Raw genomic sequence first — 72,089 nt, forward strand, 5'->3', positions numbered from 1 at the left:
CAGGGATTTCTATGAAAATAAGCGATATTTTAGGGGAAAAACAGGGATTTCTATGAAAATAAGCGATATTTTAGGGTTAAAAACAGGGATTTCTATGAAAATAAGCGATATTTTAGGGGAAAAACAGGGATTTCTATGAAAATAAGCGATATTTTAGGGGAAAAACAGGGATTTCTGTGAAAATAAGCGATATTTTTGGGGAAAAACAGGGATTTCTATGAAAATAAGCGATATTTAAGGGGAAAAACAGGGATTTCTATGAAAATAAGCGATATTTTAGGGGAAAAACAGGGATTTCTATGAAAATAAGCGATATTTTAGGTTAAAAAACAGGGATTTCTATGAAAATAAGCGATATTTTAGGTTAAAAACAGGGATTTCTATGAAAATAAGCGATATTTAAGGGGAAAAACAGGGATTTCTGTGAAAATAAGCGATATTTTAGGGGAAAAACAGGGATTTCTATGAAAATAAGCGATATTTTAGGGGAAAAACAGGGATTTCTATGAAAATAAGCGATATTTTAGGGTTAAAAACAGGGATTTCTATGAAAATAAGCGATATTTTAGGGGAAAAACAGGGATTTCTATGAAAATAAGCGATATTTTAGGGGAAAAACAGGGATTTCTGTGAAAATAAGCGATATTTTTGGGGAAAAACAGGGATTTCTATGAAAATAAGCGATATTTTAGGGGAAAAACAGGGATTTCTATGAAAATAAGCGATATTTTAGGGGAAAAACAGGGATTTCTATGAAAATAAGCGATATTTTAGGTTAAAAACAGGGATTTCTATGAAAATAAGCGATATTTTAGGTTAAAAACAGGGATTTCTATGAAAATAAGCGATATTTAAGGGGAAAAACAGGGATTTCTATGAAAATAAGCGATATTTTAGGGGAAAAACAGGGATTTCTATGAAAATAAGCGATATTTTAGGTTAAAAACAGGGATTTCTATGAAAATAAGCGATATTTTAGGTTAAAAACAGATCAATAGCGCATACTTTCAAGGGGAAAACAACACAGCTCATGAAAATAAGCGATATTTTAGAACAGATCAAAAGATATTTTAGGGAAAACAGGGATTTCTATGAAAATAAGCGATATTTTCAGGGGAAAAACAGGGATTTCTATGAAAACAAGCGATATTTGATGTTAAAAACAGGGATTTCTATGAAAATAAGCGATATTTTAGGGGAAAAACAGGGATTTCTATGAAAATAAGCGATATTTTAGGGGAAAAACAGGGATTTCTGTGAAAATAAGCGATATTTTAGGGGAAAAACAGGGATTTCTATGAAAATAAGCGATATTTAAGGGGAAAAACAGGGATTTCTATGAAAATAAGCGATATTTTTGGGAAAAACAGGGATTTCTATGAAAATAAGCGATATTTTAGGTTAAAAACAGGGATTTCTATGAAAATAAGCGATATTTAAGGTTAAAAACAGGGATTTCTGTGAAAATAAGCGATATTTTAGGGTTAAAAACAGGGATTTCTATGAAAATAAGCGATATTTTAGGTTAAAAACAGGGATTTCTATGAAAATAAGCGATATTTAAGGGGAAAAACAGGGATTTTGATGAAAATAAGCGATATTTTAGGGGAAAAACAGGGATTTCTATGAAAATAAGCGATATTTTAGGGTTAAAAACAGGGATTTCTATGAAAATAAGTGATATTTTAGGTTAAAAACAGGGATTTCTATGAAAATAAGCGATATTTTAGGGGAAAAACAGGGATTTCTATGAAAATAAGCGATATTTTAGGGGAAAAACAGGGATTTCTATGAAAATAAGCGATATTTAAGGTTAAAAACAGGGATTTCTATGAAAATAAGCGATATGTTAGGGTTAAAAACAGGGATTTCTATGAAAATAAGCGATATTTTAGGGGAAAAACAGGGATTTCTATGAAAATAAGCGATATTTTAGGGGAAAAACAGGGATTTTGATGAAAATAAGCGATATTTTAGGGGAAAAACAGGGATTTCTATGAAAATAAGCGATATTTTAGGGGAAAAACAGGGATTTCTATGAAAATAAGCGATATTTTAGGGGAAAAACAGGGATTTCTATGAAAATAAGCGATATTTTAGGGGAAAAACAGGGATTTCGATGAAAATAAGCGATATTTTAGGGGAAAAACAGGGATTTCTATGAAAATAAGCGATATTTTAGGGGAAAAACAGGGATTTCTATGAAAATAAGCGATATTTTAGGTTAAAAACAGGGATTTCTATGAAAATAAGCGATATTTTAGGGGAAAAACAGGGATTTCTATGAAAATAGGCGATATTTTAGGGGAAAAACAGGGATTTCTATGAAAATAAGCGATATTTCAGGGGAAAAACAGGGATTTCTATGAAAATAAGCGATATTTTAGGTTAAAAACAGGGATTTCTATGAAAATAAGCGATATTTAAGGTTAAAAACAGGGATTTCTGTGAAAATAAGCGATATTTTAGGGTTAAAAACAGGGATTTCTATGAAAATAAGCGATATTTTAGGTTAAAAACAGGGATTTCTATGAAAATAAGCGATATTTAAGGGGAAAAACAGGGATTTTGATGAAAATAAGCGATATTTTAGGGGAAAAACAGGGATTTCTATGAAAATAAGCGATATTTTAGGGTTAAAAACAGGGATTTCTATGAAAATAAGTGATATTTTAGGTTAAAAACAGGGATTTCTATGAAAATAAGCGATATTTTAGGGGAAAAACAGGGATTTCTATGAAAATAAGCGATATTTTAGGGGAAAAACAGGGATTTCTATGAAAATAAGCGATATTTAAGGTTAAAAACAGGGATTTCTATGAAAATAAGCGATATGTTAGGGTTAAAAACAGGGATTTCTATGAAAATAAGCGATATTTTAGGGGAAAAACAGGGATTTCTATGAAAATAAGCGATATTTTAGGGGAAAAACAGGGATTTTGATGAAAATAAGCGATATTTTAGGGGAAAAACAGGGATTTCTATGAAAATAAGCGATATTTTAGGGGAAAAACAGGGATTTCTATGAAAATAAGCGATATTTTAGGGGAAAAACAGGGATTTCTATGAAAATAAGCGATATTTTAGGGGAAAAACAGGGATTTCGATGAAAATAAGCGATATTTTAGGGGAAAAACAGGGATTTCTATGAAAATAAGCGATATTTTAGGGGAAAAACAGGGATTTCTATGAAAATAAGCGATATTTTAGGTTAAAAACAGGGATTTCTATGAAAATAAGCGATATTTTAGGGGAAAAACAGGGATTTCTATGAAAATAGGCGATATTTTAGGGGAAAAACAGGGATTTCTATGAAAATAAGCGATATTTCAGGGGAAAAACAGGGATTTCTATGAAAATAAGCGATATTTTAGGGGAAAAACAGGGATTTCTATGAAAATAAGCAATATTTTAGGGGAAAAACAGGGATTTCTATGAAAATAAGCCATATTTTAGCTGAAAAACAGGGATTTCTGTGAAAATAAGCGATATTTTAGGGGAAAAACAGGGATTTCTGTGAAAATAAGCGATATTTTAGGTTAAAAACAGGGATTTCTATGAAAATAAGCGATATTTAAGGGGAAAAACAGGGATTTCTATGAAAATAAACGATATTTTAGGGGAAAAACAGGGATTTCTATGAAAATAAGCGATATTTTAGGGTTAAATACAGGGATTTCTATGAAAATAAGCGATATTTTAGGGGAAAAACAGGGATTTTGATGAAAATAAGCGATATTTTAGGGGAAAAACAGGGATTTCTATGAAAATAAGCGATATTTAAGGTTAAAAACAGGGATTTCTATGAAAATAAGCGATATTTAAGGTTAAAAACAGGGATTTCTATGAAAATAAGCGATATTTTAGGGGAAAAACAGGGATTTCTATGAAAATAAGCGATATTTTAGGGTTAAAAACAGGGATTTCTATGAAAATAAGCGATATTTTAGGGGAAAAACAGGGATTTCTATGAAAATAAGCGATATTTTAGGGGAAAAACAGGGATTTCTGTGAAAATAAGCGATATTTTTGGGGAAAAACAGGGATTTCTATGAAAATAAGCGATATTTAAGGGGAAAAACAGGGATTTCTATGAAAATAAGCGATATTTAAGGGGAAAAACAGGGATTTCTATGAAAATAAGCGATATTTTAGGGGAAAAACAGGGATTTCTATGAAAATAAGCGATATTTTAGGTTAAAAACAGGGATTTCTATGAAAATAAGCGATATTTAAGGGGAAAAACAGGGATTTCTGTGAAAATAAGCGATATTTTAGGGGAAAAACAGGGATTTCTATGAAAATAAGCGATATTTTAGGGGAAAAACAGGGATTTCTATGAAAATAAGCGATATTTTAGGGTTAAAAACAGGGATTTCTATGAAAATAAGCGATATTTTAGGGGAAAAACAGGGATTTCTATGAAAATAAGCGATATTTTAGGGGAAAAACAGGGATTTCTATGAAAATAAGCAATATTTTAGGGGAAAAACAGGGATTTCTATGAAAATAAGCGATATTTTAGGGTTAAAAACAGGGATTTCTATGAAAATAAGCGATATTTTAGGGGAAAAACAGGGATTTCTATGAAAATAAGCGATATTTTAGGGGAAAAACAGGGATTTCTGTGAAAATAAGTGATATTTTAGGGGAAAAACAGGGATTTCTATGAAAATAAGCGATATTTAAGGGGAAAAACAGGGATTTCTATGAAAATAAGCGATATTTTAGGTTAAAAACAGGGATTTCTATGAAAATAAGCGATATTTTAGGTTAAAAACAGGGATTTCTATGAAAATAAGCGATATTTAATGTTAAAAACAGGGATTTCTATGAAAATAAGTGATATTTTAGGGGAAAAACAGGGATTTCTATGAAAATAAGCGATATTTTAGGTTAAAAACAGGGATTTCTATGAAAATAAGCGATATTTTTGGGGAAAAACAGGTATTTCTATGAAAACAAGCGATATTTTAGGGGAAAAACAGGGATTTCTATGAAAATAAGCGATATTTTAGGGTTAAAAACAGGGATTTCTATGAAAATAAGTGATATTTTAGGGGAAAAACAGGGATTTCTATGAAAATAAGCGATATTTTAGGGGAAAAACAGGGATTTCTATGAAAATAAGCGATATTTTAGGTTAAAAACAGGGATTTCTATGAAAATAAGCGATATTTTAGGGTTAAAAACAGGGATTTCTATGAAAATAAGCGATATTTTAGGTTAAAAACAGGGATTTCTATGAAAATAAGCGATATTTTAGGGGAAAAACAGGGATTTCTATGAAAATAAGCGATATTTTAGGGGAAAAACAGGGATTTCTATGAAAATAAGCGATATTTTAGGGGAAAAACAGGGATTTTGATGAAAATAAGCGATATTTTAGGGGAAAAACAGGGATTTCTATGAAAATAAGCGATATTTTAGGGGAAAAACAGGGATTTCTATGAAAATAAGCGATATTTTAGGTTAAAAACAGGGATTTCTATGAAAATAAGCGATATTTTAGGGGAAAAACAGGGATTTCTATGAAAATAGGCGATATTTTAGGGGAAAAACAGGGATTTCTATGAAAATAAGCGATATTTCAGGGGAAAAACAGGGATTTCTATGAAAATAAGCGATATTTTAGGGGAAAAACAGGGATTTCTATGAAAATAAGCAATATTTTAGGGGAAAAACAGGGATTTCTATGAAAATAAGCCATATTTTAGCTGAAAAACAGGGATTTCTGTGAAAATAAGCGATATTTTAGGGGAAAAACAGGGATTTCTGTGAAAATAAGCGATATTTTAGGTTAAAAACAGGGATTTCTATGAAAATAAGCGATATTTAAGGGGAAAAACAGGGATTTCTATGAAAATAAACGATATTTTAGGGGAAAAACAGGGATTTCTATGAAAATAAGCGATATTTTAGGGTTAAATACAGGGATTTCTATGAAAATAAGCGATATTTTAGGGGAAAAACAGGGATTTTGATGAAAATAAGCGATATTTTAGGGGAAAAACAGGGATTTCTATGAAAATAAGCGATATTTAAGGTTAAAAACAGGGATTTCTATGAAAATAAGCGATATTTAAGGTTAAAAACAGGGATTTCTATGAAAATAAGCGATATTTTAGGGGAAAAACAGGGATTTCTATGAAAATAAGCGATATTTTAGGGTTAAAAACAGGGATTTCTATGAAAATAAGCGATATTTTAGGGGAAAAACAGGGATTTCTATGAAAATAAGCGATATTTTAGGGGAAAAACAGGGATTTCTGTGAAAATAAGCGATATTTTTGGGGAAAAACAGGGATTTCTATGAAAATAAGCGATATTTAAGGGGAAAAACAGGGATTTCTATGAAAATAAGCGATATTTTAGGGGAAAAACAGGGATTTCTATGAAAATAAGCGATATTTTAGGTTAAAAACAGGGATTTCTATGAAAATAAGCGATATTTTAGGTTAAAAACAGGGATTTCTATGAAAATAAGCGATATTTAAGGGGAAAAACAGGGATTTCTGTGAAAATAAGCGATATTTTAGGGGAAAAACAGGGATTTCTATGAAAATAAGCGATATTTTAGGGGAAAAACAGGGATTTCTATGAAAATAAGCGATATTTTAGGGTTAAAAACAGGGATTTCTATGAAAATAAGCGATATTTTAGGGGAAAAACAGGGATTTCTATGAAAATAAGCGATATTTTAGGGGAAAAACAGGGATTTCTATGAAAATAAGCGATATTTTACGGGAAAAACAGGGATTTCTATGAAAATAAGCGATATTTTAGGGTTAAAAACAGGGATTTCTATGAAAATAAGCGATATTTTAGGGGAAAAACAGGGATTTCTATGAAAATAAGCGATATTTTAGGGGAAAAACAGGGATTTCTGTGAAAATAAGTGATATTTTAGGGGAAAAACAGGGATTTCTATGAAAATAAGCGATATTTAAGGGGAAAAACAGGGATTTCTATGAAAATAAGCGATATTTTAGGGGAAAAACAGGGATTTCTATGAAAATAAGCGATATTTTAGGTTAAAAACAGGGATTTCTATGAAAATAAGCGATATTTAAGGTTAAAAACAGGGATTTCTATGAAAATAAGTGATATTTTAGGGGAAAAACAGGGATTTCTATGAAAATAAGCGATATTTTAGGTTAAAAACAGGGATTTCTATGAAAATAAGCGATATTTTAGGGGAAAAACAGGGATTTCTATGAAAATAAGCGATATTTTAGGGGAAAAACAGGGATTTCTATGAAAATAAGCGATATTTTAGGGTTAAAAACAGGGATTTCTATGAAAATAAGTGATATTTTAGGGGAAAAACAGGGATTTTGATGAAAATAAGCGATATTTTAGGGGAAAAACAGGGATTTCTATGAAAATAAGCGATATTTTAGGGGAAAAACAGGGATTTCTATGAAAATAAGCGATATTTTAGGGGAAAAACAGGGATTTTGATGAAAATAAGCGATATTTTAGGGGAAAAACAGGGATTTCTATGAAAATAAGCGATATTTTAGGGGAAAAACAGGGATTTCTATGAAAATAAGCGATATTTTAGGTTAAAAACAGGGATTTCTATGAAAATAAGCGATATTTTAGGGGAAAAACAGGGATTTCTATGAAAATAGGCGATATTTTAGGGGAAAAACAGGGATTTCTATGAAAATAAGCGATATTTCAGGGGAAAAACAGGGATTTCTATGAAAATAAGCGATATTTTAGGGGAAAAACAGGGATTTCTATGAAAATAAGCAATATTTTAGGGGAAAAACAGGGATTTCTATGAAAATAAGCCATATTTTAGCTGAAAAACAGGGATTTCTGTGAAAATAAGCGATATTTTAGGGGAAAAACAGGGATTTCTGTGAAAATAAGCGATATTTTAGGTTAAAAACAGGGATTTCTATGAAAATAAGCGATATTTAAGGGGAAAAACAGGGATTTCTATGAAAATAAACGATATTTTAGGGGAAAAACAGGGATTTCTATGAAAATAAGCGATATTTTAGGGTTAAATACAGGGATTTCTATGAAAATAAGCGATATTTTAGGGGAAAAACAGGGATTTTGATGAAAATAAGCGATATTTTAGGGGAAAAACAGGGATTTCTATGAAAATAAGCGATATTTAAGGTTAAAAACAGGGATTTCTATGAAAATAAGCGATATTTAAGGTTAAAAACAGGGATTTCTATGAAAATAAGCGATATTTTAGGGGGAAAACAGGGATTTCTATGAAAATAAGCGATATTTTAGGGTTAAAAACAGGGATTTCTATGAAAATAAGCGATATTTTAGGGGAAAAACAGGGATTTCTATGAAAATAAGCGATATTTTAGGGGAAAAACAGGGATTTCTGTGAAAATAAGCGATATTTTTGGGGAAAAACAGGGATTTCTATGAAAATAAGCGATATTTAAGGGGAAAAACAGGGATTTCTATGAAAATAAGCGATATTTTAGGGGAAAAAACAGGGATTTCTATGAAAATAAGCGATATTTTAGGTTAAAAACAGGGATTTCTATGAAAATAAGCGATATTTTAGGTTAAAAACAGGGATTTCTATGAAAATAAGCGATATTTTAGGGGAAAAACAGGGATTTCTATGAAAATAAGCGATATTTTAGGGGAAAAACAGGGATTTCTATGAAAATAAGCGATATTTTAGGGGAAAAACAGGGATTTCTATGAAAATAAGCGATATTTTAGGGTTAAAAACAGGGATTTCTATGAAAATAAGCGATATTTTAGGGGAAAAACAGGGATTTCTATGAAAATAAGCGATATTTTAGGGGAAAAACAGGGATTTCTATGAAAATAAGCGATATTTTAGGGGAAAAACAGGGATTTCTATGAAAATAAGCGATATTTTAGGGTTAAAAACAGGGATTTCTATGAAAATAAGCGATATTTTAGGGGAAAAACAGGGATTTCTATGAAAATAAGCGATATTTTAGGGGAAAAACAGGGATTTCTGTGAAAATAAGCGATATTTTAGGGGAAAAACAGGGATTTCTATGAAAATAAGCGATATTTTAGGTTAAAAACAGGGATTTCTATGAAAATAAGCGATATTTAAGGTTAAAAACAGGGATTTCTATGAAAATAAGTGATATTTTAGGGGAAAAACAGGGATTTCTATGAAAATAAGCGATATTTTAGGTTAAAAACAGGGATTTCTATGAAAATAAGCGATATTTAAGGGGAAAAACAGGGATTTTGATGAAAATAAGCGATATTTTAGGGGAAAAACAGGGATTTCTATGAAAATAAGCGATATTTTAGGGGAAAAAACAGGGATTTCTATGAAAATAAGTGATATTTTAGGGGAAAAACAGGGATTTCTATGAAAATAAGCGATATTTTAGGGGAAAAACAGGGATTTCTATGAAAATAAGCGATATTTTAGGTTAAAAACAGGGATTTCTATGAAAATAAGCGATATTTAAGGTTAAAAACAGGGATTTCTATGAAAATAAGCGATATTTAAGGTTAAAAACAGGGATTTCTATGAAAATAAGCGATATTTTAGGGGAAAAACAGGGATTTCTATGAAAATAAGCGATATTTTAGGGGAAAAACAGGGATTTCTATGAAAATAAGCGATATTTTAGGGGAAAAACAGGGATTTTGATGAAAATAAGCGATATTTTAGGGGAAAAACAGGGATTTCTATGAAAATAAGCGATATTTTAGGGGAAAAACAGGGATTTCTATGAAAATCAGCGATATTTTAGGTTAAAAACAGGGATTTCTATGAAAATAAGCGATATTTTAGGGGAAAAACAGGGATTTCTATGAAAATAAGCGATATTTTAGGGGAAAAACAGGGATTTCTATGAAAATAAGCCATATTTTAGCTGAAAAACAGGGATTTCTGTGAAAATAAGCGATATTTTACGGGAAAAAACAGGGATTTCTATGAAAATAAGCGATATTTTACGGGAAAAACAGGGATTTCTATGAAAATAAGCTATATTTTAGGGGAAAAAACAGGGATTTCGATGAAAATAAGCTATATTTTAGGGGAAAAACAGGGATTTCTATGAAAATAAGCGATATTTTAGGGTTAAAAACAGGGATTTCTATGAAAATAAGCGATATTTTATGTGAAAAACAGGGATTTCTATGAAAATAAGCGATATTTTAGGGGAAAAACAGGGATTTTGATGAAAATAAGCGATATTTTAGGGGAAAAACAGGGATTTCTATGAAAATAAGCGATATTTTAGGGGAAAAACAGGGATTTCTATGAAAATAAGCGATATTTTAGGTTAAAAACAGGGATTTCTATGAAAATAAGCGATATTTTTGGGGAAAAACAGGGATTTCTATGAAAATAAGCGATATTTTAGGGGAAAAACAGGGATTTCTATGAAAATAAGCGATATTTTAGGGGAAAAACAGGGATTTCTATGAAAATAAGCGATATTTAAGGGGAAAAAACAGGGATTTCTATGAAAATAAGCAATATTTTAGGGGAAAAACAGGGATTTCTATGAAAATAAGCCATATTTTAGGGGAAAAACAGGGATTTCTATGAAAATAAGCGATATTTTAGGTTAAAAACAGGGATTTCTATGAAAATAAGCGATATTTAAGGGGAAAAACAGGGATTTCTATGAAAATAAACGATATTTTAGGGGAAAAACAGGGATTTCTATGAAAATAAGCGATATTTTAGGGTTAAATACAGGGATTTCTATGAAAATAAGCGATATTTTAGGGGAAAAACAGGGATTTTGATGAAAATAAGCGATATTTTAGGGGAAAAACAGGGATTTCTATGAAAATAAGCGATATTTAAGGTTAAAAACAGGGATTTCTATGAAAATAAGCGATATTTAAGGTTAAAAACAGGGATTTCTATGAAAATAAGCTATATTTTAGGGGAAAAACAGGGATTTCTATGAAAATAAGCGATATTTTAGGGGAAAAACAGGGATTTCTATGAAAATAAGCGATATTTTAGGTTAAAAACAGGGATTTCTATGAAAATAAGCGATATTTTAGGGTTAAAAACAGGGATTTCTATGAAAATAAGCGATATTTTAGGGGAAAAACAGGGATTTCTGTGAAAATAAGTGATATTTTAGGGGAAAAACAGGGATTTCTATGAAAATAAGCGATATTTTAGGGTTAAAAACAGGGATTTCTATGAAAATAAGCGATATTTTAGGTTAAAAACAGGGATTTCTATGAAAATAAGCGATATTTTAGGGGAAAAACAGGGATTTCTATGAAAATAAGCGATATTTTAGGGGAAAAACAGGGATTTCTATGAAAATAAGCGATATTTTAGGGGAAAAACAGGGATTTTGATGAAAATAAGCGATATTTTAGGGGAAAAACAGGGATTTCTATGAAAATAAGCGATATTTTAGGGGAAAAACAGGGATTTCTATGAAAATAAGCGATATTTTAGGTTAAAAACAGGGATTTCTATGAAAATAAGCGATATTTTAGGGGAAAAACAGGGATTTCTATGAAAATAGGCGATATTTTAGGGGAAAAACAGGGATTTCTATGAAAATAAGCGATATTTCAGGGGAAAAACAGGGATTTCTATGAAAATAAGCGATATTTTAGGGGAAAAACAGGGATTTCTATGAAAATAAGCCATATTTTAGCTGAAAAACAGGGATTTCTGTGAAAATAAGCGATATTTTAGGGGAAAAACAGGGATTTCTGTGAAAATAAGCGATATTTTAGGTTAAAAACAGGGATTTCTATGAAAATAAGCGATATTTAAGGGGAAAAACAGGGATTTCTATGAAAATAAACGATATTTTAGGGGAAAAAACAGGGATTTCTATGAAAATAAGCGATATTTTAGGGTTAAATACAGGGATTTCTATGAAAATAAGCGATATTTTAGGGGAAAAACAGGGATTTTGATGAAAATAAGCGATATTTTAGGGGAAAAACAGGGATTTCTATGAAAATAAGCGATATTTAAGGTTAAAAACAGGGATTTCTATGAAAATAAGCGATATTTAAGGTTAAAAACAGGGATTTCTATGAAAATAAGCGATATTTTAGGGGAAAAACAGGGATTTCTATGAAAATAAGCGATATTTTAGGGTTAAAAACAGGGATTTCTATGAAAATAAGCGATATTTTAGGGGAAAAACAGGGATTTCTATGAAAATAAGCGATATTTTAGGGGAAAAACAGGGATTTCTGTGAAAATAAGCGATATTTTTGGGGAAAAACAGGGATTTCTATGAAAATAAGCGATATTTAAGGGGAAAAACAGGGATTTCTATGAAAATAAGCGATATTTTAGGGGAAAAACAGGGATTTCTATGAAAATAAGCGATATTTTAGGTTAAAAACAGGGATTTCTATGAAAATAAGCGATATTTTAGGTTAAAAACAGGGATTTCTATGAAAATAAGCGATATTTAAGGGGAAAAACAGGGATTTCTGTGAAAATAAGCGATATTTTAGGGGAAAAACAGGGATTTCTATGAAAATAAGCGATATTTTAGGGGAAAAAACAGGGATTTCTATGAAAATAAGCGATATTTTAGGGTTAAAAACAGGGATTTCTATGAAAATAAGCGATATTTTAGGGGAAAAACAGGGATTTCTATGAAAATAAGCGATATTTTAGGGGAAAAACAGGGATTTCTATGAAAATAAGCGATATTTTACGGGAAAAACAGGGATTTCTATGAAAATAAGCGATATTTTAGGGTTAAAAACAGGGATTTCTATGAAAATAAGCGATATTTTAGGGGAAAAACAGGGATTTCTATGAAAATAAGCGATATTTTAGGGGAAAAACAGGGATTTCTGTGAAAATAAGTGATATTTTAGGGGAAAAACAGGGATTTCTATGAAAATAAGCGATATTTAAGGGGAAAAAACAGGGATTTCTATGAAAATAAGCGATATTTTAGGGGAAAAACAGGGATTTCTATGAAAATAAGCGATATTTTAGGTTAAAAACAGGGATTTCTATGAAAATAAGCGATATTTAAGGTTAAAAACAGGGATTTCTATGAAAATAAGTGATATTTTAGGGGAAAAACAGGGATTTCTATGAAAATAAGCGATATTTTAGGTTAAAAACAGGGATTTCTATGAAAATAAGCGATATTTTAGGGGAAAAACAGGGATTTCTATGAAAACAAGCGATATTTTAGGGGAAAAACAGGGATTTCTATGAAAATAAGCGATATTTTAGGGTTAAAAACAGGGATTTCTATGAAAATAAGTGATATTTTAGGGGAAAAACAGGGATTTCTATGAAAATAAGCGATATTTTAGGGGAAAAACAGGGATTTCTATGAAAATAAGCGATATTTTAGGTTAAAAACAGGGATTTCTATGAAAATAAGCGATATTTAAGGTTAAAAACAGGGATTTCTATGAAAATAAGCGATATTTTAGGTTAAAAACAGGGATTTCTATGAAAATAAGCGATATTTTAGGGGAAAAACAGGGATTTCTATGAAAATAAGCGATATTTTAGGGGAAAAACAGGGATTTCTATGAAAATAAGCGATATTTTAGGGGAAAAACAGGGATTTTGATGAAAATAAGCGATATTTTAGGGGAAAAACAGGGATTTCTATGAAAATAAGCGATATTTTAGGGGAAAAACAGGGATTTCTATGAAAATAAGCGATATTTTAGGTTAAAAACAGGGATTTCTATGAAAATAAGCGATATTTTAGGGGAAAAACAGGGATTTCTATGAAAATAGGCGATATTTTAGGGGAAAAAACAGGGATTTCTATGAAAATAAGCGATATTTCAGGGGAAAAACAGGGATTTCTATGAAAATAAGCGATATTTTAGGGGAAAAACAGGGATTTCTATGAAAATAAGCAATATTTTAGGGGAAAAACAGGGATTTCTATGAAAATAAGCCATATTTTAGCTGAAAAACAGGGATTTCTGTGAAAATAAGCGATATTTTAGGGGAAAAACAGGGATTTCTGTGAAAATAAGCGATATTTTAGGTTAAAAACAGGGATTTCTATGAAAATAAGCGATATTTAAGGGGAAAAACAGGGATTTCTATGAAAATAAACGATATTTTAGGGGAAAAACAGGGATTTCTATGAAAATAAGCGATATTTTAGGGTTAAATACAGGGATTTCTATGAAAATAAGCGATATTTTAGGGGAAAAACAGGGATTTTGATGAAAATAAGCGATATTTTAGGGGAAAAACAGGGATTTCTATGAAAATAAGCGATATTTAAGGTTAAAAACAGGGATTTCTATGAAAATAAGCGATATTTAAGGTTAAAAACAGGGATTTCTATGAAAATAAGCGATATTTTAGGGGGAAAACAGGGATTTCTATGAAAATAAGCGATATTTTAGGGTTAAAAACAGGGATTTCTATGAAAATAAGCGATATTTTAGGGGAAAAAACAGGGATTTCTATGAAAATAAGCGATATTTTAGGGGAAAAACAGGGATTTCTGTGAAAATAAGCGATATTTTTGGGGAAAAACAGGGATTTCTATGAAAATAAGCGATATTTAAGGGGAAAAACAGGGATTTCTATGAAAATAAGCGATATTTTAGGGGAAAAACAGGGATTTCTATGAAAATAAGCGATATTTTAGGTTAAAAACAGGGATTTCTATGAAAATAAGCGATATTTTAGGTTAAAAACAGGGATTTCTATGAAAATAAGCGATATTTTAGGGGAAAAACAGGGATTTCTATGAAAATAAGCGATATTTTAGGGGAAAAACAGGGATTTCTATGAAAATAAGCGATATTTTAGGGGAAAAACAGGGATTTCTATGAAAATAAGCGATATTTTAGGGTTAAAAACAGGGATTTCTATGAAAATAAGCGATATTTTAGGGGAAAAACAGGGATTTCTATGAAAATAAGCGATATTTTAGGGGAAAAACAGGGATTTCTATGAAAATAAGCGATATTTTAGGGGAAAAACAGGGATTTCTATGAAAATAAGCGATATTTTAGGGTTAAAAACAGGGATTTCTATGAAAATAAGCGATATTTTAGGGGAAAAACAGGGATTTCTATGAAAATAAGCGATATTTTAGGGGAAAAACAGGGATTTCTGTGAAAATAAGCGATATTTTAGGGGAAAAACAGGGATTTCTATGAAAATAAGCGATATTTTAGGTTAAAAACAGGGATTTCTATGAAAATAAGCGATATTTAAGGTTAAAAACAGGGATTTCTATGAAAATAAGTGATATTTTAGGGGAAAAACAGGGATTTCTATGAAAATAAGCGATATTTTAGGTTAAAAACAGGGATTTCTATGAAAATAAGCGATATTTAAGGGGAAAAACAGGGATTTTGATGAAAATAAGCGATATTTTAGGGGAAAAACAGGGATTTCTATGAAAATAAGCGATATTTTAGGGGAAAAACAGGGATTTCTATGAAAATAAGTGATATTTTAGGGGAAAAACAGGGATTTCTATGAAAATAAGCGATATTTTAGGGGAAAAACAGGGATTTCTATGAAAATAAGCGATATTTTAGGTTAAAAACAGGGATTTCTATGAAAATAAGCGATATTTAAGGTTAAAAACAGGGATTTCTATGAAAATAAGCGATATTTAAGGTTAAAAACAGGGATTTCTATGAAAATAAGCGATATTTTAGGGGAAAAACAGGGATTTCTATGAAAATAAGCGATATTTTAGGGGAAAAACAGGGATTTCTATGAAAATAAGCGATATTTTAGGGGAAAAACAGGGATTTCTATGAAAATAAGCCATATTTTAGCTGAAAAACAGGGATTTCTGTGAAAATAAGCGATATTTTAGGGGAAAAACAGGGATTTCTGTGAAAATAAGCGATATTTTAGGTTAAAAACAGGGATTTCTATGAAAATAAGCGATATTTAAGGGGAAAAACAGGGATTTCTATGAAAATAAACGATATTTTAGGGGAAAAACAGGGATTTCTATGAAAATAAGCGATATTTTAGGGTTAAATACAGGGATTTCTATGAAAATAAGCGATATTTTAGGGGAAAAACAGGGATTTTGATGAAAATAAGCGATATTTTAGGGGAAAAACAGGGATTTCTATGAAAATAAGCGATATTTAAGGTTAAAAACAGGGATTTCTATGAAAATAAGCGATATTTAAGGTTAAAAACAGGGATTTCTATGAAAATAAGCGATATTTTAGGGGGAAAACAGGGATTTCTATGAAAATAAGCGATATTTTAGGGTTAAAAACAGGGATTTCTATGAAAATAAGCGATATTTTAGGGGAAAAACAGGGATTTCTATGAAAATAAGCGATATTTTAGGGGAAAAACAGGGATTTCTGTGAAAATAAGCGATATTTTTGGGGAAAAACAGGGATTTCTATGAAAATAAGCGATATTTAAGGGGAAAAACAGGGATTTCTATGAAAATAAGCGATATTTTAGGGGAAAAACAGGGATTTCTATGAAAATAAGCGATATTTTAGGTTAAAAACAGGGATTTCTATGAAAATAAGCGATATTTTAGGTTAAAAACAGGGATTTCTATGAAAATAAGCGATATTTTAGGGGAAAAACAGGGATTTCTATGAAAATAAGCGATATTTTAGGGGAAAAACAGGGATTTCTATGAAAATAAGCGATATTTTAGGGGAAAAACAGGGATTTCTATGAAAATAAGCGATATTTTAGGGTTAAAAACAGGGATTTCTATGAAAATAAGCGATATTTTAGGGGAAAAACAGGGATTTCTATGAAAATAAGCGATATTTTAGGGGAAAAACAGGGATTTCTATGAAAATAAGCGATATTTTAGGGGAAAAACAGGGATTTCTATGAAAATAAGCGATATTTTAGGGTTAAAAACAGGGATTTCTATGAAAATAAGCGATATTTTAGGGGAAAAACAGGGATTTCTATGAAAATAAGCGATATTTTAGGGGAAAAACAGGGATTTCTGTGAAAATAAGCGATATTTTAGGGGAAAAACAGGGATTTCTATGAAAATAAGCGATATTTTAGGTTAAAAACAGGGATTTCTATGAAAATAAGCGATATTTAAGGTTAAAAACAGGGATTTCTATGAAAATAAGTGATATTTTAGGGGAAAAACAGGGATTTCTATGAAAATAAGCGATATTTTAGGTTAAAAACAGGGATTTCTATGAAAATAAGCGATATTTAAGGGGAAAAACAGGGATTTTGATGAAAATAAGCGATATTTTAGGGGAAAAACAGGGATTTCTATGAAAATAAGCGATATTTTAGGGGAAAAACAGGGATTTCTATGAAAATAAGTGATATTTTAGGGGAAAAACAGGGATTTCTATGAAAATAAGCGATATTTTAGGGGAAAAACAGGGATTTCTATGAAAATAAGCGATATTTTAGGTTAAAAACAGGGATTTCTATGAAAATAAGCGATATTTAAGGTTAAAAACAGGGATTTCTATGAAAATAAGCGATATTTAAGGTTAAAAACAGGGATTTCTATGAAAATAAGCGATATTTTAGGGGAAAAACAGGGATTTCTATGAAAATAAGCGATATTTTAGGGGAAAAACAGGGATTTCTATGAAAATAAGCGATATTTTAGGGGAAAAACAGGGATTTTGATGAAAATAAGCGATATTTTAGGGGAAAAACAGGGATTTCTATGAAAATAAGCGATATTTTAGGGGAAAAACAGGGATTTCTATGAAAATCAGCGATATTTTAGGTTAAAAACAGGGATTTCTATGAAAATAAGCGATATTTTAGGGGAAAAACAGGGATTTCTATGAAAATAAGCGATATTTTAGGGGAAAAACAGGGATTTCTATGAAAATAAGCCATATTTTAGCTGAAAAACAGGGATTTCTGTGAAAATAAGCGATATTTTACGGGAAAAACAGGGATTTCTATGAAAATAAGCGATATTTTACGGGAAAAACAGGGATTTCTATGAAAATAAGCTATATTTTAGGGGAAAAACAGGGATTTCGATGAAAATAAGCTATATTTTAGGGGAAAAACAGGGATTTCTATGAAAATAAGCGATATTTTAGGGTTAAAAACAGGGATTTCTATGAAAATAAGCGATATTTTATGTGAAAAACAGGGATTTCTATGAAAATAAGCGATATTTTAGGGGAAAAACAGGGATTTTGATGAAAATAAGCGATATTTTAGGGGAAAAAACAGGGATTTCTATGAAAATAAGCGATATTTTAGGGGAAAAACAGGGATTTCTATGAAAATAAGCGATATTTTAGGTTAAAAACAGGGATTTCTATGAAAATAAGCGATATTTTTGGGGAAAAACAGGGATTTCTATGAAAATAAGCGATATTTTAGGGGAAAAACAGGGATTTCTATGAAAATAAGCGATATTTTAGGGGAAAAACAGGGATTTCTATGAAAATAAGCGATATTTAAGGGGAAAAACAGGGATTTCTATGAAAATAAGCAATATTTTAGGGGAAAAACAGGGATTTCTATGAAAATAAGCCATATTTTAGGGGAAAAACAGGGATTTCTATGAAAATAAGCGATATTTTAGGTTAAAAACAGGGATTTCTATGAAAATAAGCGATATTTAAGGGGAAAAACAGGGATTTCTATGAAAATAAACGATATTTTAGGGGAAAAACAGGGATTTCTATGAAAATAAGCGATATTTTAGGGTTAAATACAGGGATTTCTATGAAAATAAGCGATATTTTAGGGGAAAAACAGGGATTTTGATGAAAATAAGCGATATTTTAGGGGAAAAACAGGGATTTCTATGAAAATAAGCGATATTTAAGGTTAAAAACAGGGATTTCTATGAAAATAAGCGATATTTAAGGTTAAAAACAGGGATTTCTATGAAAATAAGCTATATTTTAGGGGAAAAACAGGGATTTCTATGAAAATAAGCGATATTTTAGGGGAAAAACAGGGATTTCTATGAAAATAAGCGATATTTTAGGTTAAAAACAGGGATTTCTATGAAAATAAGCGATATTTTAGGGTTAAAAACAGGGATTTCTATGAAAATAAGCGATATTTTAGGGGAAAAACAGGGATTTCTGTGAAAATAAGTGATATTTTAGGGGAAAAACAGGGATTTCTATGAAAATAAGCGATATTTTAGGGTTAAAAACAGGGATTTCTATGAAAATAAACGATATTTTAGGGGGAAAAACAGGGATTTCTGTGAAAATAAGTGATATTTTAGGGGAAAAACAGGGATTTCTATGAAAATAAGCGATATTTTAGGGGAAAAACAGGGATTTCTATGAAAATAAGCGATATTTTTAGGAAAAATAGGGATTTCTATGAAAATAAGCGATATTTTAGGGGAAAAACAGGGATTTCTATGAAAATAAGCGATATTTTAGGTTAAAAACAGGGATTTCTATGAAAATAAGCGATATTTAAGGTTAAAAACAGGGATTTCTATGAAAATAAGCGATATTTTAGGGTTAAAAACAGGGATTTCTATGAAAATAAGCGATATTTTAGGGGAAAAACAGGGATTTCTATGAAAATAAGCGATATTTAAGGGGAAAAACAGGGATTTCTATGAAAATAAGCGATATTTTAGGGGAAAAACAGGGATTTCTATGAAAATAAGCGATATTTTAGGGGAAAAACAGGGATTTCTATGAAAATAAGCGATATTTAAGGTTAAAAACAGGGATTTCTATGAAAATAAGCGATATTTTAGGGGAAAAACAGGGATTTCTATGAAAATAAACGATATTTTTAGGAAAAACAGGGATTTCTATGAAAATAAGCGATATTTTAGGTTAAAAACAGGGATTTCTATGAAAATAAGCGATATTTAAGGTTAAAAACAGGGATTTCTATGAAAATAAGCGATATTTTAGGGTTAAAAACAGGGATTTCTATGAAAATAAGCGATATTTTAGGGGAAAAAACAGGGATTTCTATGAAAATAAGCGATATTTAAGGGGAAAAACAGGGATTTCTATGAAAATAAGCGATATTTTAGGGGAAAAACAGGGATTTCTATGAAAATAAGCGATATTTTAGGGGAAAAAACAGGGATTTCTATGAAAATAAGCGATATTTTAGGTTAAAAACAGGGATTTCTATGAAAATAAGCGATATTTAAGGTTAAAAACAGGGATTTCTATGAAAATAAGCGATATTTTAGGGGAAAAACAGGGATTTCTATGAAAATAAGCGATATTTTAGGGGAAAAACAGGGATTTCTATGAAAATAAGCGATATTTTAGGGGAAAAACAGGGATTTTGATGAAAATAAGCGATATTTTAGGGGAAAAACAGGGATTTCTATGAAAATAAGCGATATTTTAGGGGAAAAACAGGGATTTCTATGAAAATCAGCGATATTTTAGGTTAAAAACAGGGATTTCTATGAAAATAAGCGATATTTTAGGGGAAAAACAGGGATTTCTATGAAAATAAGCGATATTTTAGGGGAAAAACAGGGATTTCTATGAAAATAAGCCATATTTTAGCTGAAAAACAGGGATTTCTGTGAAAATAAGCGATATTTTACGGGAAAAACAGGGATTTCTATGAAAATAAGCGATATTTTACGGGAAAAACAGGGATTTCTATGAAAATAAGCGATATTTTAGGGGAAAAACAGGGATTTCGATGAAAATAAGCGACATTTTAGGGGAAAAACAGGGATTTCTATGAAAATAAGCGATATTTTAGGGGAAAAACAGGGATTTCTATGAAAATAAGCGATATTTTAGGTTAAAAACAGGGATTTCTATGAAAATAAGCGATATTTTTGGGGAAAAACAGGGATTTCTATGAAAATAAGCGATATTTTAGGGGAAAAACAGGGATTTCTATGAAAATAAGCGATATTTTAGGGGAAAAACAGGGATTTCTATGAAAATAAGCGATATTTAAGGGGAAAAACAGGGATTTCTATGAAAATAAGCAATATTTTAGGGGAAAAACAGGGATTTCTATGAAAATAAGCCATATTTTAGGGGAAAAACAGGGATTTCTGTGAAAATAAGCGATATTTTAGGGGAAAAACAGGGATTTCTATGAAAATAAGCGATATTTAAGGGGAAAAACAGGGATTTCTATGAAAATAAACGATATTTTAGGGGAAAAACAGGGATTTCTATGAAAATAAGCGATATTTTAGGGTTAAAAACAGGGATTTCTATGAAAATAAGCGATATTTTAGGGGAAAAACAGGGATTTCTATGAAAATAAGCGATATTTTAGGGGAAAAACAGGGATTTCTATGAAAATAAGCGATATTTAAGGTTAAAAACAGGGATTTCTATGAAAATAAGCGATATTTAAGGTTAAAAACAGGGATTTCTATGAAAATAAGCTATATTTTAGGGGAAAAACAGGGATTTCTATGAAAATAAGCGATATTTTAGGGGAAAAACAGGGATTTCTATGAAAATAAGCGATATTTTAGGTTAAAAACAGGGATTTCTATGAAAATAAGCGATATTTTAGGGTTAAAAACAGGGATTTCTATGAAAATAAGCGATATTTTAGGGGAAAAACAGGGATTTCTGTGAAAATAAGTGATATTTTAGGGGAAAAACAGGGATTTCTATGAAAATAAGCGATATTTTAGGGTTAAAAACAGGGATTTCTATGAAAATAAACGATATTTTAGGGGAAAAACAGGGATTTCTGTGAAAATAAGTGATATTTTAGGGGAAAAACAGGGATTTCTATGAAAATAAGCGATATTTTAGGGGAAAAACAGGGATTTCTATGAAAATAAACGATATTTTTAGGAAAAATAGGGATTTCTATGAAAATAAGCGATATTTTAGGGGAAAAACAGGGATTTCTATGAAAATAAGCGATATTTTAGGTTAAAAACAGGGATTTCTATGAAAATAAGCGATATTTAAGGTTAAAAACAGGGATTTCTATGAAAATAAGCGATATTTTAGGGTTAAAAACAGGGATTTCTATGAAAATAAGCGATATTTTAGGGGAAAAACAGGGATTTCTATGAAAATAAGCGATATTTAAGGGGAAAAACAGGGATTTCTATGAAAATAAGCGATATTTTAGGGGAAAAACAGGGATTTCTATGAAAATAAGCGATATTTTAGGGGAAAAAACAGGGATTTCTATGAAAATAAGCGATATTTAAGGTTAAAAACAGGGATTTCTATGAAAATAAGCGATATTTTAGGGGAAAAACAGGGATTTCTATGAAAATAAGCGATATTTTAGGGGAAAAACAGGGATTTCTATGAAAATAAGCGATATTTTAGGTTAAAAACAGGGATTTCTATGAAAATAAGCGATATTTAAGGTTAAAAACAGGGATTTCTATGAAAATAAGCGATATTTTAGGGTTAAAAACAGGGATTTCTATGAAAATAAGCGATATTTTAGGGGAAAAACAGGGATTTCTATGAAAATAAGCGATATTTAAGGGGAAAAACAGGGATTTCTATGAAAATAAGCGATATTTTAGGGGAAAAACAGGGATTTCTATGAAAATAAGCGATATTTTAGGGGAAAAACAGGGATTTCTATGAAAATAAGCGATATTTTAGGTTAAAAACAGGGATTTCTATGAAAATAAGCGATATTTAAGGGGAAAAACAGGGATTTCTATGAAAATAAGCGATATTTTAGGTTAAAAACAGGGATTTCTATGAAAATAAGCGATATTTTAGGGGAAAAACAGGGATTTCTATGAAAATAAGCGATATTTTAGGTTAAAAACAGGGATTTCTATGAAAATAAGCGATATTTTAGGGTTGAAAACAGGGATTTCTATGAAAATAAGCGATATTTAAGGGGAAAAACAGGGATTTCTATGAAAATAAGCGATATTTTAGGGGAAAAACAGGGATTTCTGTGAAAATAAGCGATATTTTAGGGGAAAAACAGGGATTTCTATGAAAATAAGCGATATTTAAGGGGAAAAACAGGGATTTCTATGAAAATAAGCGATATTTTAGGGGAAAAACAGGGATTTCTATGAAAATAAGCGATATTTAAGGTTAAAAACAGGGATTTCTATGAAAATAAGCGATATTTAAGGTTAAAAACAGGGATTTCTATGAAAATAAGCGATATTTTAGGGTTAAAAACAGGGATTTCTATGAAAATAAGCGATATTTTAGGGGAAAAAACAGGGATTTCTATGAAAATAAGCGATATTTTAGGGGAAAAACAGGGATTTTGATGAAAATAAGCGATATTTTAGGGGAAAAACAGGGATTTCTATGAAAATAAGCGATATTTTAGGGTTAAAAACAGGGATTTCTATGAAAATAAGTGATATTTTAGGTTAAAAACAGGGATTTCTATGAAAATAAGCGATATTTTACGGGAAAAACAGGGATTTCTATGAAAATAAGCGATATTTTAGGGGTAAAACAGGGATTTCTATGAAAATAAGCGATATTTAAGGTTAAAAACAGGGATTTCTATGAAAATAAGCGATATTTTAGGGTTAAAAACTGGGATTTCTATGAAAATAAGCAATATTTAAGGGGAAAAACAGGGATTTCTATGAAAATAAGCGATATTTTACGGGGAAAAACAGGGATTTTGATGAAAATAAGCGATATTTTAGGGGAAAAACAGGGATTTCTATGAAAATAAGCGATATTTGAGGGGAAAAACAGGGATTTCTATGAAAATAAGCGATATTTTTGGGAAAAAACAGGGATTTCTATGAAAATAAGCAATATTTTAGGGGAAAAAACAGGGATTTCTATGAAAATAAGCGATATTTTAGGGGAAAAACAGGGATTTCTATGAAAATAAGCGATATTTTAGGGGAAAAACAGGGATTTCTATGAAAATAAGCGATATTTTAGGGGAAAAACAGGGATTTCTATGAAAATAAGCGATATTTTAGCTGAAAAACAGGGATTTCTGTGAAAATAAGCGATATTTGAGGTTAAAAACAGGGATTTCTATGAAAATAAGCGATATTTTAGGTTAAAAACAGGGATTTCTATGAAAATAAGCGATATTTTAGGTGAAAAACAGGGATTTCTATGAAAATAAGCGATATTTTAGGTTAAAAACAGGGATTTCTATGAAAATAAGCGATATTTTAGGGTTAAAAACAGGGATTTCTATGAAAATAAGCGATATTTTAGGGGAAAAACAGGGATTTCTATGAAAATAAGCGATATTTTAGGTTAAAAACAGGGATTTCTATGAAAATAAGCGATATTTTAGGGTTAAAAACAGGGATTTCTATGAAAATAAGCGATATTTTAGGGGAAAAACAGGGATTTCTATGAAAATAAGCGATATTTTAGGGGAAAAACAGGGATTTCTGTGAAAATAAGCGATATTTTAGGGGAAAAACAGGGATTTCTATGAAAATAAGCGATATTTAAGGTTAAAAACACGGATTTCTATGAAAATAAGCGATATTTTAGGGGAAAAACAGGGATTTCTATGAAAATAAGCGATATTTTAGGTTAAAAACAGGGATTTCTATGAAAATAAGCGATATTTAAGGGTTAAAAACAGGGATTTCTATGAAAATAAGCGATATTTTAGGGTTAAAAACAGGGATTTCTATGAAAATAAGCGATATTTTAGGGGAAAAACAGGGATTTCTATGAAAATAAGCGATATTTTAGGGGAAAAACAGGGATTTTGATGAAAATAAGCGATATTTTAGGGGAAAAAACAGGGATTTCTATGAAAATAAGCGATATTTTAGGGGAAAAACAGGGATTTCTATGAAAATAAGTGATATTTTAGGTTAAAAACAGGGATTTCTATGAAAATAAGCGATATTTTACGGGAAAAACAGTGATTTCTATGAAAATAAGCGATATTTTAGGGGAAAAACAGGGATTTCTATGAAAATAAGCGATATTTAAGGTTAAAAACAGGGATTTCTATGAAAATAAGCGATATTTTAGGGTTAAAAACAGGGATTTCTATGAAAATAAGCGATATTTTAGGTTAAAAACAGGGATTTCTATGAAAATAAGCGATATTTTAGGGGAAAAACAGGGATTTTGATGAAAATAAGCGATATTTTAGGGGAAAAACAGGGATTTCTATGAAAATAAGCGATATTTTAGGGGAAAAACAGGGATTTCTATGAAAATAAGCGATATTTTAGGGGAAAAACAGGGATTTCTATGAAAATAAGCGATATTTTAGGGGAAAAACAGGGATTTCTATGAAAATAAGCGATATTTTAGGGGAAAAACAGGGATTTCTATGAAAATAAGCGATATTTTAGGGGAAAAACAGGGATTTCTATGAAAATAAGCGATATTTTAGGGGAAAAACAGGGATTTCTATGAAAATAAGCGATATTTAAGGTTAAAAACACGGATTTCTATGAAAATAAGCGATATTTTAGGGGAAAAACAGGGATTTCTATGAAAATAAGCGATATTTTAGGTTAAAAACAGGGATTTCTATGAAAATAAGCGATATTTAAGGGTTAAAAACAGGGATTTCTATGAAAATAAGCGATATTTTAGGGTTAAAAACAGGGATTTCTATGAAAATAAGCGATATTTTAGGGGAAAAACAGGGATTTCTATGAAAATAAGCGATATTTTAGGGGAAAAACAGGGATTTTGATGAAAATAAGCGATATTTTAGGGGAAAAAACAGGGATTTCTATGAAAATAAGCGATATTTTAGGGGAAAAACAGGGATTTCTATGAAAATAAGTGATATTTTAGGTTAAAAACAGGGATTTCTATGAAAATAAGCGATATTTTACGGGAAAAACAGTGATTTCTATGAAAATAAGCGATATTTTAGGGGAAAAAACAGGGATTTCTATGAAAATAAGCGATATTTAAGGTTAAAAACAGGGATTTCTATGAAAATAAGCGATATTTTAGGGTTAAAAACAGGGATTTCTATGAAAATAAGCGATATTTTAGGTTAAAAACAGGGATTTCTATGAAAATAAGCGATATTTTAGGGGAAAAACAGGGATTTTGATGAAAATAAGCGATATTTTAGGGGAAAAACAGGGATTTCTATGAAAATAAGCGATATTTTAGGGGAAAAACAGGGATTTCTATGAAAATAAGCGATATTTTAGGGGAAAAACAGGGATTTCTATGAAAATAAGCGATATTTTAGGGGAAAAACAGGGATTTCTATGAAAATAAGCGATATTTTAGGGGAAAAACAGGGATTTCTATGAAAATAAGCGATATTTTAGGGGAAAAACAGGGATTTCTATGAAAATAAGCGATATTTTAGGGGAAAAACAGGGATTTCTATGAAAATAAGCGATATTTTAGCTGAAAAACAGGGATTTCTGTGAAAATAAGCGATATTTTAGGGGAAAAACAGGGATTTCTATGAAAATAAGCGATATTTTAGGTTAAAAACAGGGATTTCTATGAAAATAAGCGATATTTAAGGGGAAAAACAGGGATTTCTATGAAAATAAACGATATTTTAGGGGAAAAACAGGGATTTCTATGAAAATAAGCGATATTTTAGGGTTAAATACAGGGATTTCTATGAAAATAAGCGATATTTTAGGGGAAAAACAGGGATTTCTATGAAAATAAGCGATATTTTAGGGGAAAAACAGGGATTTCTATGAAAATAAGCGATATTTAAGGTTAAAAACAGGGATTTCTATGAAAATAAGCGATATTTAAGGTTAAAAACAGGGATTTCTATGAAAATAAGCGATATTTTAGGGGAAAAACAGTGATTTCTATGAAAATGAGTGATATTTTAGGGGAAAAACAGGGATTTCTATGAAAATAAGCGATATTTTAGGGGAAAAACAGGGATTTCTATGAAAATAAGCGATATTTAAGGTTAAAAACAGGGATTTCTATGAAAATAAGCGATATTTAAGGGGAAAAACAGGGATTTCTATGAAAATAAGCGATATTTTAGGGGAAAAACAGGGATTTCTATGAAAATAAGCGATATTTTAGGGGAAAAACAGGGATTTCTATGAAAATAAGCGATATTTTAGGTTAAAAACAAGGATTTCTATGAAAATAAGCGATATTTTAGGGGAAAAACAGGGATTTCTATGAAAATAAGCGATATTTTAGGGTTAAAAACAGGGATTTCTATGAAAATAAGCGATATTTTAGGTTAAAAACAGGGATTTCTATGAAAATAAGCGATATTTTAGGGGAAAAACAGGGATTTCTGTGAAAATAAGCGATATTTTAGGGGAAAAACAGGGATTTCTATGAAAATAAGCGATATTTTAGGGGAAAAACAGGGATTTCTATGAAAATAAGCGATATTTTTGGGGAAAAACAGGGATTTCTATGAAAATAAGCGATATTTTAGGGGAAAAACAGGGATTTCTATGAAAATAAGCGATATTTTAGGGGAAAAACAGGGATTTCTATGAAAATAAGCGATATTTTAGGGGAAAAACAGGGATTTCTATGAAAATAAGCGATATTTTAGGGGAAAAACAGGGATTTCTATGAAAATAAGCGATATTTTAGGGGAAAAACAGGGATTTCTATGAAAATAAGCCATATTTTAGCTGAAAAACAGGGATTTCTGTGAAAATAAGCGATATTTTAGGGGAAAAACAGGGATTTCTATGAAAATAAGCGATATTTAAGGTTAAAAACAGGGATTTCTATGAAAATAAGCGATATTTAAGGTTAAAAACAGGGATTTCTATGAAAATAAGCGATATTTTTGGGGGAAAAACAGGGATTTCTATGAAAATAAGCGATATTTTAGGTTAAAAACAGGGATTTCTATGAAAATAAGCGATATTTTAGGTTAAAAACAGGGATTTCTATGAAAATAAGCGATATTTTAGGGTTAAAAACAGGGATTTCTATGAAAATAAGCGATATTTTAGGGGAAAAACAGGGATTTCTATGAAAATAAGCGATATTTAAGGTTAAAAACAGGGATTTCTATGAAAATAAGCGATATTTTAGGGGAAAAACAGGGATTTCTATGAAAATAAGCGATATTTTAGGGGAAAAACAGGGATTTCTATGAAAGTAAGCGATATTTTAGGGGAAAAAACAGGGATTTCTATGAAAATAAGCGATATTTTAGGGGAAAAACAGGGATTTCTATGAAAATAAGCGATATTTAAGGGGAAAAAACAGGGATTTCTATGAAAATAAGCGATATTTTAGGGGAAAAACAGGGATTTCTATGAAAATAAGCGATATTTTAGGGGAAAAACAGGGATTTCTATGAAAATAAGCGATGTTTTAGGGGAAAAACAGGGATTTCTATGAAAATAAGCGATATTTTAGGGGAAAAACAGGGATTTCTATGAAAATAAGCGATATTTTTGGGAAAAACAGGGATTTCTATGAAAATAAGCGATATTTTAGGGGAAAAACAGGGATTTCTATGAAAATAAGCGATATTTTAGGGGAAAAACAGGGATTTCTATGAAAATAAGCGATATTTTAGCTGAAAAACAGGGATTTCTGTGAAAATAAGCGATATTTCAGGGGAAAAACAGGGATTTCTATGAAAATAAGCGATATTTTAGGTTAAAAACAGGGATTTCTATGAAAATAAGCAATATTTAAGGGGAAAAACAGGGATTTCTACGAAAATAAGCGATATTTTAGGGGAAAAAACAGGGATTTCTATGAAAATAAGCGATATTTTAGGGGAAAAACAGGGATTTCTATGAAAATAAGCGATATTTTAGGGGAAAAACAGGGATTTCTATGAAAATAAGCGATATTTAAGGTTAAAAACAGGGATTTCTGTGAAAATAAGCGATATTTTAGGGGAAAAACAGGGATTTCTATGAAAATAAGCGATATTTTAGGGGAAAAACAGGGATTTCTATGAAAATAAGCGATATTTTAGGTTAAAAACAGGGATTTCTATGAAAATAAGCGATATTTTAGGGTTAAAAACAGGGATTTCTATGAAAATAAGCGATATTTTAGGGGAAAAACAGGGATTTCTATGAAAATAAGCGATATTTTAGGGGAAAAACAGGGATTTCTATGAAAATAAGCGATATTTTAGGGGAAAAACAGGGATTTCTGTGAAAATAAGCGATATTTTAGGGGAAAAACAGGGATTTCTATGAAAATAAGCGATATTTAAGGGGAAAAACAGGGATTTCTATGAAAATAAGCGATATTTTACGGGAAAAACAGGGATTTCTATGAAAATAAGCGATATTTTAGGGGAAAAACAGGGATTTCTATGAAAATAAGCGATATTTTAGGTTAAAAACAGGGATTTCTATGAAAATAAGCAATATTTAAGGTTAAAAACAGGGATTTCTATGAAAATAAGCGATATTTTTGGGTTAAAAACAGGGATTTCTATGAAAATAAGCGATATTTTAGGGGAAAAACAGGGATTTCTATGAAAATAAGCGATATTTTAGGGGAAAAACAGGGATTTCTATGAAAATAAGCGATATTTAAGGGGAAAAACAGGGATTTCTATGAAAATAAGCGATATTTTAGGGGAAAAACAGGGATTTCTATGAAAATAAGCGATATTTTAGGGGAAAAACAGGGATTTCTGTGAAAATAAGCGATATTTTTGGGAAAAACAGGGATTTCTGTGAAAATAAGCGATATTTTAGGGGAAAAACAGGGATTTCTATGAAAATAAGCGATATTTAAGGTTAAAAACAGGGATTTCTATGAAAATAAGCGATATTTTAGGTTAAAAACAGGGATTTCTATGAAAATAAGCGATATTTTAGGTTAAAAACAGGGATTTCTATGAAAATAAGCGATATTTTAGGGTTAAAAACAGGGATTTCTATGAAAATAAGCGATATTTTAGGGGAAAAAACAGGGATTTTGATGAAAATAAGCGATATTTTAGGGGAAAAACAGGGATTTCTATGAAAATAAGCGATATTTTTGGGTTAAAAACAGGGATTTCTATGAAAATAAGCGATATTTTAGGGGAAAAACAGGGATTTCGATGAAAATAAGCGATATTTCAGGGGAAAAACAGGGATTTCTATGAAAATAAGCGATATTTAAGGTGAAAAACAGGGATTTCTATGAAAATAAGCTATATTTTAGGGGAAAAACAGGGATTTTGATGAAAATAAGCGATATTTTAGGGGAAAAACAGGGATTTGCATGAAAATAAGCGATATTTAATGTTAAAAACAGGGATTTCTATGAAAATAAGCGATATTTAAGGGGAAAAACAGGGATTTCTATGAAAATAAGCGATATTTAAGGGGAAAAACAGGGATTTCTATGAAAATAAGCGATATTTAAGGGGAAAAACAGGGATTTCTATGACAATAAGTGATATTTTAGGGGAAAAACAGGGATTTCTATGAAAATAAGCGATATTTTAGGGGAAAAACAGGGATTTCTATGAAAATAAGCGATATTTTACGGGAAAAACAGGGATTTCTATGAAAATAAGCTATATTTTAGGGGAAAAACTGGGATTTCTATGAAAATAAGCGATATTTTAGGTTAAAAACAGGGATTTCTATGAAAATAAGTGATATTTAATGTGAAAAACAGGGATTTCTATGAAAATAAGCGATATTTAAGGTTAAAAACAGGGATTTCTATGAAAATAAGCGATATTTTAGGAGAAAAACAGTGATTTCTATGAAAATAAGCGATATTTAAGGGTTAAAACAGGGATTTCGATGAAAATAAGCGATATTTTAGGAGAAAAACAGGGATTTTGATGAAAATAAGCGATATTTTAGGGGAAAAACAGGGATTTGTATGAAAATAAGCGATATTTTAGGGGAAAAACAGGGATTTCTATGAAAATAAGCGATATTTTAGGGTTAAATACAGGGATTTCTATGAAAATAAGCGATATTTAAGGTTAAAAACAGGGATTTTGATGAAAATAAGCGATATTTTAGGGGAAAAACAGGGATTTCTATGAAAATAAGCGATATTTTAGGGGAAAAACAGGGATTTCTATGAAAATAAGCGATATTTTAGGGGAAAAACAGGGATTTCTATGAAAATAAGCGATATTTAAGGTTAAAAACAGGGATTTCTATGAAAATAAGCGATATTTAAGGTTAAAAACAGGGATTTCTATGAGAATAAGCGATATTTCATGTTAAAAACAGGGATTTCTATGAAAATAAGCGATATTTTAGGGGAAAAACAGGGATTTCTATGAAAATAAGCGATATTTTAGGGGAAAAACAGGGATTTCTATGAAAATAAGCGATATTTAATATTAAAAACAGGGATTTCTATGAAAATAAGCGATATTTTAGGAGAAAAACAGGGATTTCTATGAAAATAAGCGATATTTTAGGTTAAAAACAGGGATTTCTATGAAAATAAGCGATATTTTTGGGTTAAAAACAGGGATTTCTATGAAAATAAGCGATATTTTAGGGGAAAAACAGGGATTTCTATGAAAATAAGCGATATTTTACGGGAAAAACAGGGATTTCTATGAAAATAAGCGATATTTTAGGGGAAAAACAGGGATTTCTATGAAAATAAGCGATATTTTAGGGGAAAAACAGGGATTTCTATGAAAATAAGCGATATTTTAGGGGAAAAACAGGGATTTCTATGAAAATAAGCGATATTTTAGGGGAAAAACAGGGATTTCTATGAAAATAAGCGATATTTTAGGGGAAAAACAGGGATTTCTATGAAAATAAGCGATATTTTAGGGGAAAAACAGGGATTTCTATGAAAATAAGCGATATTTTAGGGGAAAAACATGGATTTCTATGAAAATAAGCGATATTTAAGGTTAAAAACAGTGATTTCCATGAAAATAAGCGATATTTTAGGAGAAAAACAGGGATTTCTATGAAAATAAGCGATATTTAAGGGTTAAAACAGGGATTTCTATGAAAATAAGCGATATTTTAGGGGAAAAACAGGGATTTCTATGAAAATAAGCGATATTTTAGGGGAAAAACAGGGATTTCTATGAAAATAAGCGATATTTTAGGTTAAAAACAGGGATTTCTATGAAAATAAGCGATATTTAAGGTTAAAAACAGGGATTTCTATGAAAATAAGCGATATTTAAGGTTAAAAACAGGGATTTCTATGAAAATAAGCGATATTTTAGGTTAAAAACAGGGATTTCTATGAAAATAAGCGATATTTAAGGTTAAAAACAGGGATTTCTATGAAAATAAGCGATATTTTAGGGGAAAAACAGGGATTTCTATGAAAATAAGCGATATTTTAGGGGAAAAACAGGGATTTCTATGAAAATAAGCGATATTTAAGGGGAAAAACAGGGATTTCTATGAAAATAAGCGATATTTTAGGGGAAAAACAGGGATTTCTATGAAAATAAGCGATATTTTAGGGGAAAAACAGGGATTTCTATGAAAATAAGCGATATTTTAGGGGAAAAACAGGGATTTCTATGAAAATAAGCGATATTTTAGGGCAAAAACATGGATTTCTATGAAAATAAGTGATATTTTAGGGGCAAAACAGGGATTTCTATGAAAATAAGCGATATTTTAGGGGAAAAACAGGGATTTCTATGAAAATAAGCGATATTTTTGGGGTAAAAACAGGGATTTCTATGAAAATAAGCGATATTTTAGGGGAAAAACAGGGATTTCCATGAAAATAAGCGATATTTTAGGGGAAAAACAGGGATTTCTATGAAAATAAGCGATATTTAAGGTTAAAAACAGGGATTTCTATGAAAATAAGAGATATTTTAAGGGAAAAACGGGGAATTCTATGAGAATAAGCGATATTTCATGTTAAAAACAGGGATATCTATGAAAATAAGCGATATTTTAGGGGAAAAACAGGGATTTCTATGAAAAAAAGCGATATTTTTGGGTTAAAAACAGGGATTTCTATGAAAATAAGCGATATTTTAGGGGAAAAACAGGGATTTCCATGAAAATAAGTGATATTTTAGGGGAAAAACAGGGATTTCTATGAAAATAAGCGATATTTTAGGTTAAAAACAGGGATTTCTATGAAAATAAGCAATATTTTATGTTAAAAACAGGAATTTCTATGAAAATAAGCGATATTTTAGGGGAAAAACAGGGATTTCTATGAAAATAAGTGATATTTTAGGGTTAAAAACAGGGATTTCTATGAAAATAAGCGATATTTTAGGGTTAAAAACAGGGATTTCTATGAAAATAAGCAATATTTTAGGGTTAAAAACAGGGATTTCCATGAAAATAAGCGATATTTTAGGGGAAAAACAGGGATTTCTAAGAAAATAAGCGATATTTAAGGGGAAAAACAGGGATTTCTATGAAAATAAGTGATATTTAAGGGGAAAAACAGGGATTTCTATGGAAATAAGCGATATTTTAGGGGAAAAACAGGGATTTCCATGAAAATAAGCGATATTTAAGGGGAAAAACAGGGATTTCCATGAAAATAAGCGATATTTTAGGGTTAAAAACAGGGATTTCTATGAAAATAAGCGATATTTAAGGGGAAAAACAGGGATTTCCATGAAAATAAGTGATATTTTTGGGTTAAAAACAGGGATTTCTATGAAAATAAGCGATATTTAATGTTAAAAACAGGGATTTCTATGAAAATAAGCGATATTTAATTGGAAAAACAGGCATTTCTATGAAAATAAGTGATATTTTAGGGGAAAAACAGGGATTTCGATGAAAATAAGCGATATTTAAGGGGAAAAACAGGGATTTCTATGAAAATAAGAGATATTTTAGGGGAAAAACAGGGATTTCTATGAAAATAAGCGATATTTTAGGGGAAAAACAGGGATTTCTATGAAAATAAGCAATATTTTAGGGGAAAAAGAGGGATTTCTATGAAAATCAGCGATATTTTAGGTTAAAAACAGGGATTTCTATGAAAATAAGTGATATTTTAGGGGAAAAACAGGGATTTCTATGAAAATAAGCGATATTTTAGGTTAAAAACAGGGATTTCTATGAAAATAAGCGATATTTTAGGGGAAAAACAGGGATTTCTATGAAAATAAGCGATATTTCAGGGGGAAAACAGGGATTTCTATGAAAATCAGCGATATTTTAGGGGAAAAACAGGGATTTCTATGAAAATAAGCGATATTTTAGGTTAAAAACAGGGATTTCTATGAAAATAAGCGATATTTAAGGTTAAAAACAGGGATTTCTATGAAAATAAGCGATATTTCAGGGGAAAAACAGGGATTTCTATGAAAATAAGCGATATTTCAGGGGAAAAACAGGGATTTCCATGACAATAAGCGATATTTTAGGGGAAAAACAGGTATTTCTATGAAAATCAGCGATATTTTAGGGGAAAAACAGGGATTTCTATGAAAATAAGAGATATTTAAGGTTAAAAACAGGGATTTCTATGAAAATAAGCGATATTTTAGGGGAAAAACAGGGATTTCTATGAAAATAAGCGATATTTTAGGGTTAAATACAGGGATTTCTATGAAAATAAGCGATATTTTAGGGGAAAAACAGGGATTTCTATGAAAACAAGCGATATTTGATGTTAAAAACAGGGATTTCTATGAAAATAAGCGATATTTTAGGGGAAAAACAGGGATTTCTATGAAAATAAGCGATATTTTTGGGGAAAAACAGTTATTTCTATGAAAATAAGTGATATTTTAGGGGAAAAACAGGGATTTCTATGAAAATAAGCGATATTTAAGGTTAAAAACAGGGATTTCTATGAAAATAAGCGATATTTTAGGGGAAAAACAGGGATTTCTATGAAAATAAGCAATATTTAAAGTTGGAAACAGGGATTTCTATGAAAATAAGCGATATTTTAGGGGAAAAACAGGGATTTCTATGGAAATAAGCGATATTTTAGGGGAAAAACAGGGATTTCTATGAAAATAAGCGATATTTTAGGGGAAAAACAGGGATTTCTATGAAAATAAGCGATATTTGATGTTAAAAACAGGGATTGCTATGAAAACAAGCAATATTTTAGGGGAAAAACAGGGATTTCTATGAAAATAAGCGATATTTTAGGGGAAAAACAGGGATTTCTATGAAAATCAGCGATATTTTAGGTTAAAAACAGGGATTTCTATGAAAATAAGCGATATTTCAGGGGAAAAACAGGGATTTCTATGAAAATAAGCGATATTTTAGGGGAAAAACACGGATTTCTATGAAAATAAGCGATATTTTAGGGTTAAAAACAGGGATTTCCATGAAAATAAGCGATATTTTAGGGGAAAAACAGGGATTTCTATGAAAATAAGCGATATTTAATGTTTAAAACAGGGATTTCTATGAAAACAAGCGATATTTTAGGGGAAAAACAGGGATTTCTATGAAAATAAGCGATATTTTAGGGGAAAAACAGGGATTTCTATGAAAATAAGCGATATTTAATGTTAAAAACAGGGATTTCTATGAAAATAAGCGATATTGCAGGGGAAAAACAGGGATTTCTATGAAAATAAGCGATATTTCAGGGGAAAAACAGGGATTTCTATGAAAATAAGCGATATTTTAGGGGAAAAACAGGGATTTCTATGAAAATAAGCGATATTTAAGGGGAAAAACAGGGATTTCTATGAAAATAAGCGATATTTTAGGGGAAAAACAGGGATTTCTATGAAAATAAGCGATATTTTAGGGGAAAAACAGGGATTTAAATGAAAATAAGCGATATTTTAGGGGAAAAACAGGGATTTCTATGAAAATAAGCGATATTTTAGGGGAAAAACAGGGATTTCTATGAAAATAAGCGATATTTTAGGGGAAAAACAGGGATTTCTATGAAAATAAGCGATATTTTAGGGGAAAAACAGGGATTTCTATGAAAATAAGCGATATTTTTGGGTTAAAAACAGGGATTTCTATGAAAATAAGCGATATTTTAGGGGAAAAACAGGGATTTCTATGAAAATAAGCGATATTTCAGGGGAAAAACACGGATTTCTATGAAAATAAGCGATATTTTAGGGTTAAAAACAGGGATTTCTATGAAAATAAGCAATATTTTAGGGTTAAAAACAGGGATTTCCATGAAAATAAGCGATATTTTAGGGGAAAAACAGGGATTTCTATGAAAATCAGCGATATTTAAGGGGAAAAACAGGGATTTCTATGAAAATAAGCGATATTTTAGGGGAAAAACTGGGATTTCTATGAAAATAAACGATATTTAAGGGGAAAAACAGGGATTTCCATGAAAATAAGCGATATTTAAGGGGAAAAACAGGGATTTCTATGAAAATAAGCGATATTTAAGGTTAAAAACAGGGATTTCTATGAAAATAAGCGATATTTTAGGGGAAAAACGGGGATTTCTATGAGAATAAGCGATATTTCATGTTAAAAACAGGGATATCTATGAAAATAAGCGATATTTGAGGGGAAAAACAGGGATTTCTATGAAAATAAGCGATATTTAAGGGGAAAAACAGGGATTTCTATGAAAATAAGCGATATTTCAGGGGGAAAACAGGGATTTCTATGAAAATCAGCGATATTTTAGGGGAAAAACAGGGATTTCCATGAAAATAAGCGATATTTTAGGGGAAAAACAGGGATTTCTATGAAAATAAGCGATATTTTAGGGCAAAAACATGGATTTCTATGAAAATAAGCGATATTTAAGGTTAAAAACAGGGATTTCTATGAAAATAAGCGATATTTTAGGGGAAAAACAGGGATTTCTATGAAAATAAGCGATATTTTAGGGTTAAAAACAGGGATTTCTATGAAAATAAGTGATATTTAATGTGAAAAACTGGGATTTCTAAGAAAATAAGCGATATTTAAGGTTAAAAACAGGGATTTCCATGAAAATAAGCGATATTTTAGGAGAAAAACAGGGATTTCTATGAAAATAAGCGATATTTAAGGGTTAAAACAGGGATTTCGATGAAAATAAGCGATATTTTAGGAGAAAAACAGGGATTTTGATGAAAATAAGCGATATTTTAGGGGAAAAACAGGGATTTCTATGAAAATAAGCGATATTTTAGGGGAAAAAACAGGGATTTCAATGAAAATAAGCGATATTTTAGGGGAAAAACAGGGATTTCTATGAAAATAAGCGATATTTTTGGGAAAAACAGGGATTTCTATGAAAATAAGCGATATTTTAGGGGAAAAACAGGGATTTCTATGAAAATAAGCGATATTTTAGGGGAAAAACTGGGATTTCTATGAAAATAAGCGATATTTAAGGTTAAAAACAGGGATTTCTATGAAAATAAGCGATATTTAAGGGGAAAAACAGGGATTTCTATGAAAATAAGCGATATTTTAGGGGAAAAACAGGGATTTCTATGAAAATAAGCGATATTTTAGGGGAAAAACAGGGATTTCTATGAAAATAAGCGATATTTTAGGGGAAAAACAGGGATTTCTATGAAAATAAGCGATATTTAAGGTTAAAAACAGGGATTTTGATGAAAATAAGCGATATTTTAGGGGAAAAACAGGGATTTCTATGAAAATAAGCGATATTTAAGGTTAAAAACAGGGATTTTGATGAAAATAAGCGATATTTTAGGGGAAAAACAGGGATTTCTATGAAAATAAGCGATATTTAAGGTTAAAAACAGGGATTTCTATGAAAATAAGCGATATTTAAGGTTAAAAACAGGGATTTCTATGAAAATAAGCGATATTTTAGGGGAAAAACAGGGATTTCTATGAAAATAAGCGATATTTTAGGGGAAAAACAGGGATTTCTATGAAAATAAGCGATATTTTAGGTTAAAAACAGGGATTTCTATGAAAATAAGCGATATTTTAGGGTTAAAAACAGGGATTTCTATGAAAATAAGCGATATTTTAGGGGAAAAACAGGGATTTCTATGCAAATAAGCGATATTTTAGGGGAAAAACAGGGATTTCTATGAAAATAAGCGATATTTTAGGGGAAAAACAGGGATTTCTATGAAAATAAGCGATATTTTAGGGGAAAAACAGGGATTTCTATGAAAATAAGCGATATTTAAGGGGAAAAACAGGGATTTCTATGAAAATAAGCGATATTTTAGGGTTAAAAACAGGGATTTCTATGAAAATAAGCGATATTTTAGGGGAAAAACAGGGATTTCTATGAAAATAAGCGATATTTTAGGTTAAAAACAGGGATTTCTATGAAAATAAGCAATATTTAAGGTTAAAACCAGGGATTTCTATGAAAATAAGCGATATTTTTGGGTTAAAAACAGGGATTTCTATGAAAATAAGCGATATTTTAGGGGAAAAACAGGGATTTCTATGAAAATAAGCGATATTTTAGGGGAAAAACAGGGATTTCTATGAAAATAAGCGATATTTTAGGGGAAAAACAGGGATTTCTATGAAAATAAGCGATATTTTAGGGGAAAAACAGGGATTTCTATGAAAATAAGCGATATTTTAGGTTAAAAACAGGGATTTCTATGAAAATAAGCGATATTTTTGGGAAAAACAGGGATTTCTATGAAAATAAGCGATATTTTTGGGGAAAAACAGGGATTTCTATGAAAATAAGCGATATTTTAGGGGAAAAACAGGGATTTCTATGAAAATAAGCGATATTTAAGGTTAAAAACAGGGATTTCTATGAAAATAAGCGATATTTAAGGGGAAAAACAGGGATTTCTATGAAAATAAGCGATATTTTTGGGAAAAACAGGGATTTCTATGAAAATAAGCGATATTTTAGGGGAAAAACAGGGATTTCTATGAAAATAAGCGATATTTTTGGGAAAAACAGGGATTTCTATGAAAATAAGCGATATTTTAGGGGAAAAACAGGGATTTCTATGAAAATAAGCGATATTTTTGGGAAAAACAGGGATTTCTATGAAAATAAGCGATATTTTAGGAGAAAAACAGGGATTTCTATGAAAATAAGCGATATTTAAGGGTTAAAACAGGGATTTCGATGAAAATAAGCGATATTTTAGGAGAAAAACAGGGATTTTGAAGAAAATAAGCGATATTTTAGGGGAAAAACAGGGATTTGCATGAAAATAAGCGATATTTAATGTTAAAAACAGGGATTTCCATGAAAATAAGCGATATTTTAGGGTTAAAAAAAGGGATTTCTATGAAAATAAGCGATATTTAAGGGGAAAAACAGGGATTTCCATGAAAATAAGTGATATTTTTGGGTTAAAAACAGGGATTTCTATGAAAATAAGCGATATTTAATGTTAAAAACAGGGATTTCCATGAAAATAAGCGATATTTAATTGGAAAAACAGGCATTTCTATGAAAATAAGTGATATTTTAGGGGAAAAACAGGGATTTCGATGAAAATAAGCGATATTTAAGGGGAAAAACAGGGATTTCTATGAAAATAAGAGATATTTTAGGGGAAAAACAGGGATTTCTATGAAAATAAGCGATATTTTAGGGGAAAAACAGGGATTTCTATGAAAATAAGCAATATTTTAGGGGAAAAAGAGGGATTTCTATGAAAATCAGCGATATTTTATGGTTAAAAACAGGGATTTCTATGAAAATAAGTGATATTTTAGGGGAAAAACAGGGATTTCTATGAAAATAAGCGATATTTTAGGTTAAAAACAGGGATTTCTATGAAAATAAGCGATATTTTAGGGGAAAAACAGGGATTTCTATGAAAATAAGCGATATTTCAGGGGGAAAACAGGGATTTCTATGAAAATCAGCGATATTTTAGGGGAAAAACAGGGATTTCTATGAAAATAAGCGATATTTTTGCGTTAAAAACAGGGATTTCTATGAAAATAAGCGATATTTAAGGTTAAAAACAGGGATTTCTATGAAAATAAGCGATATTTCAGGGGAAAAACAGGGATTTCTATGAAAATAAGCGATATTTCAGGGGAAAAACAGGGATTTCCATGACAATAAGCGATATTTTAGGGGAAAAACAGGGATTTCTATGAAAATCAGCGATATTTTAGGGGAAAAACAGGGATTTCTATGAAAATAAGAGATATTTAAGGTTAAAAACAGGGATTTCTATGAAAATAAGCGATATTTTAGGGGAAAAACAGGGATTTCTATGAAAATAAGCGATATTTTAGGGTTAAATACAGGGATTTCTATGAAAATAAGTGATATTTTAGGGGAAAAACAGGGATTTCTATGAAAACAAGCGATATTTGATGTTAAAAACAGGGATTTCTATGAAAATAAGCGATATTTTAGGGGAAAAACAGGGATTTCTATGAAAATAAGCGATATTTCAGGGGAAAAACAGGGATTTCTATGAAAATAAGCGATATTTTAGGGGAAAAACAGGGATTTCTATGAAAATAAGCGATATTTAAGGGGAAAAACAGGGATTTCTATGAAAATAAGCGATATTTTAGGGGAAAAACAGGGATTTCTATGAAAATAAGCGATATTTTAGGGGAAAAACAGGGATTTAAATGAAAATAAGCGATATTTTAGGGGAAAAACAGGGATTTCTATGAAAATAAGCGATATTTAAGGTTAAAAACAGGGATTTTGATGAAAATAAGCGATATTTTAGGTTAAAAACAGGGACTTCTATGAAAATAAGCGATATTTTAGGGGAAAAACAGGGATTTCTATGAAAATAAGCGATATTTTTGGGTTAAAAACAGGGATTTCTATGAAAATAAGCGATATTTTAGGGGAAAAACAGGGATTTCTATGAAAATAAGCGATATTTCAGGGGAAAAACACGGATTTCTATGAAAATAAGCGATATTTTAGGGTTAAAAACAGGGATTTCTATGAAAATAAGCAATATTTTAGGGTTAAAAACAGGGATTTCCATGAAAATAAGCGATATTTCAGGGGAAAAACAGGGATTTCTATGAAAATAAGCGATATTTTAGGGGAAAAACAGGGATTTCTATGAAAATAAGCGATATTTTAGGGGAAAAACAGGGATTTCTATGAAAATAAGCGATATTTCAGGGGAAAAACAGGGATTTCTATGAAAATAAGCGATATTTAAGGGGAAAAACAGGGATTTCTATGAAAATAAGCGATATTTTAGGGGAAAAACTGGGATTTCTATGAAAATAAACGATATTTAAGGGGAAAAACAGGGATTTCCATGAAAATAAGCGATATTTAAGGGGAAAAACAGGGATTTCTATGAAAATAAGCGATATTTAAGGTTAAAAACAGGGATTTCTATGAAAATAAGCGATATTTTAGGGGAAAAACGGGGATTTCTATGAGAATAAGCGATATTTCATGTTAAAAACAGGGATATCTATGAAAATAAGCGATATTTGAGGGGAAAAACAGGGATTTCTATGAAAATAAGCGATATTTTAGGGGAAAAACAGGGATTTCTATGAAAATAAGCGATATTTAAGGGGAAAAACAGGGATTTCTATGAAAATAAGCGATATTTTAGGGGAAAAACAGGGATTTCTATGAAAATAAGCGATATTTTAGGGGAAAAACAGGGATTTCTATGAAAATAAGCGATATTTTAGGTTAAAAACAGGGATTTCTATGAAAATAAGCAATATTTAAGGTTAAAACCAGGGATTTCTATGAAAATAAGCGATATTTTTGGGTTAAAAACAGGGATTTCTATGAAAATAAGCGATATTTTAGGGGAAAAACAGGGATTTCTATGAAAATAAGCGATATTTTAGGGGAAAAACAGGGATTTCTATGAAAATAAGCGATATTTTAGGGGAAAAACAGGGATTTCTATGAAAATAAGCGATATTTTAGGGGAAAAACAGGGATTTCTATGAAAATAAGCGATATTTTAGGTTAAAAACAGGGATTTCTATGAAAATAAGCGATATTTTTGGGAAAAACAGGGATTTCTATGAAAATAAGCGATATTTTTGGGGAAAAACAGGGATTTCTATGAAAATAAGCGATATTTTAGGGGAAAAACAGGGATTTCTATGAAAATAAGCGATATTTAAGGTTAAAAACAGGGATTTCTATGAAAATAAGCGATATTTAAGGGGAAAAACAGGGATTTCTATGAAAATAAGCGATATTTTTGGGAAAAACAGGGATTTCTATGAAAATAAGCGATATTTTAGGGGAAAAACAGGGATTTCTATGAAAATAAGCGATATTTTTGGGAAAAACAGGGATTTCTATGAAAATAAGCGATATTTTAGGGGAAAAACAGGGATTTCTATGAAAATAAGCGATATTTTTGGGAAAAACAGGGATTTCTATGAAAATAAGCGATATTTTAGGAGAAAAACAGGGATTTCTATGAAAATAAGCGATATTTAAGGGTTAAAACAGGGATTTCGATGAAAATAAGCGATATTTTAGGAGAAAAACAGGGATTTTGAAGAAAATAAGCGATATTTTAGGGGAAAAACAGGGATTTGCATGAAAATAAGCGATATTTAATGTTAAAAACAGGGATTTCCATGAAAATAAGCGATATTTTAGGGTTAAAAAAAGGGATTTCTATGAAAATAAGCGATATTTAAGGGGAAAAACAGGGATTTCCATGAAAATAAGTGATATTTTTGGGTTAAAAACAGGGATTTCTATGAAAATAAGCGATATTTAATGTTAAAAACAGGGATTTCCATGAAAATAAGCGATATTTAATTGGAAAAACAGGCATTTCTATGAAAATAAGTGATATTTTAGGGGAAAAACAGGGATTTCGATGAAAATAAGCGATATTTAAGGGGAAAAACAGGGATTTCTATGAAAATAAGAGATATTTTAGGGGAAAAACAGGGATTTCTATGAAAATAAGCGATATTTTAGGGGAAAAACAGGGATTTCTATGAAAATAAGCAATATTTTAGGGGAAAAAGAGGGATTTCTATGAAAATCAGCGATATTTTATGGTTAAAAACAGGGATTTCTATGAAAATAAGTGATATTTTAGGGGAAAAACAGGGATTTCTATGAAAATAAGCGATATTTTAGGTTAAAAACAGGGATTTCTATGAAAATAAGCGATATTTTAGGGGAAAAACAGGGATTTCTATGAAAATAAGCGATATTTCAGGGGGAAAACAGGGATTTCTATGAAAATCAGCGATATTTTAGGGGAAAAACAGGGATTTCTATGAAAATAAGCGATATTTTTGCGTTAAAAACAGGGATTTCTATGAAAATAAGCGATATTTAAGGTTAAAAACAGGGATTTCTATGAAAATAAGCGATATTTCAGGGGAAAAACAGGGATTTCTATGAAAATAAGCGATATTTCAGGGGAAAAACAGGGATTTCCATGACAATAAGCGATATTTTAGGGGAAAAACAGGGATTTCTATGAAAATCAGCGATATTTTAGGGGAAAAAACAGGGATTTCTATGAAAATAAGAGATATTTAAGGTTAAAAACAGGGATTTCTATGAAAATAAGCGATATTTTAGGGGAAAAACAGGGATTTCTATGAAAATAAGCGATATTTTAGGGTTAAATACAGGGATTTCTATGAAAATAAGTGATATTTTAGGGGAAAAACAGGGATTTCTATGAAAACAAGCGATATTTGATGTTAAAAACAGGGATTTCTATGAAAATAAGCGATATTTTAGGGGAAAAACAGGGATTTCTATGAAAATAAGCGATATTTCAGGGGAAAAACAGGGATTTCTATGAAAATAAGCGATATTTTAGGGGAAAAACAGGGATTTCTATGAAAATAAGCGATATTTAAGGGGAAAAACAGGGATTTCTATGAAAATAAGCGATATTTTAGGGGAAAAACAGGGATTTCTATGAAAATAAGCGATATTTTAGGGGAAAAACAGGGATTTAAATGAAAATAAGCGATATTTTAGGGGAAAAACAGGGATTTCTATGAAAATAAGCGATATTTAAGGTTAAAAACAGGGATTTTGATGAAAATAAGCGATATTTTAGGTTAAAAACAGGGACTTCTATGAAAATAAGCGATATTTTAGGGGAAAAACAGGGATTTCTATGAAAATAAGCGATATTTTTGGGTTAAAAACAGGGATTTCTATGAAAATAAGCGATATTTTAGGGGAAAAACAGGGATTTCTATGAAAATAAGCGATATTTCAGGGGAAAAACACGGATTTCTATGAAAATAAGCGATATTTTAGGGTTAAAAACAGGGATTTCTATGAAAATAAGCAATATTTTAGGGTTAAAAACAGGGATTTCCATGAAAATAAGCGATATTTCAGGGGAAAAACAGGGATTTCTATGAAAATAAGCGATATTTTAGGGGAAAAACAGGGATTTCTATGAAAATAAGCGATATTTTAGGGGAAAAACAGGGATTTCTATGAAAATAAGCGATATTTCAGGGGAAAAACAGGGATTTCTATGAAAATAAGCGATATTTAAGGGGAAAAACAGGGATTTCTATGAAAATAAGCGATATTTTAGGGGAAAAACTGGGATTTCTATGAAAATAAACGATATTTAAGGGGAAAAACAGGGATTTCCATGAAAATAAGCGATATTTAAGGGGAAAAACAGGGATTTCTATGAAAATAAGCGATATTTAAGGTTAAAAACAGGGATTTCTATGAAAATAAGCGATATTTTAGGGGAAAAACGGGGATTTCTATGAGAATAAGCGATATTTCATGTTAAAAACAGGGATATCTATGAAAATAAGCGATATTTGAGGGGAAAAACAGGGATTTCTATGAAAATAAGCGATATTTAAGGGGAAAAACAGGGATTTCTATGAAAATAAGCGATATTTCAGGGGGAAAACAGGGATTTCTATGAAAATCAGCGATATTTTAGGGGAAAAACAGGGATTTCCATGAAAATAAGCGATATTTTAGGGGAAAAACAGGGATTTCTATGAAAATAAGCGATATTTTAGGGCAAAAACATGGATTTCTATGAAAATAAGCGATATTTAAGGTTAAAAACAGGGATTTCTATGAAAATAAGCGATATTTTAGGGGAAAAACAGGGATTTCTATGAAAATAAGCGATATTTTAGGGTTAAAAACAGGGATTTCTATGAAAATAAGTGATATTTAATGTGAAAAACTGGGATTTCTAAGAAAATAAGCGATATTTAAGGTTAAAAACAGGGATTTCCATGAAAATAAGCGATATTTTAGGAGAAAAACAGGGATTTCTATGAAAATAAGCGATATTTAAGGGTTAAAACAGGGATTTCGATGAAAATAAGCGATATTTTAGGAGAAAAACAGGGATTTCTATGAAAATAAGCGATATTTTAGGGGAAAAACAGGGATTTCTATGAAAATAAGCGATATTTTAGGGGAAAAACAGGGATTTCAATGAAAATAAGCGATATTTTAGGGGAAAAACAGGGATTTCTATGAAAATAAGCGATATTTTTGGGAAAAACAGGGATTTCTATGAAAATAAGCGATATTTTAGGGGAAAAACAGGGATTTCTATGAAAATAAGCGATATTTTAGGGGAAAAACTGGGATTTCTATGAAAATAAGCGATATTTTAGGTTAAAAACAGGGATTTCTATGAAAATAAGCGATATTTAAGGGGAAAAACAGGGATTTCTATGAAAATAAGCGATATTTTAGGGGAAAAACAGGGATTTCTATGAAAATAAGCGATATTTTAGGGGAAAAACAGGGATTTCTATGAAAATAAGCGATATTTTAGGGGAAAAACAGGGATTTCTATGAAAATAAGCGATATTTAAGGTTAAAAACAGGGATTTTGATGAAAATAAGCGATATTTTAGGGGAAAAACAGGGATTTCTATGAAAATAAGCGATATTTAAGGTTAAAAACAGGGATTTTGATGAAAATAAGCGATATTTTAGGGGAAAAACAGGGATTTCTATGAAAATAAGCGATATTTAAAGTTAAAAACAGGGATTTCTATGAAAATAAGCGATATTTAAGGTTAAAAACAGGGATTTCTATGAAAATAAGCGATATTTTAGGGGAAAAACAGGGATTTCTATGAAAATAAGCGATATTTTAGGGGAAAAACAGGGATTTCTATGAAAATAAGCGATATTTTAGGTTAAAAACAGGGATTTCTATGAAAATAAGCGATATTTTAGGGTTAAAAACAGGGATTTCTATGAAAATAAGCGATATTTTAGGGGAAAAACAGGGATTTCTATGAAAATAAGCGATATTTTAGGGGAAAAACAGGGATTTCTATGAAAATAAGCGATATTTTAGGGGAAAAACAGGGATTTCTGTGAAAATAAGCGATATTTTAGGGGAAAAACAGGGATTTCTGTGAAAATAAGCGATATTTAAGGGGAAAAACAGGGATTTCTATGAAAATAAGCGATATTTTAGGGGAAAAACAGGGATTTCTATGAAAATAAGCGATATTTTAGGGGAAAAACAGGGATTTCTATGAAAATAAGCGATATTTTAGGTTAAAAACAGGGATTTCTATGAAAATAAGCAATATTTAAGGTTAAAACCAGGGATTTCTATGAAAATAAGCGATATTTTTGGGTTAAAAACAGGGATTTCTATGAAAATAAGCGATATTTTAGGGGAAAAACAGGGATTTCTATGAAAATAAGCGATATTTAAGGTTAAAAACAGGGATTTCTATGAAAATAAGCGATATTTTAGGGGAAAAACAGGGATTTCTATGAAAATAAGCGATATTTTAGGGGAAAAGCAGGGATTTCTATGAAAATAAGCGATATTTTAGGTTAAAAACAGGGATTTCTATGAAAGTAAGCGATATTTTTGGGAAAAACAGGGATTTCTATGAAAATAAGCGATATTTTTGGGGAAAAACAGGGATTTCTATGAAAATAAGCGATATTTTAGGGGAAAAACAGGGATTTCTATGAAAATAAGCGATATTTAAGGTTAAAAACAGGGATTTCTATGAAAATAAGCGATATTTAAGGGGAAAAACAGGGATTTCTATGAAAATAAGCGATATTTTTGGGAAAAACAGGGATTTCTATGAAAATAAGCGATATTTTAGGGGAAAAACAGGGATTTCTATGAAAATAAGCGATATTTTTGGGAAAAACAGGGATTTCTATGAAAATAAGCGATATTTGAGGGGAAAAACAGGGATTTCTATGAAAATAAGCGATATTTTAGGAGAAAAACAGGGATTTCTATGAAAATAAGCGATATTTAAGGGTTAAAACAGGGATTTCGATGAAAATAAGCGATATTTTAGGAGAAAAACAGGGATTTTGAAGAAAATAAGCGATATTTTAGGGGAAAAACAGGGATTTGCATGAAAATAAGCGATATTTAATGTTAAAAACAGGGATTTCCATGAAAATAAGCGATATTTTAGGGTTAAAAAAAGGGATTTCTATGAAAATAAGCGATATTTAAGGGGAAAAACAGGGATTTCCATGAAAATAAGTGATATTTTTGGGTTAAAAACAGGGATTTCTATGAAAATAAGCGATATTTAATGTTAAAAACAGGGATTTCCATGAAAATAAGCGATATTTAATTGGAAAAACAGGCATTTCTATGAAAATAAGTGATATTTTAGGGGAAAAACAGGGATTTCGATGAAAATAAGCGATATTTAAGGGGAAAAACAGGGATTTCTATGAAAATAAGAGATATTTTAGGGGAAAAACAGGGATTTCTATGAAAATAAGCGATATTTTAGGGGAAAAACAGGGATTTCTATGAAAATAAGCAATATTTTAGGGGAAAAAGAGGGATTTCTATGAAAATCAGCGATATTTTATGGTTAAAAACAGGGATTTCTATGAAAATAAGTGATATTTTAGGGGAAAAACAGGGATTTCTATGAAAATAAGCGATATTTTAGGTTAAAAACAGGGATTTCTATGAAAATAAGCGATATTTTAGGGGAAAAACAGGGATTTCTATGAAAATAAGCGATATTTCAGGGGGAAAACAGGGATTTCTATGAAAATCAGCGATATTTTAGGGGAAAAACAGGGATTTCTATGAAAATAAGCGATATTTTAGGGGAAAAACAGGGATTTCTATGAAAATAAGCGATATTTAAGGTTAAAAACAGGGATTTCTATGAAAATAAGCGATATTTCAGGGGAAAAACAGGGATTTCTATGAAAATAAGCGATATTTTAGGGGAAAAACAGGGATTTCCATGACAATAAGCGATATTTTAGGGGAAAAACAGGGATTTCTATGAAAATCAGCGATATTTTAGGGGAAAAACAGGGATTTCTATGAAAATAAGAGATATTTAAGGTTAAAAACAGGGATTTCTATGAAAATAAGCGATATTTTAGGGGAAAAACAGGGATTTCTATGAAAATAAGCGATATTTTAGGGTTAAATACAGGGATTTCTATGAAAATAAGTGATATTTTAGGGGAAAAACAGGGATTTCTATGAAAACAAGCGATATTTGATGTTAAAAACAGGGATTTCTATGAAAATAAGCGATATTTTAGGGGAAAAACAGGGATTTCTATGAAAATAAGCGATATTTTTGGGGAAAAACAGTTATTTCTATGAAAATAAGTGATATTTTAGGGGAAAAACAGGGATTTCTATGAAAATAAGCGATATTTAAGGTTAAAAACAGGGATTTCTATGAAAATAAGCGATATTTTAGGGGAAAAACAGGGATTTCTATGAAAATAAGCAATATTTAAAGTTGGAAACAGGGATTTCTATGAAAATAAGCGATATTTTAGGGGAAAAACAGGGATTTCTATGAAAATAAGCGATATTTTAGGGGAAAAACAGGGATTTCTATGAAAATAAGCGATATTTTAGGGGAAAAACAGGGATTTCTATGAAAATAAGCGATATTTGATGTTAAAAACAGGGATTGCTATGAAAACAAGCAATATTTTAGGGGAAAAACAGGGATTTCTATGAAAATAAGCGATATTTTAGGGGAAAAACAGGGATTTCTATGAAAATCAGCGATATTTTAGGTTAAAAACAGGGATTTCTATGAAAATAAGCGATATTTCAGGGGAAAAACAGGGATTTCTATGAAAATAAGCGATATTTTAGGGGAAAAACAGGGATTTCTATGAAAATAAGCGATATTTAAGGTTAAAAACAGGGATTTTGATGAAAATAAGCGATATTTTAGGTTAAAAACAGGGACTTCTATGAAAATAAGCGATATTTAAGGTTAAAAACAGGGATTTCTATGAAAATAAGCGATATTTTTGGGTTAAAAACAGGGATTTCTATGAAAATAAGCGATATTTTAGGGGAAAAACAGGGATTTCTATGAAAATAAGCGATATTTCAGGGGAAAAACACGGATTTCTATGAAAATAAGCGATATTTTAGGGTTAAAAACAGGGATTTCTATGAAAATAAGCAATATTTTAGGGTTAAAAACAGGGATTTCCATGAAAATAAGCGATATTTTAGGGGAAAAACAGGGATTTCTATGAAAATAAGCGATATTTTAGGGGAAAAACAGGGATTTCTATGAAAATAAGCGATATTTTAGGGGAAAAACAGGGATTTCTATGAAAATAAGCGATATTTCAGGGGAAAAACAGGGATTTCTATGAAAATAAGCGATATTTAAGGGGAAAAACAGGGATTTCTATGAAAATAAGCGATATTTTAGGGGAAAAACTGGGATTTCTATGAAAATAAACGATATTTAAGGGGAAAAACAGGGATTTCCATGAAAATAAGCGATATTTAAGGGGAAAAACAGGGATTTCTATGAAAATAAGCGATATTTAAGGTTAAAAACAGGGATTTCTATGAAAATAAGCGATATTTTAGGGGAAAAACGGGGATTTCTATGAGAATAAGCGATATTTCATGTTAAAAACAGGGATATCTATGAAAATAAGCGATATTTGAGGGGAAAAACAGGGATTTCTATGAAAATAAGCGATATTTAAGGGGAAAAACAGGGATTTCTATGAAAATAAGCGATATTTCAGGGGGAAAACAGGGATTTCTATGAAAATCAGCGATATTTTAGGGGAAAAACAGGGATTTCCATGAAAATAAGCGATATTTTAGGTTAAAAACAGGGATTTCTATGAAAATAAGCGATATTTTAGGGCAAAAACATGGATTTCTATGAAAATAAGCGATATTTAAGGTTAAAAACAGGGATTTCTATGAAAATAAGCGATATTTTAGGGGAAAAACAGGGATTTCTATGAAAATAAGCGATATTTTAGGGTTAAAAACAGGGATTTCTATGAAAATAAGTGATATTTAATGTGAAAAACTGGGATTTCTAAGAAAATAAGCGATATTTAAGGTTAAAAACAGGGATTTCCATGAAAATAAGCGATATTTTAGGAGAAAAACAGGGATTTCTATGAAAATAAGCGATATTTAAGGGTTAAAACAGGGATTTCGATGAAAATAAGCGATATTTTAGGAGAAAAACAGGGATTTTGATGAAAATAAGCGATATTTTAGGGGAAAAACAGGGATTTCTATGAAAATAAGCGATATTTTAGGGGAAAAACAGGGATTTCAATGAAAATAAGCGATATTTTAGGGGAAAAACAGGGATTTCTATGAAAATAAGCGATATTTTTGGGAAAAACAGGGATTTCTATGAAAATAAGCGATATTTTAGGGGAAAAACAGGGATTTCTATGAAAATAAGCGATATTTTAGGGGAAAAACTGGGATTTCTATGAAAATAAGCGATATTTTAGGTTAAAAACAGGGATTTCTATGAAAATAAGCGATATTTAAGGGGAAAAACAGGGATTTCTATGAAAATAAGCGATATTTTAGGGGAAAAACAGGGATTTCTATGAAAATAAGCGATATTTTAGGGGAAAAACAGGGATTTCTATGAAAATAAGCGATATTTTAGGGGAAAAACAGGGATTTCTATGAAAATAAGCGATATTTAAGGTTAAAAACAGGGATTTTGATGAAAATAAGCGATATTTTAGGGGAAAAACAGGGATTTCTATGAAAATAAGCGATATTTAAGGTTAAAAACAGGGATTTCTGTGAAAATAAGCGATATTTTAGGGGAAAAACAGGGATTTCTATGAAAATAAGCGATATTTAAGGTTAAAAACAGGGATTTCTATGAAAATAAGCGATATTTAAGGTTAAAAACAGGGATTTCTATGAAAATAAGCGATATTTTAGGGGAAAAACAGGGATTTCTATGAAAATAAGCGATATTTTAGGGGAAAAACAGGGATTTCTATGAAAATAAGCGATATTTTAGGTTAAAAACAGGGATTTCTATGAAAATAAGCGATATTTTAGGGTTAAAAACAGGGATTTCTATGAAAATAAGCGATATTTTAGGGGAAAAACAGGGATTTCTATGAAAATAAGCGATATTTTAGGGGAAAAACAGGGATTTCTATGAAAATAAGCGATATTTTAGGGGAAAAACAGGGATTTCTGTGAAAATAAGCGATATTTTAGGGGAAAAACAGGGATTTCTATGAAAATAAGCGATATTTAAGGGGAAAAACAGGGATTTCTATGAAAATAAGCGATATTTTAGGGGAAAAACAGGGATTTCTATGAAAATAAGCGATATTTTAGGGGAAAAACAGGGATTTCTATGAAAATAAGCGATATTTTAGGTTAAAAACAGGGATTTCTATGAAAATAAGCAATATTTAAGGTTAAAACCAGGGATTTCTATGAAAATAAGCGATATTTTTGGGTTAAAAACAGGGATTTCTATGAAAATAAGCGATATTTTAGGGGAAAAACAGGGATTTCTATGAAAATAAGCGATATTTAAGGTTAAAAACAGGGATTTCTATGAAAATAAGCGATATTTTAGGGGAAAAACAGGGATTTCTATGAAAATAAGCGATATTTTAGGGGAAAAACAGGGATTTCTATGAAAATAAGCGATATTTTAGGTTAAAAACAGGGATTTCTATGAAAATAAGCGATATTTTTGGGAAAAACAGGGATTTCTATGAAAATAAGCGATATTTTTGGGGAAAAACAGGGATTTCTATGAAAATAAGCGATATTTTAGGGGAAAAACAGGGATTTCTATGAAAATAAGCGATATTTAAGGTTAAAAACAGGGATTTCTATGAAAATAAGCGATATTTAAGGGGAAAAACAGGGATTTCTATTTAAATAAGCGATATTTTTGGGAAAAACAGGGATTTCTATGAAAATAAGCGATATTTTAGGGGAAAAACAGGGATTTCTATGAAAATAAGCGATATTTTTGGGAAAAACAGGGATTTCTATGAAAATAAGCGATATTTGAGGGGAAAAACAGGGATTTCTATGAAAATAAGCGATATTTTTGGGAAAAACAGGGATTTCTATGAAAATAAGCGATATTTTAGGAGAAAAACAGGGATTTCTATGAAAATAAGCGATATTTAAGGGTTAAAACAGGGATTTCGATGAAAATAAGCGATATTTTAGGAGAAAAACAGGGATTTTGAAGAAAATAAGCGATATTTTAGGGGAAAAACAGGGATTTGCATGAAAATAAGCGATATTTAATGTTAAAAACAGGGATTTCCATGAAAATAAGCGATATTTTAGGGTTAAAAAAAGGGATTTCTATGAAAATAAGCGATATTTAAGGGGAAAAACAGGGATTTCCATGAAAATAAGTGATATTTTTGGGTTAAAAACAGGGATTTCTATGAAAATAAGCGATATTTAATGTTAAAAACAGGGATTTCCATGAAAATAAGCGATATTTAATTGGAAAAACAGGCATTTCTATGAAAATAAGTGATATTTTAGGGGAAAAACAGGGATTTCGATGAAAATAAGCGATATTTAAGGGGAAAAACAGGGATTTCTATGAAAATAAGAGATATTTTAGGGGAAAAAACAGGGATTTCTATGAAAATAAGCGATATTTTAGGGGAAAAACAGGGATTTCTATGAAAATAAGCAATATTTTAGGGGAAAAAGAGGGATTTCTATGAAAATCAGCGATATTTTATGGTTAAAAACAGGGATTTCTATGAAAATAAGTGATATTTTAGGGGAAAAACAGGGATTTCTATGAAAATAAGCGATATTTTAGGTTAAAAACAGGGATTTCTATGAAAATAAGCGATATTTTAGGGGAAAAACAGGGATTTCTATGAAAATAAGCGATATTTCAGGGGGAAAACAGGGATTTCTATGAAAATCAGCGATATTTTAGGGGAAAAACAGGGATTTCTATGAAAATAAGCGATATTTTAGGTTAAAAACAGGGATTTCTATGAAAATAAGCGATATTTAAGGTTAAAAACAGGGATTTCTATGAAAATAAGCGATATTTCAGGGGAAAAACAGGGATTTCTATGAAAATAAGCGATATTTTAGGGGAAAAAACAGGGATTTCCATGACAATAAGCGATATTTTAGGGGAAAAACAGGGATTTCTATGAAAATCAGCGATATTTTAGGGGAAAAACAGGGATTTCTATGAAAATAAGAGATATTTAAGGTTAAAAACAGGGATTTCTATGAAAATAAGCAATATTTAAGGTTAAAACCAGGGATTTCTATGAAAATAAGCGATATTTTTGGGTTAAAAACAGGGATTTCTATGAAAATAAGCGATATTTTAGGGGAAAAACAGGGATTTCTATGAAAATAAGCGATATTTAAGGTTAAAAACAGGGATTTCTATGAAAATAAGCGATATTTTAGGGGAAAAAACAGGGATTTCTATGAAAATAAGCGATATTTTAGGGGAAAAACAGGGATTTCTATGAAAATAAGCGATATTTTAGGTTAAAAACAGGGATTTCTATGAAAATAAGCGATATTTTTGGGAAAAACAGGGATTTCTATGAAAATAAGCGATATTTGAGGGGAAAAACAGGGATTTCTATGAAAATAAGCGATATTTTTGGGAAAAACAGGGATTTCTATGAAAATAAGCGATATTTTAGGAGAAAAACAGGGATTTCTATGAAAATAAGCGATATTTAAGGGTTAAAACAGGGATTTCGATGAAAATAAGCGATATTTTAGGAGAAAAACAGGGATTTTGAAGAAAATAAGCGATATTTTAGGGGAAAAACAGGGATTTGCATGAAAATAAGCGATATTTAATGTTAAAAACAGGGATTTCCATGAAAATAAGCGATATTTTAGGGTTAAAAAAAGGGATTTCTATGAAAATAAGCGATATTTAAGGGGAAAAACAGGGATTTCCATGAAAATAAGTGATATTTTTGGGTTAAAAACAGGGATTTCTATGAAAATAAGCGATATTTAATGTTAAAAACAGGGATTTCCATGAAAATAAGCGATATTTAATTGGAAAAACAGGCATTTCTATGAAAATAAGTGATATTTTAGGGGAAAAACAGGGATTTCGATGAAAATAAGCGATATTTAAGGGGAAAAACAGGGATTTCTATGAAAATAAGAGATATTTTAGGGGAAAAACAGGGATTTCTATGAAAATAAGCGATATTTTAGGGGAAAAACAGGGATTTCTATGAAAATAAGCAATATTTTAGGGGAAAAAGAGGGATTTCTATGAAAATCAGCGATATTTTATGGTTAAAAACAGGGATTTCTATGAAAATAAGTGATATTTTAGGGGAAAAACAGGGATTTCTATGAAAATAAGCGATATTTTAGGTTAAAAACAGGGATTTCTATGAAAATAAGCGATATTTTAGGGGAAAAACAGGGATTTCTATGAAAATAAGCGATATTTCAGGGGGAAAACAGGGATTTCTATGAAAATCAGCGATATTTTAGGGGAAAAACAGGGATTTCTATGAAAATAAGCGATATTTTAGGTTAAAAACAGGGATTTCTATGAAAATAAGCGATATTTAAGGTTAAAAACAGGGATTTCTATGAAAATAAGCGATATTTCAGGGGAAAAACAGGGATTTCTATGAAAATAAGCGATATTTTAGGGGAAAAAACAGGGATTTCCATGACAATAAGCGATATTTTAGGGGAAAAACAGGGATTTCTATGAAAATCAGCGATATTTTAGGGGAAAAACAGGGATTTCTATGAAAATAAGAGATATTTAAGGTTAAAAACAGGGATTTCTATGAAAATAAGCAATATTTAAGGTTAAAACCAGGGATTTCTATGAAAATAAGCGATATTTTTGGGTTAAAAACAGGGATTTCTATGAAAATAAGCGATATTTTAGGGGAAAAACAGGGATTTCTATGAAAATAAGCGATATTTAAGGTTAAAAACAGGGATTTCTATGAAAATAAGCGATATTTTAGGGGAAAAACAGGGATTTCTATGAAAATAAGCGATATTTTAGGGGAAAAAACAGGGATTTCTATGAAAATAAGCGATATTTTAGGTTAAAAACAGGGATTTCTATGAAAATAAGCGATATTTTTGGGGAAAAACAGGGATTTCTATGAAAATAAGCGATATTTTTGGGGAAAAACAGGGATTTCTATGAAAATAAGCGATATTTTAGGGGAAAAACAGGGATTTCTATGAAAATAAGCGATATTTAAGGTTAAAAACAGGGATTTCTATGAAAATAAGCGATATTTAAGGGGAAAAACAGGGATTTCTATGAAAAGAAGCGATATTTTTGGGAAAAACAGGGATTTCTATGAAAATAAGCGATATTTTAGGGGAAAAACAGGGATTTCTATGAAAATAAGCGATATTTTTGGGAAAAACAGGGATTTCTATGAAAATAAGCGATATTTGAGGGGAAAAACAGGGATTTCTATGAAAATAAGCGATATTTTTGGGAAAAACAGGGATTTCTATGAAAATAAGCGATATTTTAGGAGAAAAACAGGGATTTCTATGAAAATAAGCGATATTTAAGGGTTAAAACAGGGATTTCGATGAAAATAAGCGATATTTTAGGAGAAAAACAGGGATTTTGAAGAAAATAAGCGATATTTTAGGGGAAAAACAGGGATTTGCATGAAAATAAGCGATATTTAATGTTAAAAACAGGGATTTCCATGAAAATAAGCGATATTTTAGGGTTAAAAAAAGGGATTTCTATGAAAATAAGCGATATTTAAGGGGAAAAACAGGGATTTCCATGAAAATAAGTGATATTTTTGGGTTAAAAACAGGGATTTCTATGAAAATAAGCGATATTTAATGTTAAAAACAGGGATTTCCATGAAAATAAGCGATATTTAAGGGGAAAAACAGGGATTTCTATGAAAATAAGAGATATTTTAGGGGAAAAACAGGGATTTCTATGAAAATAAGCGATATTTTAGGGGAAAAACAGGGATTTCTATGAAAATAAGCAATATTTTAGGGGAAAAAGAGGGATTTCTATGAAAATCAGCGATATTTTATGGTTAAAAACAGGGATTTCTATGAAAATAAGTGATATTTTAGGGGAAAAACAGGGATTTCTATGAAAATAAGCGATATTTTAGGTTAAAAACAGGGATTTCTATGAAAATAAGCGATATTTTAGGGGAAAAACAGGGATTTCTATGAAAATAAGCGATATTTCAGGGGGAAAACAGGGATTTCTATGAAAATCAGCGATATTTTAGGGGAAAAACAGGGATTTCTATGAAAATAAGCGATATTTTAGGTTAAAAACAGGGATTTCTATGAAAATAAGCGATATTTAAGGTTAAAAACAGGGATTTCTATGAAAATAAGCGATATTTCAGGGGAAAAACAGGGATTTCTATGAAAATAAGCGATATTTTAGGGGAAAAACAGGGATTTCCATGACAATAAGCGATATTTTAGGGGAAAAACAGGGATTTCTATGAAAATCAGCGATATTTTAGGGGAAAAACAGGGATTTCTATGAAAATAAGAGATATTTAAGGTTAAAAACAGGGATTTCTATGAAAATAAGCGATATTTTAGGGGAAAAACAGGGATTTCTATGAAAATAAGCGATATTTTAGGGTTAAATACAGGGATTTCTATGAAAATAAGTGATATTTTAGGGGAAAAACAGGGATTTCTATGAAAACAAGCGATATTTGATGTTAAAAACAGGGATTTCTATGAAAATAAGCGATATTTTAGGGGAAAAATAGGGATTTCTATGAAAATAAGCGATATTTTTGGGGAAAAACAGTTATTTCTATGAAAATAAGTGATATTTTAGGGGAAAAACAGGGATTTCTATGAAAATAAGCGATATTTAAGGTTAAAAACAGGGATTTCTATGAAAATAAGTGATATTTTAGGGGAAAAACAGGGATTTCTATGAAAATAAGCGATATTTTAGGTTAAAAACAGGGATTTCTATGAAAATAAGCGATATTTTAGGGGAAAAACAGGGATTTCTATGAAAATAAGCGATATTTCAGGGGGAAAACAGGGATTTCTATGAAAATCAGCGATATTTTAGGGGAAAAACAGGGATTTCTATGAAAATAAGCGATATTTTAGGTTAAAAACAGGGATTTCTATGAAAATAAGCGATATTTAAGGTTAAAAACAGGGATTTCTATGAAAATAAGCGATATTTCAGGGGAAAAACAGGGATTTCTATGAAAATAAGCGATATTTTAGGGGAAAAACAGGGATTTCCATGACAATAAGCGATATTTTAGGGGAAAAACAGGGATTTCTATGAAAATCAGCGATATTTTAGGGGAAAAACAGGGATTTCTATGAAAATAAGAGATATTTAAGGTTAAAAACAGGGATTTCTATGAAAATAAGCAATATTTAAGGTTAAAACCAGGGATTTCTATGAAAATAAGCGATATTTTTGGGTTAAAAACAGGGATTTCTATGAAAATAAGCGATATTTTAGGGGAAAAACAGGGATTTCTATGAAAATAAGCGATATTTAAGGTTAAAAACAGGGATTTCTATGAAAATAAGCGATATTTTAGGGGAAAAACAGGGATTTCTATGAAAATAAGCGATATTTTAGGGGAAAAACAGGGATTTCTATGAAAATAAGCGATATTTTAGGTTAAAAACAGGGATTTCTATGAAAATAAGCGATATTTTTGGGAAAAACAGGGATTTCTATGAAAATAAGCGATATTTTTGGGGAAAAACAGGGATTTCTATGAAAATAAGCGATATTTTAGGGGAAAAACAGGGATTTCTATGAAAATAAGCGATATTTTTGGGAAAAACAGGGATTTCTATGAAAATAAGCGATATTTAAGGGGAAAAACAGGGATTTCTATGAAAATAAGCGATATTTTTGGGAAAAACAGGGATTTCTATGAAAATAAGCGATATTTTAGGGGAAAAACAGGGATTTCTATGAAAATAAGCGATATTTTTGGGAAAAACAGGGATTTCTATGAAAATAAGCGATATTTGAGGGGAAAAACAGGGATTTCTATGAAAATAAGCGATATTTTTGGGAAAAACAGGGATTTCTATGAAAATAAGCGATATTTTAGGAGAAAAACAGGGATTTCTATGAAAATAAGCGATATTTTAGGGTTAAAACAGGGATTTCGATGAAAATAAGCGATATTTTAGGAGAAAAACAGGGATTTTGAAGAAAATAAGCGATATTTTAGGGGAAAAACAGGGATTTGCATGAAAATAAGCGATATTTAATGTTAAAAACAGGGATTTCCATGAAAATAAGCGATATTTTAGGGTTAAAAAAAGGGATTTCTATGAAAATAAGCGATATTTAAGGGGAAAAACAGGGATTTCCATGAAAATAAGTGATATTTTTGGGTTAAAAACAGGGATTTCTATGAAAATAAGCGATATTTAATGTTAAAAACAGGGATTTCCATGAAAATAAGCGATATTTAAGGGGAAAAACAGGGATTTCTATGAAAATAAGAGATATTTTAGGGGAAAAACAGGGATTTCTATGAAAATAAGCGATATTTTAGGGGAAAAACAGGGATTTCTATGAAAATAAGCAATATTTTAGGGGAAAAAGAGGGATTTCTATGAAAATCAGCGATATTTTATGGTTAAAAACAGGGATTTCTATGAAAATAAGTGATATCTTAGGGGAAAAACAGGGATTTCTATGAAAATAAGCGATATTTTAGGTTAAAAACAGGGATTTCTATGAAAATAAGCGATATTTTAGGGGAAAAACAGGGATTTCTATGAAAATAAGCGATATTTCAGGGGGAAAACAGGGATTTCTATGAAAATCAGCGATATTTTAGGGGAAAAACAGGGATTTCTATGAAAATAAGCGATATTTTAGGTTAAAAACAGGGATTTCTATGAAAATAAGCGATATTTAAGGTTAAAAACAGGGATTTCTATGAAAATAAGCGATATTTCAGGGGAAAAACAGGGATTTCTATGAAAATAAGCGATATTTTAGGGGAAAAACAGGGATTTCCATGACAATAAGCGATATTTTAGGGGAAAAACAGGGATTTCTATGAAAATCAGCGATATTTTAGGGGAAAAACAGGGATTTCTATGAAAATAAGAGATATTTAAGGTTAAAAACAGGGATTTCTATGAAAATAAGCGATATTTTAGGGGAAAAACAGGGATTTCTATGAAAATAAGCGATATTTTAGGGTTAAATACAGGGATTTCTATGAAAATAAGTGATATTTTAGGGGAAAAACAGGGATTTCTATGAAAACAAGCGATATTTGATGTTAAAAACAGGGATTTCTATGAAAATAAGCGATATTTTAGGGGAAAAATAGGGATTTCTATGAAAATAAGCGATATTTTTGGGGAAAAACAGTTATTTCTATGAAAATAAGTGATATTTTAGGGGAAAAACAGGGATTTCTATGAAAATAAGCGATATTTAAGGTTAAAAACAGGGATTTCTATGAAAATAAGCGATATTTTAGGGGAAAAACAGGGATTTCTATGAAAATAAGCAATATTTAAAGTTGGAAACAGGGATTTCTATGAAAATAAGCGATATTTTAGGGGAAAAACAGGGATTTCTATGAAAATAAGCGATATTTTAGGGGAAAAACAGGGATTTCTATGAAAATAAGCGATATTTTAGGGGAAAAACAGGGATTTCTATGAAAATAAGCGATATTTGATGTTAAAAACAGGGATTGCTATGAAAACAAGCAATATTTTAGGGGAAAAACAGGGATTTCTATGAAAATAAGCGATATTTTAGGGGAAAAACAGGGATTTCTATGAAAATCAGCGATATTTTAGGTTAAAAACAGGGATTTCTATGAAAATAAGCGATATTTCAGGGGAAAAACAGGGATTTCTATGAAAACAAGCGATATTTTAGGGGAAAAACACGGATTTCTATGAAAAAAGCGATATTTTTGGGTTAAAAACAGGGATTTCCATGAAAATAAGCGATATTTTAGGGGAAAAACAGGGATTTCTATGAAAATAAGCGATATTTAATGTTTAAAACAGGGATTTCTATGAAAACAAGCGATATTTTAGGGGAAAAACAGGGATTTCTATGAAAATAAGCGATATTTTAGGGAAAAACAGGGATTTCTATGAAAATAAGCGATATTTTAGGAGAAAAACAGGGATTTCTATGAAAATAAGCGATATTGAAGGGTTAAAACAGGGATTTCGATGAAAATAAGCGATATTTTAGGAGAAAAACAGGGATTTTGAAGAAAATAAGCGATATTTTAGGGGAAAAACAGGGATTTGCATGAAAATAAGCGATATTTAATGTTAAAAACAGGGATTTCCATGAAAATAAGCGATATTTTAGGGTTAAAAAAAGGGATTTCTATGAAAATAAGCGATATTTAAGGGGAAAAACAGGGATTTCCATGAAAATAAGTGATATTTTTGGGTTAAAAACAGGGATTTCTATGAAAATAAGCGATATTTAATGTTAAAAACAGGGATTTCCATGAAAATAAGCGATATTTAATTGGAAAAACAGGCATTTCTATGAAAATAAGTGATATTTTAGGGGAAAAACAGGGATTTCGATGAAAATAAGCGATATTTAAGGGGAAAAACAGGGATTTCTATGAAAATAAGAGATATTTTAGGGGAAAAACAGGGATTTCTATGAAAATAAGCGATATTTTAGGGGAAAAACAGGGATTTCTATGAAAATAAGCAATATTTTAGGGGAAAAAGAGGGATTTCTATGAAAATCAGCGATATTTTATGGTTAAAAACAGGGATTTCTATGAAAATAAGTGATATTTTAGGGGAAAAACAGGGATTTCTATGAAAATAAGCGATATTTTAGGTTAAAAACAGGGATTTCTATGAAAATAAGCGATATTTTAGGGGAAAAACAGGGATTTCTATGAAAATAAGCGATATTTCAGGGGGAAAACAGGGATTTCTATGAAAATCAGCGATATTTTAGGGGAAAAACAGGGATTTCTATGAAAATAAGCGATATTTTAGGTTAAAAACAGGGATTTCTATGAAAATAAGCGATATTTAAGGTTAAAAACAGGGATTTCTATGAAAATAAGCGATATTTCAGGGGAAAAACAGGGATTTCTATGAAAATAAGCGATATTTTAGGGGAAAAACAGGGATTTCCATGACAATAAGCGATATTTTAGGGGAAAAACAGGGATTTCTATGAAAATCAGCGATATTTTAGGGGAAAAACAGGGATTTCTATGAAAATAAGAGATATTTAAGGTTAAAAACAGGGATTTCTATGAAAATAAGCAATATTTAAGGTTAAAACCAGGGATTTCTATGAAAATAAGCGATATTTTTGGGTTAAAAACAGGGATTTCTATGAAAATAAGCGATATTTTAGGGGAAAAACAGGGATTTCTATGAAAATAAGCGATATTTAAGGTTAAAAACAGGGATTTCTATGAAAATAAGCGATATTTTAGGGGAAAAACAGGGATTTCTATGAAAATAAGCGATATTTTAGGGGAAAAACAGGGATTTCTATGAAAATAAGCGATATTTTAGGTTAAAAACAGGGATTTCTATGAAAATAAGCGATATTTTTGGGAAAAACAGGGATTTCTATGAAAATAAGCGATATTTTTGGGGAAAAACAGGGATTTCTATGAAAATAAGCGATATTTTAGGGGAAAAACAGGGATTTCTATGAAAATAAGCGATATTTAAGGTTAAAAACAGGGATTTCTATGAAAATAAGCGATATTTAAGGGGAAAAACAGGGATTTCTATGAAAATAAGCGATATTTTTGGGAAAAACAGGGATTTCTATGAAAATAAGCGATATTTTAGGGGAAAAACAGGGATTTCTATGAAAATAAGCGATATTTTTGGGAAAAACAGGGATTTCTATGAAAATAAGCGATATTTGAGGGGAAAAACAGGGATTTCTATGAAAATAAGCGATATTTTTGGGAAAAACAGGGATTTCTATGAAAATAAGCGATATTTTAGGAGAAAAACAGGGATTTCTATGAAAATAAGCGATATTTAAGGGTTAAAACAGGGATTTCGATGAAAATAAGCGATATTTTAGGAGAAAAACAGGGATTTTGAAGAAAATAAGCGATATTTTAGGGGAAAAACAGGGATTTGCATGAAAATAAGCGATATTTAATGTTAAAAACAGGGATTTCCATGAAAATAAGCGATATTTTAGGGTTAAAAAAAGGGATTTCTATGAAAATAAGCGATATTTAAGGGGAAAAACAGGGATTTCCATGAAAATAAGTGATATTTTTGGGTTAAAAACAGGGATTTCTATGAAAATAAGCGATATTTAATGTTAAAAACAGGGATTTCCATGAAAATAAGCGATATTTAAGGGGAAAAACAGGGATTTCTATGAAAATAAGAGATATTTTAGGGGAAAAACAGGGATTTCTATGAAAATAAGCGATATTTTAGGGGAAAAACAGGGATTTCTATGAAAATAAGCAATATTTTAGGGGAAAAAGAGGGATTTCTATGAAAATCAGCGATATTTTATGGTTAAAAACAGGGATTTCTATGAAAATAAGTGATATTTTAGGGGAAAAACAGGGATTTCTATGAAAATAAGCGATATTTTAGGTTAAAAACAGGGATTTCTATGAAAATAAGCGATATTTTAGGGGAAAAACAGGGATTTCTATGAAAATAAGCGATATTTCAGGGGGAAAACAGGGATTTCTATGAAAATCAGCGATATTTTAGGGGAAAAACAGGGATTTCTATGAAAATAAGCGATATTTTAGGTTAAAAACAGGGATTTCTATGAAAATAAGCGATATTTAAGGTTAAAAACAGGGATTTCTATGAAAATAAGTGATATTTCAGGGGAAAAACAGGGATTTCTATGAAAATAAGCGATATTTTAGGGGAAAAACAGGGATTTCCATGACAATAAGCGATATTTTAGGGGAAAAACAGGGATTTCTATGAAAATCAGCGATATTTTAGGGGAAAAACAGGGATTTCTATGAAAATAAGAGATATTTAAGGTTAAAAACAGGGATTTCTATGAAAATAAGCGATATTTTAGGGGAAAAACAGGGATTTCTATGAAAATAAGCGATATTTTAGGGTTAAATACAGGGATTTCTATGAAAATAAGTGATATTTTAGGGGAAAAACAGGGATTTCTATGAAAACAAGCGATATTTGATGTTAAAAACAGGGATTTCTATGAAAATAAGCGATATTTTAGGGGAAAAATAGGGATTTCTATGAAAATAAGCGATATTTTTGGGGAAAAACAGTTATTTCTATGAAAATAAGTGATATTTTAGGGGAAAAACAGGGATTTCTATGAAAATAAGCGATATTTAAGGTTAAAAACAGGGATTTCTATGAAAATAAGCGATATTTTAGGGGAAAAACAGGGATTTCTATGAAAATAAGCAATATTTAAAGTTGGAAACAGGGATTTCTATGAAAATAAGCGATATTTTAGGGGAAAAACAGGGATTTCTATGAAAATAAGCGATATTTTAGGGGAAAAACAGGGATTTCTATGAAAATAAGCGATATTTTAGGGGAAAAACAGGGATTTCTATGAAAATAAGCGATATTTGATGTTAAAAACAGGGATTGCTATGAAAACAAGCAATATTTTAGGGGAAAAACAGGGATTTCTATGAAAATAAGCGATATTTTAGGGGAAAAACAGGGATTTCTATGAAAATCAGCGATATTTTAGGTTAAAAACAGGGATTTCTATGAAAATAAGCGATATTTCAGGGGAAAAACAGGGATTTCTATGAAAATAAGCGATATTTTAGGGGAAAAACACGGATTTCTATGAAAATAAGCGATATTTTAGGGTTAAAAACAGGGATTTCCATGAAAATAAGCGATATTTTAGGGGAAAAACAGGGATTTCTATGAAAATAAGCGATATTTAATGTTTAAAACAGGGATTTCTATGAAAACAAGCGATATTTTAGGGGAAAAACAGGGATTTCTATGAAAATAAGCGATATTTTAGGGGAAAAACAGGGATTTCTATGAAAATAAGCGATATTTAATGTTAAAAACAGGGATTTCTATGAAAATAAGCGATATTTTAGGGGAAAAACAGGGATTTCTATGAAAATAAGCGATATTTCAGGGGAAAAACAGGGATTTCTATGAAAATAAGCGATATTTTAGGGGAAAAACAGGGATTTCTATGAAAATAAGCGATATTTTAGGGGAAAAACAGGGATTTCTATGAAAATAAGCGATATTTTAGGGGAAAAACAGGGATTTCTATGAAAATAAGCGATATTTTAGGGGAAAAACAGGGATTTCTATGAAAATAAGCGATATTTTAGGGGAAAAACAGGGATTTCTATGAAAATAAGCGATATTTAAGGTTAAAAACAGGGATTTTGATGAAAATAAGCGATATTTTAGGGGAAAAACAGGGATTTCTATGAAAATAAGCGATATTTTAGGGGAAAAACAGGGATTTCTATGAAAATAAGCGATATTTTTGGGTTAAAAACAGGGATTTCTATGAAAATAAGCGATATTTTAGGGGAAAAACAGGGATTTCTATGAAAATAAGCGATATTTCAGGGGAAAAACACGGATTTCTATGAAAATAAGCGATATTTTAGGGTTAAAAACAGGGATTTCTATGAAAATAAGCAATATTTTAGGGTTAAAAACAGGGATTTCCATGAAAATAAGCGATATTTTAGGGGAAAAACAGGGATTTCTATGAAAATAAGCGATATTTTAGGGGAAAAACAGGGATTTCTATGAAAATAAGCGATATTTTAGGGGAAAAACAGGGATTTCTATGAAAATAAGCGATATTTCAGGGGAAAAACAGGGATTTCTATGAAAATAAGCGATATTTAAGGGGAAAAACAGGGATTTCTATGAAAATAAGCGATATTTAAGGGGAAAAACTGGGATTTCTATGAAAATAAACGATATTTAAGGGGAAAAACAGGGATTTCCATGAAAATAAGCGATATTTAAGGGGAAAAACAGGGATTTCTATGAAAATAAGCGATATTTAAGGTTAAAAACAGGGATTTCTATGAAAATAAGCGATATTTTAGGGGAAAAACGGGGATTTCTATGAGAATAAGCGATATTTCATGTTAAAAACAGGGATTTCTATGAAAATAAGCGATATTTCAGGGGAAAAACAGGGATTTCTATGAAAATAAGCGATATTTAAGGGGAAAAACAGGGATTTCTATGAAAATAAGCGATATTTTAGGAGAAAAACAGGGATTTCTATGAAAATAAGCGATATTTTAGGGGAAAAACAGGGATTTCCATGAAAATAAGCGATATTTTAGGGGAAAAACAGGGATTTCTATGAAAATAAGCGATATTTTAGGGCAAAAACATGGATTTCTATGAAAATAAGCGATATTTAAGGTTAAAAACAGGGATTTCTATGAAAATAAGCGATATTTTAGGGGAAAAACAGGGATTTCTATGAAAATAAGCGATATTTTAGGGTTAAAAACAGGGATTTCTATGAAAATAAGTGATATTTAATGTGAAAAACTGGGATTTCTAAGAAAATAAGCGATATTTAAGGTTAAAAACAGGGATTTCCATGAAAATAAGCGATATTTTAGGAGAAAAACAGGGATTTCTATGAAAATAAGCGATATTTAAGGGTTAAAACAGGGATTTCGATGAAAATAAGCGATATTTTAGGAGAAAAACAGGGATTTTGATGAAAATAAGCGATATTTTAGGGGAAAAACAGGGATTTCGATGAAAATAAGCGATATTTTAGGGGAAAAACAGGGATTTCAATGAAAATAAGCGATATTTTAGGGGAAAAACAGGGATTTCTATGAAAATAAGCGATATTTTTGGGAAAAACAGGGATTTCTATGAAAATAAGCGATATTTTAGGGGAAAAACAGGGATTTCTATGAAAATAAGTGATACTTTAGGGGAAAAACTGGGATTTCTATGAAAATAAGCGATATTTTAGGTTAAAAACAGGGATTTCCATGAAAATAAGCGATATTTAAGGGGAAAAACAGGGATTTCTATGAAAATAAGCGATATTTAAGGGGAAAAACAGGGATTTCCATGAAAATAAGCGATATTTTAGGGGAAAAACAGGGATTTCTATGAAAATAAGCGATATTTAAGGTTAAAAACAGGGATTTTGATGAAAATAAGCGATATTTTAGGGGAAAAACAGGGATTTCTATGAAAATAAGCGATATTTAAGGTTAAAAACAGGGATTTCGATGAAAATAAGCGATATTTTAGGGGAAAAACAGGGATTTCTATGAAAATAAGCGATATTTCAGGGGAAAAACACGGATTTCTATGAAAATAAGCGATATTTTAGGGTTAAAAACAGGGATTTCTATGAAAATAAGCAATATTTTAGGGTTAAAAACAGGGATTTCCATGAAAATAAGCGATATTTTAGGGGAAAAACAGGGATTTCTATGAAAATAAGCGATATTTTAGGGGAAAAACAGGGATTTCTATGAAAATAAGCGATATTTTAGGGGAAAAACAGGGATTTCTATGAAAATAAGCGATATTTCAGGGGAAAAACAGGGATTTCTATGAAAATAAGCGATATTTAAGGGGAAAAACAGGGATTTCTATGAAAATAAGCGATATTTCAGGGGAAAAACAGGGATTTCTATGAAAATAAGCGATATTTAAGGGGAAAAACAGGGATTTCTATGAAAATAAGCGATATTTAAGGGGAAAAACTGGGATTTCTATGAAAATAAACGATATTTAAGGGGAAAAACAGGGATTTCCATGAAAATAAGCGATATTTAAGGGGAAAAACAGGGATTTCTATGAAAATAAGCGATATTTAAGGTTAAAAACAGGGATTTCTATGAAAATAAGCGATATTTTAGGGGAAAAACGGGGATTTCTATGAGAATAAGCGATATTTCATGTTAAAAACAGGGATTTCTATGAAAATAAGCGATATTTCAGGGGAAAAACAGGGATTTCTATGAAAATAAGCGATATTTAAGGGGAAAAACAGGGATTTCTATGAAAATAAGCGATATTTTAGGAGAAAAACAGGGATTTCTATGAAAATAAGCGATATTTTAGGGGAAAAACAGGGATTTCCATGAAAATAAGCGATATTTTAGGGGAAAAACAGGGATTTCTATGAAAATAAGCGATATTTTAGGGCAAAAACATGGATTTCTATGAAAATAAGCGATATTTAAGGTTAAAAACAGGGATTTCTATGAAAATAAGCGATATTTTAGGGTTAAAAACAGGGATTTCTATGAAAATAAGCGATATTTTAGGGTTAAAAACAGGGATTTCTATGAAAATAAGTGATATTTAATGTGAAAAACTGGGATTTCTAAGAAAATAAGCGATATTTAAGGTTAAAAACAGGGATTTCCATGAAAATAAGCGATATTTTAGGAGAAAAACAGGGATTTCTATGAAAATAAGCGATATTTAAGGGTTAAAACAGGGATTTCGATGAAAATAAGCGATATTTTAGGAGAAAAACAGGGATTTTGATGAAAATAAGCGATATTTTAGGGGAAAAACAGGGATTTCGATGAAAATAAGCGATATTTTAGGGGAAAAACAGGGATTTCAATGAAAATAAGCAATATTTTAGGGGAAAAACAGGGATTTCTATGAAAATAAGCGATATTTTTGGGAAAAACAGGGATTTCTATGAAAATAAGCGATATTTTAGGGGAAAAACAGGGATTTCTATGAAAATAAGTGATACTTTAGGGGAAAAACTGGGATTTCTATGAAAATAAGCGATATTTTAGGTTAAAAACAGGGATTTCCATGAAAATAAGCGATATTTAAGGGGAAAAACAGGGATTTCTATGAAAATAAGCGATATTTAAGGGGAAAAACAGGGATTTCCATGAAAATAAGCGATATTTTAGGGGAAAAACAGGGATTTCTATGAAAATAAGCGATATTTAAGGTTAAAAACAGGGATTTTGATGAAAATAAGCGATATTTTAGGGGAAAAACAGGGATTTCTATGAAAATAAGCGATATTTAAGGTTAAAAACAGGGATTTCGATGAAAATAAGCGATATTTTAGGGGAAAAACAGGGATTTCTATGAAAATAAGCGATATTTCAGGGGAAAAACACGGATTTCTATGAAAATAAGCGATATTTTAGGGTTAAAAACAGGGATTTCTATGAAAATAAGCAATATTTTAGGGTTAAAAACAGGGATTTCCATGAAAATAAGCGATATTTTAGGGGAAAAACAGGGATTTCTATGAAAATAAGCGATATTTTAGGGGAAAAACAGGGATTTCTATGAAAATAAGCGATATTTTAGGGGAAAAACAGGGATTTCTATGAAAATAAGCGATATTTCAGGGGAAAAACAGGGATTTCTATGAAAATAAGCGATATTTAAGGGGAAAAACAGGGATTTCTATGAAAATAAGCGATATTTTAGGGGAAAAACTGGGATTTCTATGAAAATAAACGATATTTAAGGGGAAAAACAGGGATTTCCATGAAAATAAGCGATATTTAAGGGGAAAAACAGGGATTTCTATGAAAATAAGCGATATTTAAGGTTAAAAACAGGGATTTCTATGAAAATAAGCGATATTTTAGGGGAAAAACGGGGATTTCTATGAGAATAAGCGATATTTCATGTTAAAAACAGGGATTTCTATGAAAATAAGCGATATTTCAGGGGAAAAACAGGGATTTCTATGAAAATAAGCGATATTTAAGGGGAAAAACAGGGATTTCTATGAAAATAAGCGATATTTTAGGAGAAAAACAGGGATTTCTATGAAAATAAGCGATATTTTAGGGGAAAAACAGGGATTTCCATGAAAATAAGCGATATTTTAGGGGAAAAACAGGGATTTCTATGAAAATAAGCGATATTTTAGGGCAAAAACATGGATTTCTATGAAAATAAGCGATATTTAAGGTTAAAAACAGGGATTTCTATGAAAATAAGCGATATTTTAGGGGAAAAACAGGGATTTCTATGAAAATAAGCGATATTTTAGGGTTAAAAACAGGGATTTCTATGAAAATAAGTGATATTTAATGTGAAAAACTGGGATTTCTAAGAAAATAAGCGATATTTAAGGTTAAAAACAGGGATTTCCATGAAAATAAGCGATATTTTAGGAGAAAAACAGGGATTTCTATGAAAATAAGCGATATTTAAGGGTTTAAAACAGGGATTTCGATGAAAATAAGCGATATTTTAGGAGAAAAACAGGGATTTTGATGAAAATAAGCGATATTTTAGGGGAAAAACAGGGATTTCGATGAAAATAAGCGATATTTTAGGGGAAAAACAGGGATTTCAATGAAAATAAGCGATATTTTAGGGGAAAAACAGGGATTTCTATGAAAATAAGCGATATTTTTGGGAAAAACAGGGATTTCTATGAAAATAAGCGATATTTTAGGGGAAAAACAGGGATTTCTATGAAAATAAGCGATATTTTAGGGGAAAAACTGGGATTTCTATGAAAATAAGCGATATTTTAGGTTAAAAACAGGGATTTCCATGAAAATAAGCGATATTTAAGGGGAAAAACAGGGATTTCTATGAAAATAAGCGATATTTAAGGGGAAAAACAGGGATTTCTATGAAAATAAGCGATATTTAAGGGGAAAAACAGGGATTTCTATGAAAATAAGCGATATTTTAGGGGAAAAACAGGGATTTCTATGAAAATAAGCGATATTTAAGGGGAAAAACAGGGATTTCCATGAAAATAAGCGATATTTTAGGGGAAAAACAGGGATTTCTATGAAAATAAGCGATATTTAAGGTTAAAAACAGGGATTTTGATGAAAATAAGCGATATTTTAGGGGAAAAACAGGGATTTCTATGAAAATAAGCGATATTTAAGGTTAAAAACAGGGATTTCGATGAAAATAAGCGATATTTTAGGGGAAAAACAGGGATTTCTATGAAAATAAGCGATATTTTAGGGGAAAAACAGGGATTTCTATGAAAATAAGCGATATTTTAGGGGAAAAACAGGGATTTCTATGAAAATAAGCGATATTTTAGGTTAAAAACAGGGATTTCTATGAAAATAAGCGATATTTTAGGGTTAAAAACAGGGATTTCTATGAAAATAAGCGATATTTTAGGGGAAAAACAGGGATTTCTATGAAAATAAGCGATATTTTAGGGGAAAAACAGGGATTTCTATGAAAATAAGCGATATTTTAGGGGAAAAACAGGGATTTCTGTGAAAATAAGTGATATTTTAGGGGAAAAACAGGGATTTCTATGAAAATAAGCGATATTTAAGGGGAAAAACAGGGATTTCTATGAAAATAAGCGATATTTTAGGGGAAAAACAGGGATTTCTATGAAAATAAGCGATATTTTAGGGGAAAAACAGGGATTTCTATGAAAATAAGCGATATTTTAGGTTAAAAACAGGGATTTCTATGAAAATAAGCAATATTTAAGGTTAAAACCAGGGATTTCTATGAAAATAAGCGATATTTTTGGGTTAAAAACAGGGATTTCTATGAAAATAAGCGATATTTTAGGGGAAAAACAGGGATTTCTATGAAAATAAGCGATATTTTAGGGGAAAAACAGGGATTTCTATGAAAATAAGCGATATTTTAGGGGAAAAACAGGGATTTCTATGAAAATAAGCGATATTTTAGGGGAAAAACAGGGATTTCTATGAAAATAAGCGATATTTTAGGTTAAAAACAGGGATTTCTATGAAAATAAGCGATATTTTTGGGAAAAACAGGGATTTCTATGAAAATAAGCGATATTTTTGGGGAAAAACAGGGATTTCTATGAAAATAAGCGATATTTTAGGGGAAAAAACAGGGATTTCTATGAAAATAAGCGATATTTAAGGTTAAAAACAGGGATTTCTATGAAAATAAGCGATATTTTAGGGGAAAAACAGGGATTTCTATGAAAATAAGCGATATTTTTGGGAAAAACAGGGATTTCTATGAAAATAAGCGATATTTTAGGGGAAAAACAGGGATTTCTATGAAAATAAGCGATATTTTTGGGAAAAACAGGGATTTCTATGAAAATAAGCGATATTTTAGGGGAAAAACAGGGATTTCTATGAAAATAAGCGATATTTTTGGGAAAAACAGGGATTTCTATGAAAATAAGCGATATTTTAGGAGAAAAACAGGGATTTCTATGAAAATAAGCGATATTTAAGGGTTAAAACAGGGATTTCGATGAAAATAAGCGATATTTTAGGAGAAAAACAGGGATTTTGAAGAAAATAAGCGATATTTTAGGGGAAAAACAGGGATTTGCATGAAAATAAGCGATATTTAATGTTAAAAACAGGGATTTCTATGAAAATAAGCGATATTTAAGGGGAAAAACAGGGATTTCTATGAAAATAAGCGATATTTAAGGGGAAAAACAGGGATTTCTATGAAAATAAGCGATATTTAAGGGGAAAAACAGGGATTTCTATGACAATAAGTGATATTTTAGGGGAAAAACAGGGATTTCTATGAAAATAAGCGATATTTTAGGGGAAAAACAGGGATTTCTATGAAAATAAGCGATATTTTACGGGAAAAACAGGGATTTCTATGAAAATAAGCGATATTTTAGGGGAAAAACAGGGATTTCTATGAAAATAAGCGATATTTTTGGGGAAAAACAGTTATTTCTATGAAAATAAGTGATATTTAATGTGAAAAACTGGGATTTCTATGAAAATAAGCGATATTTAAGGTTAAAAACAGGGATTTCCATGAAAATAAGCGATATTTAAGGGGAAAAACAGGGATTTCTATGAAAATAAGCGATATTTAAGGGGAAAAACAGGGATTTCTATGAAAATAAGCGATATTTAAGGGGAAAAACAGGGATTTCTATGACAATAAGTGATATTTTAGGGGAAAAACAGGGATTTCTATGAAAATAAGCGATATTTTACGGGAAAAACAGGGATTTCTATGAAAATAAGCGATATTTTACGGGAAAAACAGGGATTTCTATGAAAATAAGCTATATTTTAGGGGAAAAACTGGGATTTCTATGAAAATAAGCGATATTTTAGGTTAAAAACAGGGATTTCTATGAAAATAAGTGATATTTAATGTGAAAAACTGGGATTACTAAGAAAATAAGCGATATTTAAGGTTAAAAACAGGGATTTCCATGAAAATAAGCGATATTTTAGGAGAAAAACAGTGATTTCTATGAAAATAAGCGATATTTAAGGGTTAAAACAGGGATTTCGATGAA

General features: G+C 30.4%; 1 long non-coding RNA gene across 4 annotated transcripts; it reads left to right on the forward strand.

The window, feature by feature from the left end:
• The first annotated feature begins 9,674 nt into the window (after window positions 1–9,674).
• Window positions 9,675–55,102, forward strand: LOC125687813 (uncharacterized). 4 transcript variants are annotated; one of them, XR_007374417.1, is made up of 3 exons: window positions 9,675–9,746; window positions 23,896–23,977; window positions 27,148–27,278. It is a non-coding gene; the product is annotated as an uncharacterized LOC125687813 (long non-coding RNA). The 4 variants fall into 4 exon arrangements; XR_007374418.1 differs by lacking the exon at window positions 9,675–9,746 and adding an exon at window positions 17,613–17,684; XR_007374419.1 differs by lacking the exons at window positions 9,675–9,746; window positions 27,148–27,278 and adding exons at window positions 20,245–20,316; window positions 54,915–55,102.
• The last annotated feature ends 16,987 nt before the right edge of the window (window positions 55,103–72,089 follow it).

The sequence above is a fragment of the Lagopus muta genome, unplaced genomic scaffold (assembly GCF_023343835.1).
Source record: "Lagopus muta isolate bLagMut1 unplaced genomic scaffold, bLagMut1 primary scaffold_77, whole genome shotgun sequence".
Classification (NCBI taxonomy): domain Eukaryota; kingdom Metazoa; phylum Chordata; class Aves; order Galliformes; family Phasianidae; genus Lagopus; species Lagopus muta.